General features: G+C 36.5%; 2 protein-coding genes across 2 annotated transcripts; both read right to left on the reverse strand.

Annotated features, from left to right (window-relative positions):
• Window positions 1–17,634: 17,634 nt before the first annotated feature.
• Window positions 17,635–18,588, reverse strand: LOC101419279 (taste receptor type 2 member 14). The gene has a single exon (XM_004468279.2). The coding sequence runs from the start codon at window positions 18,586–18,588 to the stop codon at window positions 17,635–17,637; it is 954 nt and encodes a 317-aa protein (XP_004468336.2).
• A 14,230-nt stretch (window positions 18,589–32,818) lies between these two features.
• Window positions 32,819–33,754, reverse strand: LOC101419718 (taste receptor type 2 member 30-like). Its single transcript, XM_004468280.3, has one exon. It carries the CDS (start codon window positions 33,752–33,754, stop codon window positions 32,819–32,821), a length of 936 nt encoding a protein of 311 aa, XP_004468337.3.
• Window positions 33,755–72,089: the final 38,335 nt, after the last annotated feature.

Below are 72,089 nucleotides of genomic sequence, written 5' to 3' on the forward strand. Positions count from 1 at the left end.
TGAAAGGGTCCACAGGGCCAGGGACTTGGAGAAGAGTGTAGAAATGAAGATTATTAAAAAGGGTAAATTAAAGGGTAAAAAGATAGACAAAAGTATGATATGACAACAGAAAGCCAAAGGTCAAAATGAATGAAGAAAGTAATGCCTTTGCAGTAATAACATTGAAAGTTAATTACTTGAACTCCCAATCAAAAGATATAGACTGATAGAATGGATGAAAAAATATGAACCCTCTATATGTTGTCTACAAGGCCTCAGATGTAAGAACACAACCAGGTTAAAAGTGAAAGGTTGGAAAAGATATTCTACACAAATAGTAACCAAAAAAGAGCTGGAGTAGCAATACTAATATTGGACAAAATAGATTTTAAATGCAAAACTGTTATAAGGGATGAAGAATGTCATTATATATTAATAAAAGGAATGATTCACCAAGAAGAAATAACTAGACTAAACATTTATACACCTAACCTCAGTGCCCCAAGATACATGAGATACACTGGCAAAGCTGAAGGGAGAAAAAGATTTCTCTACAATAATAGTTGGAAACTTCAATACACCACTCTCAGTATTGGCTGGAACCATCTGAACAGAGGAAAAATAAAGAAACAGAGAGCTTGAATAATATAATAAATTAGCTAGACCTAACAGACATCTACAGAGCATTGCTCCTCAAAACAGCAGGATATACATTCTTTTCCAGTGTTCATGGATCCTTCTCCAAGATAGACCATATATTAGTAATAAAGCAAGTCTCAATAAATTTAAAAACTTTGAAATTATACAAAATACTTTCTCTGATCATAACAGTTTGAAGCTAGAGATCAATAATGGATGGAAAAAGGGAAATTTCATAAATACGTGGAAATTAAATAACACACTCTTAAGTAATCACTGACTCAAAGAAGAAATTGCAAGAGAACTCAGCAAATATCTTGAGACAAATGAAAATGGGAACACAACATATCAAAACCTATGGGACACAGCAAAGGCAGTGCTGAGAGGGAAATTTATAGCCCACAGTGCTTACATTAAAAATGAAGAAAGATATAAAATTGAAAACCAAACTGCACACGTGGAGAAACTAGAAAAAGAAGAGCAGACTAATCCCAAATCAAGCCAAAGGAAAGAAATAGTAAAGATCAGAGCAGAAATAAATGAAATCAAGAACAAAATCAATAGGGAAAATCAACAAAACCAAAGTTGGTTCTTGGAGAAGATCCACAAAATCAACAAACCCTTAACTAGACTGCAAAGAAAAAAAAAGAGAAGATGCAAATAAATTAAATCAGAAACTGGGGGGGGGGGGGGAGGAGGGGGGGATTAACATTGATCCAAAAAAATAAGAAAGATCATAAGAGAATACTATGAAAAACTGAATGCCAAAAAACTAGAAAATGTAGATGACATGGACAAATTCCTAGAAATACATGAACCATGTACACTGACTCTACAAGAAATAGAAGACCTAAACAAAACAATCACAAGTGAGAAGATTGAAACACTCATCAAAAATCTCCCAGAGATGAAAAGCCCAGGACCAGATGGCTTCACAGGTGAATTCTACCAATCATTCAAAGATGACCTAATACCAGCCTTGCTCAAGCTCTTCAAAAAATTGAACAGGAAAGAATTCTACCAAACTCATTCTATGAAGCCAACATTACCTCAACACGAAAACCAGATAAAGATTCTATGAAAAAAGAAAATTATAGACCAATATCCATAGTGAATATAGATGCAAAAATCCTCAATAAAATACTTGCGAACAGAATCCAAAAGCACATTAAAATAATTATACACCACAATCTAATGTTTTTTTATCCCAGGTATGCAAGGGTTGTTCCACACAAGAAAATCAATTAGTGTAATAAAGCACACTGATAAATTGAAGAGGAAAAATCATATAATCCTCTCTATTGAAACAGAAAAGTCATTTGACAAAATACATCACCATTTCTTGATAAAAACACTCCAAAAGATAGGAATAAAGAGAAGCTTTCTCAATATGGTATATGAAAAACCTACAGCTAGCATTGTACTCTATTGTGAAAGACTGACTTTTTCCACTGAGATCAGGAACAAAGATACCCACAGTCACCACTATTATTCAATAGTGTGCTAGAAATTCTAGCTAGAGCAATTAAGCAAGAAAAAGAAATAAAAGGCACACAAATAGCAGAGGAAGAAACAAAACTTTCACTATTCATTGGTGACATGATCCTATATCTAGAAAATCCTGAAAAATCCACAACAAAGCTACTATAACTAATAGATGAGTTCAGCAAAATGGTGAGATACAAGATTAACACACAAAAATCAATAGCATTTCTATGCACTACTGATGTGCAATCTGGGGAGGAAATCAGAAAAAAAACTCCATTTAAAATAGTGACTAAAACAATCAAATATTTAGGAATAAACTTAACCAAGGACATAAAGGAACTGTTTTCAGAAAACTACAAAACATTGCTAAAAGAAACTAAAGAAGACTTCAAAATTCACAGTGTCTGGCATCCGATCAAAGATTATCAAGTCTGAAAAGAAGCAAAAAAAGGCTACCCATAATAAAGAGAAATATCAAACAAGCCAAATAAACCCAGAACTGGCACAGATATTAGAATTAGCAGGTAAAGACATTACAACAGTTGTTATAACTGTATTCCAAATGTCCAAAAAGTTAAGAGACATGGAAGATATTAAAAGACCAAATCAAATTTTAAGAAATGTAAACCACATATCTGAAATGAAAATAAACCAGATGGAATTAACAGCAGTTTAGACATTTTAGAAGAAAACATTAGTGAACTTGGAGATACAGCAATAGAAATGATCTAACATGAAACAGAGAGAAAAAAATTTAATGAAAAGAGCATCAGTAATTTTTGGAGAATTTCAAGGGCCTAATGTATGTATAAGTACAGTCTCCTAAAAAATGAGTGTGGGTAAAAAATTTTTGAAGTTATAATGGCCAGATTTTCCCCAGATCTGATGAAAACTATAAACTTATAGACCTAAGAAGCTTGAAGCACCCCAAGCACAAGAAACATAAACTGCACCAAGAACATCATAGCCAAATTGCTGAAAATGAATTTTAAAGAGAAAATACTAAAATTAGCTGGAGAAAATGAAATATATGTTCAGAGTAACAAATAAGGTAAGAACAGATTTCTCTACAGAAATAATATAAATGAGAATCTACTGGAGCAACAGCTTTAAAGTGCTACGAGATAGGAAGAAAAAATAACCCTCAACCTAGAATACACAGTCAAAAGATTTTTCAAAAATGAAAGAGAAATAATTTTTTTCATACATAAAAAATAAAAAACAAACAATCACCAGCAAATTCTCACAGAAAGAAATCTTAAAGGATGTCCTCCATGCAAAAGGAAAATGATGCCAGGTGAAAATATAAAACTACATAAAAGCACAAAGAACATTAGAATTGGTAACTACATGGGTAAATTAGATTTTTCTCTTCTTATTTAAATCTTTTAAAAAGATAATTTACTGTTAAAAATAATACCAACCTAGTGTGTGGTTTATAACATGTAAAAATAAATGTATGATAGCACATTTTCTAGGATCAAGTAGCTATAATAGGCACTTTTGACATAGTATGAGACAAAGAGGAAGAGGATGTATAGTTTAATAAATTCTTTTATAAGTTGGACAAGGAAACCAAAGCTGGCCAGGTAAAAAAAAATGAAAGAAAAAAAAAAAGCATGCTCACTGCATGTCCGTTCCTACTACCAACACCTGTTTTACTCCCAAATGGTAAACACCATCCTCGTGGAAATCATTTCCATAATTTTCCTTATAGTTTTACTACCTAAATATGACCTCAAATATTATAATTTAGTTATGACTGCTGTTGTATTTTAGAAAAATTTAATCACATTTTTTCTTTTTGTCTGGCTTCTTTTATTCAACATTACATTTATGAAAGAATCATCCTTGTGGTTATATGTAACTGTTTTTTATTTTTGTTGTTGAATAGTATTCACCTGGGTGAATTTGCCATATTTTACTGATTCCTTTACTGTTGATGGAATCTGGGTGTTTCCAAGTTTTTACTTGCCTAAAAATGCTGTTATGAATATTCTTGTACATAAATTCTGGCAAACATAACCACCACTTTTGTTATTGACAAAATATTTAATAATTTTAGTATTATTCAGGATAGCTTTTCTTGACAACTCTCCATAACAATCCTGTATGCCAATTTAATCAACAAATTATTGAGCAATTGAGCCCCAAACTCAAGGTTTCTGTCTGATTTATATCACATTATTAAAGATGAATATTTATTCTAACACAAATGAGTGTTTTAGCAGGTTGTGAAGTATGTACAGTGTCTGCCATATAAAAATAACTTTTCTGCTTAGTAATTAAATATTACTTAAATGTATATATGTCCACACTGTATATTTAAAATGTTTCTTCTTTTTTTATTTTTTTAAAGATACTTAAATTACATAAATGATATATAAAAAATATAAGGGATTCCCATATTCCCTGCTTCCCACACCTCCCACATTTTCTCACATTAACAACATCCTTGATTAGTGTGGTACAGTCACTGCAATTGATGAATACATTTTGGAGCATTGCCACTAAGTGTGGAAAAAGTTTACATTGTAGTTTACATTCTTTCCCATCCAATTCTGTCGGTTATGGCAAGATATATAATGGCCTATATCTGTCATTGCAATGACATTCAGGACAATTCCCAAGTCCCAAAAATGCCTCCATATTACACATGTTTTCCCTTTCCCTCCCCTCAGAACTTCCAGTGGCCATTGCCTTTACATCAATGATATAATTTCTTCCATTGCTAGAATCACAGTAAATCTATAGTAGAATATCAATAAGTCTACTTTAGTCCACAGTTCATTCCCCAATCCTGAGGATTCTAGGATGGTAATGTCTGTTGCACCTCTAACTGAGAGGGGGCTGTGATCCCACAGGGCCAATGGATGGGACTTTCTTGCTTGCAGTTGTAGGCTCTCTCAGTTCCTTGGGATGGTAGTTGTCCATCATCACCTCCCTTTTAGTTTTCCTGGGTGAGACCAATGAACTAGAGAGTAGGTGTTGCAACTGTTGAGATTCAGGGCCTACCTGGGACATGGACAGCCCAATGATTTAAGACTCTTGGATGTATACCTAACAACTCTAGTGGTAATTATAGCCATGTGTAGGGAAATCACAACTGAGTCCAGCTCTGTCAGACTGAGGAGCATGAATTCCAAAGTAGGGCCCACTGGCAAGGCACCAAACTCCTGAACTATCTGCCCTGTCTATAGTGTCTGGATGTCTCCAGCACCCTCAGGAGCCCTTCTATTTGGGTTTGTATCTACTTTGGCAGTCAATGATACTCTGCTGAGATGTGCATAAGTGTAACCATCTGGAATGACCTCCCAACTCACTTTGAAGTTTCTTAGCCACATAAACTCATTTGTCTTTACCTTTTCCCCCTTTTGGTCAAATATATTTCCAGTTGCATTGCTAGTTGGTGCTTGGTGGTAATCCCTCAGTGCCAGAGAAGCTTATCCCCAGGAGCCGTGTCCCATGTTGGGGAGAGGTAATGTATTTATATGATGAGTTTGGTTTAGAGAGAGGCCACATTAAAGCAACAAAGAGTCTCCCAGAAGGCAACTCTTAGGCACCTTGTAATAACTAGGCTAAGTTTCAATTTCAAGAGTAAAGGTTCATAAGCACAGTCATCAATATCAACGGCCCATCAGTGGACCATCCTCCTTCATTAGTCATTGCCTTGTACTCAGAAGATCCTTCTTGTTTCATTAGAGAAAGTGGCAGAGCTCCCCAGGATGGGAATTTGATATTCTTTTGGTTATTGTGTGAATCTCCACCCACAGTGACAATACCCCATGAACACATGAATATATTTATATGCTTTATATATATGTCTAGGTGAGCTTTCTTCCATGTATCCCCCATCACTGACAACTGCACCAATGATCCTCCCTGCCACAATTGTATTCCTTCTGTGAGCCAAAATTTCTTAAAAAATGGAGCCAGTAAAGTAGTCAAATACAGTAAAAAGTTTCTTCTTAAGATGTTTCCAAATGAATGAATCTGCATGGAAAGAAGGCTGCAAGAGCAAATTAAGTTACACCAAGAAGCCTGAAAGTTGTAGAAAATTATCTTTGAAATAAAGTCTTATACTAATAACTTCTTATTTTTCAATTATATGTTTTTTTCTAATAATATTTCCAAGAAAACGAAAAGTTTAACACCATTTACCCCAGATCTTTAATGTTTTTTCTTCTTCAATCCTCTTATACATCTCAAATTTTTTAAGCTTTTCACTTATTTGTAATCAATATAATTCTTCCTTTTATGACAGCAGTGTTTACTGTCATGTATATATACAAAGTTAGTAAAGGATGTTTACCACTCGAATTTTAGGATTTATATCTTTTCCTAACAACAGTCTGTTTGCTCTCTATGAACCATGAAGTAAGAATTTATGATGGAATAAAATATATCCATACATACATCTTAACATGTGATTTAGAATAAAATGTCCTTACCATCCCAAATATTGGGGGTTCTTTCAATGAAATCTAAACACATTGTGGTACATGTGTGTGATACAAATTCCAATGGAAAATAGCAGTGATTTCCTGAGACAAGTTTTTATTACTTGTGATTTGTGAATATATATTGTGAGTTCTTGAATTAGAGATGATAATGGAGAATATAGATGTGAAATGCAGGTACTTCATTATTGTGAATAATTTCTTACAGCCATCTGTATAATTAGGCTCTTTATCAGAAAAACAATTGACTGAGGATAGATTATTCCAATCTTTTTTAAATTTCCTATTTTATATGTATTTATGTCTTGATTATATGTATACAGAATCTTCAAATTTTATGTAATTAGCTTAGGCAAAAGACTTTTAGAGTATATCTTTAAAAATTACTCAATGACATATGGAAAAACTGCGGGGAAAGATAAAAATATATTTTACAAAATCTCCATCAGTTTGTTTTCTGTTACAAGACATAAGATATTCCTTTTATTGACCTATGGAGTTGAGGATTATCTTCCTTTCAGCCAGCACCCCAGCTGCCATGGAACTGACAAAAAGTCCTGTCCTAGTTTTTTTCCTTCAAAATCAGGATACATTTTTGAAAGACTAGTTTGTTCCACAGTCTATTAGAACTCCAAATTGACACCATTATAGACAAGAAGCAAATGGCAAAGAGCAAGATAAAGGAGGTCATGGTTTGCAGGGCTGTTTTTTTTTTTTTTAGCATAATATCATTACTTTATTAATTATTTTTTTGTCTTTATTTATTTTTTAAAGTTACATTCAAAAAATATGAGGCCCCCATTTACCCCCCTGCCACCCTCACCCCACTCCTCCACCCATAACAACAACCTCCTCCATCATCATGAGACATTCATTGCATTTGGTGAATACATCTCTGAGCACTGCTGCACCTCATGGTCAATGGTCCACACCATAGCCCACACTCTCCCACAGTCCACCCAGTGGGCCATGGGAGGACATACAATGTCCGGTAACTGTCCCTGTAGCACCACCCAGGACAACTCCAACCCCCGAAAATGCCCCCATGTCACATCTCTTCCTCCCACTCCCTACCCCCAGCAGCCACCATGGCCACTTTCTCCACACCAATGCCACATTTTCTTCGATTACTAATCACAACAGTTCAGGAATAGAATATCAGTAAATCCACTCTAATCCATTCTCTATTCCTCCATCCTGTGGACCCTAGAATGGATGTGTTCACTCCACATCTACATCAATAGAAGGCTCAGATTCCACATGGATGATGGATGCAATTCTCCTGCTTTCAGTTGTAGGCACTCTTGGCTCCCTGGTGTGGTGGTTGACTTTCTTCACCTCCATGTTAGCTGAGTGGGGTAAGTCCGATAAACCAGTGTGTAGGAGCTGCAAGTCTGTTGAAGCTCAGGGCCTGGCTATCACATGGTCAGTCCAGAGATTCAAGTGCCCTGGGTATGCACTAAACCCCAGCCCCAACTACAGTTCTGATAAAAGTAACAGGAGAGGCTTGTGGACAAAGATCACATCTGAGTCCAGCTCCATCACACAGAAACAGAAACTCCAAAGTAGGGCCAACTGACATGTCACTGAACTCCGGTTTGCAGGGCTTTTACACGGACCTTGGTGCTGTGATCTTGGGATCCTTTGCCATTGAGCTGTGTCTCCCTTAAATGTCCCCATAGGGATAAGATTAATAGCAGAGAAGGTATCAGGGATGTAGCAGAAGTTATGAAGGCTGCTAGAGTGAACACAGTCACATTCGAAAGCCTTGCAATGTCCTTCAATTTGGTCTTCCAGGTCACATTTCTTTTCCTATTCATTCATCCTTATATTATAATCTATGCTTCCCAATGCAAGATGGAAAGGCAAAAAGACCATAGTACCAGACAGCATCAACAGAACTATACTTTTTTTTTAAGATTCATTTTTTATTTCTCTCCCCTTCCCCCCTTCCCCCAGTTGTCCACTTTCTGTGTCCACCCACTGTGCACTCTTCCGTGACTGCTCCCATTCCTATCAGCACCACCAGGAATCTATGTTTCCCCTTTTTGGGTCATCTTATATCAACTCTGCGCGTGGTGCCATTCCTGGGCAGGTTGCACACCACCACCCCCCGCCCCCACGCTGGATGGCTCTCCCCACGGGGCACACTCCTTGCGCGCGGGGCTCCCCCACGCAGGGACACCCCTGTGTGGCAGGGCACTCCTTGTGCGCATCAGCACTGCGCCTGGGCCAGCCCCACACAGGTCAAGGAGGCCTGGAGTCTGAACTGCGGACCTCCCATGTGGTAGGTAGAGGCCCTATCCATTGGGCCAAGCCCACTTCCCAACAGAACTATACTTTTAACTCTGTTTTCAGATGAAGAAATAGCAGGTTAGAGAAATTGGCTATTTTGAGCAAATAAAATATGCTGAGGCTAGTAGCAAGCCACATGCTAAAATGACTGGCTACAGTGGAGACAATACAAATAGCCCTTACATCTAACCTATTTAAATCCGGATTAAGCACCATTGAATACCAACCTATTGCTATTACCCAGACCAAACCCATTCTGGAGATTGCCAGAGCAGTGGAAATTCTATCAACTGAGGAGATTTTTTATCTCCGACCCAGTCAATACAGTTCATTAATGCTATGGAACCAGTGGCAAAATTTCCAAGAACAAATTCTATCACTACTGTGATAGTAATGATGCTCAGCACTGCACATATCATGTCTGGACAACAAAAATGCAAATAAAAGTGCAAGCCTAGTATCACTGCTTGTGATTCCTTAATTTTATGATTCAAAGTTCTATGTGCACCTGATTCTTAAATGTGCAGTAAAGTTCTTGCTTTCTCTTAAATTTCATACCCAGTGTCAAAGAGGAAATCACAAAGTATTCCAATGGATGGATTCAAAGCTGTCCTTGTGAAAAGTATTATTTCCAAAAGAACTCAAATGAACTCTGATTTGTATACTGTGTGTCCTTGCCATGGGCTGAAGTATTGCATAGTAAACGTTGAAATGGAGACTGGACTTAATTTGCTAAAATGCAAAGAAAGAAATATTCTCTTTCATTGTTTTGCTTTGCAAATTTTTTTTTTTGCTTTTTCTAATCTCTACATAATTTGAGTTCATCCAGTTTAGGTGTTACCCAGTAAAATGTAAACATCTAATTAGACATATACATTTAGCCTGCACAGTACAGAACATCTCTAAATTGGTACATGGAGCTTAGCCATATAGTGATGACTCTAGAAGTTTACTAACACTGAGGATTTACTTTAATTAAACATTAGATTGATGTAGAAAGACTTAAGGGAATATATCTATAGATTATCCAGACCTTTAGGACCTTAGGGACCCTCATGAAGGCCAATATTCTCTAAAACATCAATACTGATTACTAATACCTATATGTAGCTTTATTGTTTACAGTCTCATAAACACACATATATCACACCCAAATCATAGATTAAACTTGACAGCCAAAAAAATTTTCTAAGGTATTAGTAAGGCTTGAAATGAAAAATAATTCTCAGAGATCATCTGGATTTAAATTACCTTGTTTTCACATTCAAGATTTTCAATCCGTTATTAATATTTATTAAGTGTATTACTCATCACTCATGATCTTTCATAAAGCTTTCTCTCTTGAGTCTATTTAATATTTAAGTATTGATTGTTTAATTTAAATATTCAGCAATTTTGTAAATGTTCCTGGAAACTCCATTGGGATTTTGATTGGAATTACAATGGACTAGGATTTTGATGCAATTACTTGCTTCAATCTACTAAAAATATTTATATGTATTGATATCTTTTTTACATTCTTAAATATAATTTAATAAACATATTGTGGCAGTTGAGAATATTTTATGAATCCCAGAAAGAGAGAGATGTTTGTCAACTATTCCTCTGGGTATGATACCCTTTGATTGTATTAAATTCAGCTGAGGGACCTTTGATTAGATTATTTGATAAGACTGCTTTAGGGCTTTGATTAGACTACATCAGTAGGGTGTGACTCAGGTTGAGTCGTCACCTCCTTGCTGGGTCTGATATAAACAGACTTACAGGACAGAGAGACACACAGGAAGAGAGAGGGCTGTCATTTTTCATCCTGCCATAAGACAGAAAGGAGAAGTCTCAAACAGCTGAGGCCTCAGGGAGAGATGAGCCATTTTGCCTGATAGCTTCCCTGAAATTGGGAAGAGAGCAGAACACCTGAGGCTGATATAGCGGGCCAGGAAAGAAACAAGCCCTAAGCCAGGAGAGAGGGAACTACAGTATCACTTAAGTACTAAGCCTCAAAAGGCTGGGCCTGTGGCGCTCAAGAGGAAAGGGTGAGCCCAGAGGGGAAGGCAGAAACCTGGGCAGAGATGGGCAGCCATCTTGCTTCACCATGTGGCAACATGCCAAGATCAACAGTAGCTGACTTTGGTGAGAAAGTACTTCTGAAGGTGCCTCTGTCTGGGCTTTTTATGGCCTTATAATAGTAAGCTTTTACCCCGAATAAATCCCCATTATAAAAGCCAACAAATTTCTGGTACTTTGCATTGGCAGCCCTTTGGCAGACTAATACACATATCATTAAAATATGGTAATATTATTTCTTAGACTTCTTTCCAGGGACATTATAGTTTTATGACTATGAAAAACTTCAGTTATCAAATGTCATATTCTATTTGCTTTATTACTGGTGAACATATACATACCATACCTGCCAATTTTGCTAAGCTTATTCTATTTGCTAAATTAACTCATTATTCATTTCTTTGTTGATTATTTTAATTATCTATGTATGTAAACAAATGGCAAAAATGCCCATTTTGTTCTTTTCATTCAAACTCTCATATGAATTATTTCTTTATCTTGTCCTATTATATTGGCTAACACCTCTAGTATGAAGCTTTCCTATGCTGGCATTAATATAAATGATTCTACATTTCACCAATAAGCATAATATTCTTGTATTTGCTTGAAATACACCTTTTTTCAGCTTATTTTAATTTCCTTCCACATGTATTGATTCAGTGGAAAATTTTGTAAAAATAATTTTTTATATCTGTAACAGAGTTCAATCAAGAGACAGACCACATAGAAATTTTACGAGGAAAAGTTTAATACAAAGAATTATTAACTATAACACATAGTTGGGGTGATGTGGAATTGACTAGAAAGAAGTAAAGAGAACTCCAAAGAAATATGGGAATAGCATATAGAAAAAACAAACATTATCCCTAGTGGTGATATAGCATCCAAGGATGACCCCCACTCCCATCCCACACATGCACACATACCCAAAGCTGAAAGCCAAACCTTGTTTCAGACAGCATAGCCATGACTCACCATCCTGCACAAGAACTTGCTGGAAAAACACTGTCTACACTTTGCCAGAAATCTTCCTCCTGGTTATTGGGGAAAGCTGTTCACAGAGAGACATCTTGCTGGAGATGTTCTTCTACAAAACTGCTTGAGGGACATGCCAGTAAAAGCTGCTGATTATTGGGTACAGGAGCCTGGCATTGGAGAAACTGCCTATGCTACTATGCCACACTAAAATATATCCAGTTTAACGGAATTTTCTTTTTTTTTTTTTTTGGTGAAAAAGTATGAATAGCATTCTTAATATTTTTTGTTTCACTATATAGAGTTATGTATTATTTCTAATATTATATCTTTGTCTCTCATTTATAATTTATTTTAGTTTTCTATGTCACTAATTTCTTTTATATTCAGATTATAAAGACTTAAAGCACACTTAGGAATCAGATTCATTATGCTAAAATGTAGATTTTTTTTTCATTTTCCAACCATTTGACCTTGTACAAGGTACTTAACCTTTCTATTCCTGTTTCCTTATGTGCCAAATATCACAATTTTGCTTTCAGGATTAAACATGATAATGAACATTGGGCACTGAGTGTATTTGTCTGTACACAATAAAAACTAAAACATTATCTTATTTCATACTTTCTTCTACTTTTTAAAAGTTTACTTTGTCATTCCTTTCTAACTTCTTGAGTTCAAAAGCTTATTTATCTTTTTAAAGGTTTGTTTTAGAATAATGCATTTATAGATATAAATTTTCCAACTTACACTGAAATTCACAGGCTTTAACTTTGGTAATTGCTGTTTTCTTGTTTGGTTCTAAATTTTTTATTGATTGACACATTTTCTTATTTTGCCAATGACTGAGTGATTTACTCTCCGTACTTATGGAATGATGATTGTTATTTCATTAATATATTATTGAATTGCGGTGGTAAAAAATATGTTTTGTGTGATAGCCATTCTTTGGCATTTGTTGAGAGTTTTTTGGTGTATTACATGGTATATGTTGGCAAAAGTAAAAAGTGTCTTTGAAACAATCGTTTATTCAATTCTTCAATTGTTTATCTATTAGATTTAACTTGTGTGGTTCACATTCTGTTTATAATTACTAATTCTACTTGATCTGTCAGCTTGCAAAATGTTTGTGAAATTTTTCACTGTGTATTTACTCAGCATTTTGTCCATTTAAAAAGATTCATTTCTTTTGGTACTATGTTTTTAAAAGAACTCGTGTCCCTAATTACTGCATCTTCATTATTACTGTTTACTTTCCTTAGTTAAAATAATTCTCTTTAAGTATTGATATATTTCCCCTTAAAAGTTATTTTGTTTTATAGTAGTATTGATCCACCAGATTTTCTTTGGTTGGTATATTAACCAAAAATTCAGCTTCATATCACAAAGCTAAATAAATGAGTAAAAGCATTGTTGTGATTTAACTGGATGGAATTTTATTTTTATCTAATGAAAAAGTCTGAAGTTAATATGTATGCATATATTACATATACATACAGACAGAAAATATAAATATTTACTAATCTAAAAGTTAAATATTTCTGTTTTTTAAGAATGACAATTCATTTATATCATTAATGTCTCAGATAATTTTGGACTCATGTCTATTATCTTACTTGTGGTTTTTTAATTATGCTTTCTCTTGTCTTGTCTAATTTTGTCTACTTTGTCTTAGATTGATAGAATTGTTGTCATTCCTTTCCCCCAACTATTCATTTAGGAATTTATCTATTTTTTTTCCTGTGTTTTTTTATTAAGTAGGCCACACTGGTTAATATGTGAAACATTCTGTTTTTCTAACCTTGTCTAAATTAAATCGCCTACTAACCCAGGCAAATTTCTTGGTATTTGGTAAAATCCCTGTGCATTAGTCACGTCATCCAATGTGTGCTATGTAGAATTTTGGTTTTTTTTTTAACCAGCTTTATTGAGATATAGTTTACATGGAATTAAATTTTAAAATGTAGAGTGTGCAACTCATATTATATAGAACTTTAATGCTAGCTTATTTTAAAGTACAGAATATTCATTTTTATTACAGCATAGATAGCCATTACTTAATTTCTCATCCTTTTGTTTGCTCAACATTGTTCCTTCCATCCCTTTTTTCCTCTTAATTTCTTTTTCATCTTAATGAAGTAAATCCCTCAACATCACTTTCAGTAATGAGTTATGTGTAGTAAATACTCCCAAATTTTTTTAATTTGGAAAATATTTTTTTTTCATTCTCCCTCAGAAAAATTTATAGCTAAGAATTCAGAATTATGGTTAAATTCTTCAACACTTTGAAAATAATAATCAGTTGTCTTCTGGCATATAATTTTTTAATATTCATCATGCTATTCATACTGGGTTCTTTCCCCTTTGGAGATTACCTCTCATTACTTTGTAGATACTTTCTGATTTCAATTTATCTTTGATGGCTGCAATCTTATTACAATAAGTATAAATGTGGATATGTACGTGAAATTTCACTGACTCTAGAATGCACAGACCATTCTTTATGTACCCCTATTAATATGTATCATTATTTTAATAGGGCAGAGGAGAAGAAAATATATGATCATCTTAATAAATAGCACATTTGATACGTTTCAATGCAGATTTTATTAGTGTACCACATGCAAAAACATAGGAAGAGAAGGATTCTCTCTGAAAATGATCTTTTTAAAGTATTCATCTCAAAGCTAAAGTTATTTTTTATGCTTATTGGTGAAATGCTAGAATACTTTCCATTTACAAAGTATCACCACAATTAACATTTTAATGTATAAGCCATTTCATAATACAAACCAACATTTAAAAAAGAATTATAAATAATTAAAAGAAAGAAGTTAAGTACTCATCTAGCCTCCCAGTATCCTTTCCTGGGTCCCAAAAGAATAGATTAGATGAAAATTTTCCTACAGCTAACTGGTACCTACTCATATTTTTATATGTCTATATCCTATACCCATGCATACGTTATGTGAGGGAAAGGACTCTGCTTTCTTCACCTTTGTATTCCCCGTCCGTACCTAGCAATGTGAGTTGAAAGGAAAAGGCATTCAAAGAGAACTTTGGAATGGAAGTTAGTTTGATTTTTTATGCCATCGTTTACTCATCTGTTCTTTCTTTAGTCCTAAAACCTAAACCTGCCTTCCCTGTATGCGTTTAGAGAATACTTCCATAAAATGGTCAAATGGCAATCTTTTAGGGAAGTTTTTTGTCAAAATTCCAAATCAGAAATCTCCATTTTTGGTGTGCCATGTCATTTCATTTATTTTCTTTTCTTCCTGTATCTTTTTCTTCCTCCGCCCCATCCTTACGATTCCCAGTCCCCGCAGGTTGTCCGTAGGCTTTCTAAAGCCCTCCACTGTGGAGCACCATCGAGGTCTGCCCTCCTATTTTCCACTCCTAGCATTGATCAAATCACACCACTACCTTCCCCCAAACACCATTACCCTACTTTCTTCTGTGACTAGCATTAGGGAAACAGTGGAATGATAATACAGGAAACACTCAGAATTGTGTATGTATATATATATATATATATATAATTTTAAATGTTTACAATGCAAAAATTCCAAATACACAGTAGATGGAGGGGAGTGGATGTAGCTCAAGTGGTTGAGCATGCCTGCTTCCCATGTATGAGGTCCTGAGTTCATTCCCCAGTACCTCCTAAAAAAACAAACCAAAAAAACAAAAGAAACAAAAAACAACAAAACAGATGAAGTTTGCAGCTGATCTTAGTATATACTGTTAACTCGTTTATAGCTAGACAATATGGACTTCTCAAATTCCTGATGACTCAAACATCAAATCAATGACCGTGTTATTCAGTAAATCCCCCATACAATGAGAGTTAGTTTTCCTGTCTTATTAAAAATAAACATTATTAGTCAGATTTTTTGTCCAATGACCAGTTGAATCATTTTCCTGATCACATGATTAGCCAGGCTTATGTACTGCCTAAATGACACCTAGACATCATTATAAATTAGATGTAGCAGAGGCTTGGGATTCAGACAAACACATGCTTGCATCTACATGCACTACTAATTTCTCTGAGCCTCAGTTTCTACACATGAAAAGTAGGGTTATGTATCTGTGAGTATTAAGGTGTTACAAGGTATATACAGTTCCTATCACATACATTTTCTAATTTTCTCTTTTTAGTATATATGTACATATTAAACTTTATCATTTTTATATCATATGCTTCTTATTAAAATGTCTCCAAAGACATGTAGAAAACGTGTTCAATATATTGTTCAATGAATAAAGGGATGAACTACATTAGGCCTAGAAGAGCAAGAAAATCTATTTTAAATGCAAAACCTGCCATTTGAAGGGAGGTCTTTGGGAATGGAAACCATGAATAAAGAATTCTTCATTTCTGAAACTATATCACACTTCTATTATATTCTTAAAATAAGCAGAATTCTAAATTGTACTTAAGATTCAGCAACACTGACACCCAGAACTTTGCCTCACTTCTTGAACCTAATTTATCCAAATTTTTCACCTGTTTTATTAAGTCTAGCTTTCATTTCTGCCATCCAACCAATATTAAGAACATATACATAGATCCTAAGTTCATGCTACATTGGTCTAAATTCGTTTCTCAAAACATGAAACTAGAAATATAAAGGGAAATTGGAATAAAGTGGCCTCTTAATTCTGAGGAATTTCTAAAAATCATTTGTAAATTGGATCTTATATTTGGAACAATAGGTTAAGTGTATATGATTTCCAATAATCTAAATTTTATTCATTTTCATTTGAATGTTTAGACAAATACTCTATATTATGGAATTATTTTTATGTGTATAAAACTATAAAGTTCCATTTTTGTAACTCAGATACATATACACGTGTAAATATATCCATATTACATTCTTATTAAAAATCCTCAAAAAAGTCGATATAACTCAGCATTCATATCATTTGTACTGTAAAGAGTTCTTACATTTAATGATTCATTTTCATTTCCTTCTGTGTATATAAATATTAATATACATACTGTATACATGTTGCTAATTTGTAACTTGCTTGGGTAGTGCTTATTCTTAGGGAAGTCTAAGACAGCTGATAAACAGCCAAGGCCACATCTCACCTACCCTCACCTCCATCTCTGGAAAAGTTACCCATACACACCAAGTGCCATCCTCTGGCCTCCTGCTACCCCACCTCATTTTCTACTGTGTGTCCACAATCTGAGAGAGATGTTAAGTCTAATGAACTGACACTGTAAACCCAGAAACCAGGAATGAGCAGCCCAACTGCTTATCAGAACAGGAATTTTCAGGGGCAGTCTCTGCAACCCCCAAAGTGAATTAAAAAAAATCACACTCAAATAGTATAGATGTGTCTTTTTTCTCCAGCATGAAGTGGGACATGCAAAGCTGCCGTCTACTGACCCAAACCCAAGCAGTTTTGGCCAATTTGGGAGATCCACCATGATGGGATTTCTCACCCCCAGCTCTTTGGGACTCTTTGTGCTGTGTAAGTAACAGAGAGATGATTTGCTTTTCTGGACTCTTTCTACTACATGGGTAATAAAGAGATCATTTGCTGAGATCTTCTGCTATGCCCTGAGCCTGTGCTCTCACGACATACCGTTGCAGCAACTTGCTCGACACTTATTCCAAACATACTTCTGTAAAATTCACAAAGTTTTACACACAGGAAAAAATATTTGAGAAGTATAAACTATCATACAAGAAAATCCTTACCAACTAATTTTCCTCTAGAATATGCAAAATGAGCCCCTAAATGGTTCCCCACTTTCAAACCTGCGCCTCAGCTGCCACAGCACCGAAAGAGAGGCTTGTCTTAGTTTATTGTTTCCCAGAATCAGTATGAATGAATGGCATGAAGGATAAATGATTCCAATAACTTGGCATAACGTAATGATCATACTTTTCTCCTGCCAATCAGAGCTCGACGCCGGCATGAAAAGAGACATAAAGTAAATGGCATATAGTAAGAGGAAAGAAGTCACAGAATAAATGGCTTGTATGTGAGCCTTGGTCCTGATATCGCTGGATCCTTGGGCTTTGTGCTGCCGTTTCTTGAGGTGTTTCCATAGGGAGAAGATCAGCAGGAGAAGTGTTGTCAGGGACAAAGTAAAGGGTACAAGGGTGAACATAGCAACCGTGAGGATAAGAAGACTCGAAAACAGTACGAAGTTATGTATCCAGGAACTGCAAGTTGTGTTTCTTTTAAATGCATCAATCCAGTCATTAACATGTACGTTTATCAAGGCAATATTAAAACACAAGAAGACCAGCGTCACCAGCAGAATCATGGAAACCACCTTTTTAACTCTCCATTTTAAAGAGAGAAAAATAGAGTTAGAATAGTTGGCTATCTTGAGAAAATAAAAGATGCTGAGGCTTGTAGCAAACCAGATGCTAAAATGATTGGTCACAGTCCAGATATTATTAGCCATTCTTAAAAATTTTCCAGTCACAAATAAAGCCGGGTAAAACACAGATACACACCAATTTACAAATATTAACCAGAGCAGACCGAGTCGGGAGATGGCCAGAGCAGTGAGGATTCCATCAGCTAAAGAGATCTTTCTTCTCTTGACCCAGTCAATGCAGTTCACCAGTGTTATGAATCCATTCCCTAAGTTTCCAATGATAAATTCAGCGCTAATAATGACTGTAAATGTGCTCTGTAAGACACTTACCATGTCTGTAAGGGAATGCCCCAATGTCTACTATCACTGCTGAAGATTTCTTAATGCATTCATCAACAATGGCATGTATGTCTGATTCTCGAAAATTCAATAATATTCTCCCTTTAAGAAAAAAAAGTGTACCCAATGTGAAACCAGCAAGCATCAAGGTTTGCTAATGAATGGCTTCATGGCTTTCTTCAGAAAAATCTTTGTATTTCTCCAGACAGCTTGGCTGAGCTTCATTCAAATACTGTATGCCTTACTATGGACTGAAGTGTTTCGTAGATGATGAGGAAGGAAAATCTGAACTCTCATTTGCTAACATGCAAATAAAGATATAGTCATTTTCATTGTTTTGCTCTGAAAATTTGAGCCTGACAACTTGAGTTCTGAGCAAATAAATTACAAAATGCTAACATATAGTAGGCAACAAGTATCTAAATTTGTATATAAAACAGAATTTTAAACACTCCAAAATTAGGTCTATATAGAGATCTATGCATAGTTCTTCAAAACCTTTCCTATAATATATCAGAGTTTTCCAATAACCCCTTGAAGGTCATTATTTCCTAGAATGCTGGATGCTGATAATAATATATATTTATCATTTTAATTTCTACAAGTGCAATAACACACAGGTCTATACATTCCTACACACACAATAATTATTTGGATCCAAATCTCTTTCTCTTTACACTCTAACAATTCAGACATTTCATTCCTTCATTAATGTTTTTTATGCATCTATCCATGTTGAATGCTATGAGAGTTGTTATGACTTTTGTAATGTGTTTATTTTTTTGTCTTTATTTATTTTTTAATATTACATTCAAAAAATACGAGGTCCCCAAATACCCCCCACCTGTATATGTGTTTAAATGTGTTTATATTATACAGTATTTAAATGTAAATATTTAGTGAATATTTGGAATATTCTTTCTTTGTATGTGAAAAGAGATGGGAGTCTGTTCTCTCACAAAGCAGTCACTGAGTTTGAATGAGCTCATCCCCAAAGCAAGACTGCTCTTCATTCTGTGCCTTCCTCCTGTCCATGATGGCATATTCCCCCGTTGCCACCAAATGCCTTCATATTTTATCCACTTCCTCTTACTTTGCCCAGTAACATCTGCTCTTTTCCAGCACCAATGTAAATTAAAAATGATACACTGCCTGGTCAAGATGGAGAAATAAGCAGCATGATATAATTGTTCTTCAAGGCCTAAAAAAATAATCAAGGGACCAGTGGAATAAATTCAGCAACATCTAACAAGACAGCAGAAAAATCCATTTCATGAACTTCAACTTTGGCAGGAAAATAAAGTTACAGTGTACTCCAGTGTGATAGGCTGGCCCCAGACTCCTGAAGCAATATGGAGTGAAGAAAATAAATCCCAAAATTCTTGAACATCCTTATAAATGCCCTGTAGTTAGGGGAAACACATATTGAGAGGGTAAATGGTTCAGCATGAGCAGATTTTAAGGGAAACATTTTAAGAATAGAAACACAAATATACCATTAATGTAGAGGCAGAAAGTTCCCTCTGACTTGGCTTCTTCCAAGTAAATGAGATGATGGTGTTGGAAAATAAGACAAGTGCTAGGGAAGAACAAACAACCTTGGGTGGGTGGAGGGGTACTGGTGTTAAAACATCATAGATACTTAGAAAAGGAAGAACTCTGTTCCAGCAAGGACAGCCCTCACCCTAGAGGAGCCACCCTGAGGCCCCCACCACTGCACACTTTCATTTTAGATTGAAACTGAAAAGTGTAGGTTTTTGTTCAAACAGTAGATCTTAAGAAAAGACACTTTTTCTAGACAAGGTAGGAATAGCAATGAAGATAATTCTCACATATTACACCCTAGAAAGCAGAATAAGTCAGGTCCTGAGAAGGGGAAACGTGGATCATTTTGTAGGATAGACCATATCTTAGGTCACAAAGTAAGTCTCAACCCATTGAAAAATATTGAAATCATACTATATATCTTCTCCAACCACAATGGAATGAATCAAGAAATCAATAAGAAAGGGAGAACTGGAAATTTCAAAAATATGTGGCAATAAAACAATACACTAAAACAATAGTCAAAGAAGAAATCTCAAGGGAAATTAAGAACTTTCTTGAGGCAAATGAAAATGTAAACACAATAAACCAACACTTACAAGATGCAGCAAATGCAGTGCTGATAGGAAAATTTATAGCAGTAAATTATTACATTAAAAAAAAAAAAGAGATGAAATACTTTGCACCAAAACCAGGTGTGTGAATATGGTGGACAGAAAGTCAACATCTTGTGGGATGATCATGGTGATGCTATTGCTGCACATGGCCATCGTGGTTGTTGCCGTCTGGCCCACCAAATAATGGCGATAAAGGAACCAGCAGCTGCAACATCTGCCAATGACAGTTAAAAAGCCCTGGTATACCTGTCATTTGTGTACCCTTTTGGTATACAAAATCCACTCTCAATAAATGACCCCAGTGCCCAGAAGAAAAAATAAGAAGAATCTCAAATAAGAGACCTAACTTCACAGCAGGAAGACTTTGAAAATACCAACAAAATCAACAAACCTCAGCTAGACTGTCACAGAAAAAAAAAAAGAAGAGGACACAAATAATTAAAATCAGAAAAGAAAGAGGGAGATACAGAAATAGAAAGGATTATAAGAGGATAGTATGAAAACTATATGCCAACAAATTAGAAAACTTAGATGAATTGGACAAATTCCTAGATATGTGCAAACTAACTACCTACACTGATACAAGAAGAAATAGGAGATCTTAACAGATTAATAATAAAGAGATTGAATCAATAATAAAAACCTCCCAACAAAGAAAAGCCAAGGACCAGATAAAATCACTGGTGTATTTTATCGAACATTTCTAGAAGAATTAATACCAATCCTGCTCAAAACTGTTCCAAAAAATGAAAGAGGAGGGAACACTATCTAACTCATTCTATAAGACCAACATCACCCAAACATCAAAACCAGATAAAAATACTATAAGAAAATTACATACCAATATCTCTTATGGATATGGATGCAAAAACCCTCAACAAAATATTAGCAAATCAAATCCAACAGCACATTAAAAGGACTCAACACCATGATCAAGTGGGGATTATCCTTGGTATGCAAGGGTGGCTTAACAAAAGAAAATCAATTAACATAATACAACACATTAAAAAAATGGAGGGGGGAAAAATCACATGATCAATTGACAAAACAGGTATTTGACAAAATCCAGCACCCCTTCTGGATAAAAACACTTTCAAAACTAAGAACAGAAGGAAACTTCCTCAACATGATTAAGAGCATATATGAAAACACCATAATTAACACCATTCTTAATGAACTGAAAAATCCTACTATAACCACGGTTATTCAACATAATACGAGTAGTGCTAATCAGAGCAATTAGACAAGAAAAAGAATTAAAATGCAACCAAATTGGAAAGGAAGAAGTAAAGTTTTCCTTTTTTTGCAGATGACATGATCCTATATACAGAAAATCATGGAAAAAATCCACAAGAAAGCTAGTAGAGCTAATACATTCAGAGAAGTGGTGAAATAGAAGATAAATATGCAAAAAGCACTGTTTCTACACAATAGTAATTAGCAATCTGAAGTGGAACTCAAAGGAAAAAAATCCAATTCCATTTACAGCAGCAACTAAAAGAATGAAATATCTAGGAATAAATCTAACCAAGGATGTAAAGTACATGTACACAGAAAACTACGAAACATTGTTAAAAGGAGAAGATGTTTCCTTTTCATGGATTGGAAGACTTAAGTATTACTGAAATGTCAATCAGACCCAAAGCAATTTATATATGACTCAATCCCGATCAAACTATCAACACCCTTCTTTGCAGAAATGGAAAAACCCTACCTCACAACATATACCAAAAAATAAATCAAAATGGATCAAAAGACATAAATATTAGAACAAAAAAATCCAATGGATGTGTCATGATGATGGGAACGAGTGTTGTTGGGGGGGGGAGAGGGGGGGTGAGGGGATGGGGTTGAATGGGACCTCACATATATATTTTTAATGTAATATTATTACAAAGTCAATTAAAAAAATTAAAAAAAAATAAAGCTAGAAATCAGATAAAAAAAAAGCTATAAAATTCTGGAAGAAAACATAGGGAAGTATCTTCAAAATCTGGAGTTAGGCAATGGTTTCATAGATCAAAAGCATGAGTAACAAAGGAAAAAATAGGTAAATGGGACTTCTTTAAAGTTTAAAACTTTTGGGCATCAAAAGACTTCATCATGGGAAGCTGACTTGGCTCAATGGATAGAGCACCTGCCTACCACATGGGACGTCCATGGTTCAAACCCAGGGACTCCTTGACCTGTGTGGAGCTGGCCCACGCATTGTGCTGATGCTCACGGGGAGTGCCATGCCACGCAGGGGTGTCCCTCATGTAGGGGAACCCCATACACAGAGAGTGTGCCCCATAAGGAGAGCTGCCCAGTGCAAAAGAAAGTTCAGCCTGGCCAGGAGTGGCGCCACACACATGGAGAGCTGACGCAGCAAGATGACGTAACAAAAAGAGACCCCCACTGACAAGAATAGAAGTGGACACAGAAGAACACACAGCGAATGGACATAGACAACAGACAACTGGGGCGGGGGGGGGGGGGTTGAAGGAGGGAAGAGAAATAAATAAAAAATAAATCTTTAAAAAAGAAAAAGGACTTCATCAAGAAAGTAAAAAGACAACTGTGGTGTCATGGAGTTATATACCCCAGAAAAACATGTTCTTAAATTTAATCCATTATGAATAGGACCTTCTGATGAGGTTGACTCCATTAAGATGTGGCCCAACCTACTCAGGAAGAGTCTTACTCCTATTATTGAAGCCCTCATAGGGAAGGTCACACACAGAGAAAGTCACAGGGGAGCAGTCAGAACCTGGAAGTCAACAGAACCAAGAAACTAGAAGAGGCAGGCATGTGCCATATGACTGAAAAGCCAAGGAAAAGGATTGCCAGCAGCCAGTCCCAGAATGCCACTGTCTTCCAGGAGAAAGCATCACTTTGATGACCCCTTGATTTTGGACTTCTCCTAGCTGCAAAATTGTGAGGCAATAGATTCCCATTGTTTAAGGCAATTCATTGCATGATATTTGCTTTGACAACCAGGAAAACAGAAACAACCACCTACAGAATGGGAGAAAATATTTGGCAAATACATATCTGATAAGGTTTTAATACCAGGATATATAAAGAAATCCTACAATTCAATAGCAAAAAAGAAAAATAACCCAGTTAAAAATGGGCAAAAGACTTGAATAGATATTTCTCTAAAAAAGACATAAAAATGACCAATACGCAAATGAGAAGCTGCTCAACAGCATTAGTCATTAGGGAAATGCAAATAATCAAAACCATAATAAGATATAATTTCACACACACTAAAATGGATACTATTTTAAAAATGGAAAATAGTAAGTGTTGGAGAGCATGTGAAGAAATGGGACCTTGATATGTTGTTGGTGGGAATGTAAAATGGTATAGCCACTATGGAAAACAATTTGGCAGTTCCTTAGAAAGTTAAGTATAGAATTACCATAAGAACCAGTGATCCAAATTTCTAGATATATACCCAAAAGTATTGAAAGCAGGTACTCACTGATACTTGCATGCTGATATTCATTGGACGTTACTCATAATTGCCAAAGATGGAAGCAACCCAAGTGCCCATCAACAAAAAGAATGGATAAACAAAATGTGATGTATACATATAATGGAATAATAATCAGTTATAAAAAGGAATGAAGTTCTGATACATGTGACAACGTGGATGAACCTTGAATATATCATGTTGCATGAAATAAGCCAGGCACAAAATGACAAATATTTTATGCACTGTTAGGAAATAATTAGAATAAGCAAATTCAAAGCATCAGAAACTAGAATATAGGTTACCAGGGTCAGGATGGGGATAAGAAGTGGGGAGTTAATTCTTTAGTTTTACAGAGTTTCTATTTGGGTGATGGAAAATTTTGATGATGGATGGTGGTGATGGCAGCACAACATTGGGAATGTAATTAATACCACTGAACTATGTATTTCAATGTGGTTAAATGGGGAAATTTTAGGTTGCACTGTGTTCCTACAATAACACAAACAGTGAAACTTAATGTAAACTATGGACTACAATTTATAGTACAATTATTATAATTTCTTTCATCATTTGTAACAAAGGAAACATATTAACATAGTTTTATTAATAGGGAAATCTGTGTGTAAGGGGTGTATATGGGAACACAGTATTTTCTGCATGAGTTTTCTATAAACCTAAAACTTCTCTAATAAAAAATGATTTTTAAAAATGTGACATTATGAAATTATTGAAAAGACAATAAAGATGACAAAGCTCCACCAAAGCTGTTGAGAAAAAAAGAGAAATAGAATAATATGCAGCATAAGAAGTAAAAGACAAATATATCCCTAGAAGGGATTTTTGTTTTGTTTTGGTTTGGTTTGGTTTGGGTTAGGGTTTTTTTAGAAAAAAAAGGGAAATGCCTCTATGCAATTGTATTGGAAAATTTGTAGTTACCAGTTTCTAGGAAATTATTACAAAACTGACTAATAAAACTGTAAAAATTCTAGCTTACATTAGGTACTCAATAGCCACGTAAAAAAAAAAATGAATGGATCAAAGATATTAGCTTCCTGTTAAGTATTCTCTATGCCTTAGATGCTCCTTTAGGACTAAAGGATTTATTCTCCCAGCTGTTAAAAATTGCCCTTCGTTGAAGAAAACCCACTCAAGCAGGTAACCTTCCCAGCCAATTCAGATCCAATTGGATGATGCAAGGTTGTCTCAGTCACCTCACTGAAACTTCTGTGGCTCCAGCTGCTGAACTTCCAATGGGGGCCTGCTGAGGCCTTGTAGAGAGGGCATTGCAGCCCATTCCAGCTTCCTTTGCTTCCTCAAGGGATTTTGATCCTGAGAGTACTTCCTAAAAAATCTGCTAATCAAGTTGTCTTCCAAGGAATGCCAATCTGTAACACTACCCAAAAATTATGTTATATATTGGTGACTCCGTGGGAAAATTTGCTAAAGGAACAAACCTTTTCTTTTCTATTTTAATTAGCACATAATGTAGGAAAGGTAGAATATGTCATAATTTACATGTCATAAAGTACATGAAAATAAAATAACCTTGACAGAAATTTGATAGAAATACACAAAATAAGGACTTACCAAATTCACTTGCAAATTCCTAAAAAAAATATTAACAATATTCTAAAACTATTAACATACAAACTTCCAGATAGGATAGAAGATTTATTTACCGTACTTGCATTACTTTATTGCTGAAACTACTCATAGGACTGAAAGGACTTATTCTTAGGGCACGGATTTGTTAAAGGTAGAGGATACAGTATATCTATAGTAGAAGAAAGAGAAGTACTATAAGTTGTCTTGAGATCGTAGGTGCAGGCTCTTTGACTTTCCATTGCTGGGCCACACAGGCTGCATTTTGTCTCCAGGTCTTGAAGACAAAGCACCTAAGATCTTCTCATGGTAGAGATCTTTTTATAGTATGCTATTATGTACGTACATTTCATCCATGCGACCAGAATTAACCACTAACTGAAAACAAGAGAAAATTATAAATTTAATTGTAGCTGACTGTCCCATTCTTGCCCCTAGGAATACCATGGTTTATGAGCCATTTCTTTAAATGTCTGCAGATCAGATCCTCTGGCTGCCAGTCCAAATTTGCTGCTTGCTCTTGACGGTTGGCTACTATTGCCTCTGCTGTTCCAGGATTCTATTAATACTATCCTGTTGCTAGAGGGTACTCCTTTCTGTATTAGCATATGCTACTATAAAATAATCTACAGAGGTGTCTCAAGTTTGGGCTACCAATGCAAAGTATCAGAAATTGGTTGGCTTTTATAATGGGGATTTTACTAGGGGAAAATCTTACCGTTCAAAGGCTGTGAAAATGTCCAAATCAAGGCATCATCAGAGATGATTTCTCACCAAAATCAGCTACTGGTGCCTGGCATCCTGCCACGTGGCAAGACAAGATGGTGGCCAATCTCTGCCGAGGTCCCTGCCATCCCCTCCAGGCTCTCCCAGACTTTAGCTGTAGGCTATCAAGGCATCTCTTCCTGGGCCTCATCTCCTTAAGCCTCTTGGGGCTTCTCTGTCTTTCTGCAGCTATAGAGAAACTGGAGTTTTCTTTCTCACATGCAAGGGTCAAAGTGGTGACTCTTTCTCTGAGTCTCTCTCTCTGTGTTCAGTTATATAAGGCTTCAGTAAAAGGGCAGAGACCCAATCCAGGCCACGCCTCACTGATGTAGTCTAGTCAAAAATGATCTAATTAAAGGTCCCTTAACGGACTCTAATCAAAAGTTCCCACCTACACTTTGTTCACAGGCACTGAAATGGGTTAGCCTAAGAACCGAAGACAAACCAGGACAAGAGAGTAGCCAGCACTGAACTCCTGAACTGCTGGCAACCCTCTCGATAATATATTCCTTTTCGCCTGGTAAATTGAGGGTCTTTCAGAATAGTAAAAGACCAAAATAAGCAGAGGAATGAAAAAAAAAAAGACCCAATATTTTTAAATTGACACTTCTCAGAAGTACATCTATAGGTTCAATGTTATTCAATCAAAATTCTTGAACATCTTTGTGGGATTTCATAAATTTTTTCTAAAATTCATGAGGAAATGAAGAGACAGAATAGCCAGAACAATCTAGAAGTCAAAGAAAATATTTGGAGGAAGTATATTCAGATGTAAAGACATCTCACAAAGTTGTAATACCTAAGAGAGTATAGTGTTGGAGCAAATAGACCAATTGAACAGGATAGAGGGTCCAAAAACAGATTTGCATACAGAACATTTCCATACCTGTGCCTTGAAGAATTGAAGTTTGCCTGGGCAGTTTTTATTGTTGTCAGTTCCCCTGGCCTACTTATAAGCTTCCTCAGCTTACTTTTATTACTAGTCTCCCAGTTTCCATAATAAATGATATCACCTCCACCTACGGCCCTGCAATTCTGCTTTTAACTATGTAGCCAACAGAAATGTGCACATAAGTACATCAAATATACATATGTAATCTTTATAGCAACATCTTTTGCAAAAGCCAAAAAAATAGAAATGATACCAAAATAATTATGGTATTTTCATAGAATGAAATTCTGTATAGCAATGAAAAAAATTAACTACTTCTACATGCATCAGGGTGGAAGAATCTCACAGACACAAATATGAGTAATAGAAACCAGACAAACGAGCAAAACTAAGCTGTCTTAAGAGGTCAGGATCATGATTACTTCCAGTATTACCTGGGAAGAAATAATTGCAGGGCTTTTGTGAGAATCTAGTAATATTCTTTTTAAAACTTGGGTGGGATCCCAGAATGGTAGAGGCCATTCTGATCTTCAAAGATAAGGGAACCTAACTAGGCCTCTGGAGTGAGTTGCCTTGAACTGTAAGGATCTATGGCTGTGACTAAAGATCACAGTGGCACTAGATGTGAGACAGATGGATAACTGTATCAAATACTATTCAATTTATGTAACTGGGGGAAAAGTCAAGAGTTGGAAAGCTGATTCCTGAGGGCCATTGAAGTGGAAAACCAAAGCTTTTCACCCAGTTCCTAGGACTGAGCCAATCGAGACAACCAGAGTTCAATTATTAAAGGGTCCTTGATAAAAGACCCTGCAAATCCACTACAAGAATATGCAAGATAAATTCATGTGGTGCTTTCCCAAATACTTGTTGCCATTTACCAGATAGTGCCCAGAGAAAAGGTTGTGTATACAGATTCTCTGAGAATTTTAGATATGGGGTCTGAACTAACACTAATACATAGGCACCCAAAATGCCACTGCAGTCCATTGGATGGAGTGGATTTGTTTTCAAATGGGAGATGTTGACTGTTAGAACTCATGTCCATCCCAGGGTGGAGCAAATGGATTTGTAGTTATTTCCCCTCTTGCTGAGCGTATAATTGAAAAGAAGAGATTTGGAAGCTAGCAGAACACTCACATTGCTTCCTGACCTGTGAAGTAAGAAACATTATTGTAAGGTGGGCCAAGAGGAAGCCTCTGAAACACCCCCCCTCCTGGCAAGACAGTGAATAAAAAATAATAATGGCATTCTCAGAGGTAAGAAATGGATTACTGCTACCACAAATAGTGGTGATAGCACCTGAAAGTTATGGAGGGGGGCGTTTCATATCCCTATTGAATTAACCTATAGGGCCTCCGCCAAAGCCATATGAATTATAGGATGAATGCAGATTATCATAAACTTCAGTCATGTTAGCTGATGCTCTCCAGGATTTGGTATCTTTACTGAGCAGAAAAATACAGCCTCTGGCACACTATGTGGCTATTGATTTGGTGACTGCTTCTTAATTGATACCTATCTCTTGGTTTGGCAGATCTGCTATTACAAAGACCACACAATTGGTTGACTTGAACAAAAGGAATTTAATGTGTCATAGTTTTGGAGACTGGAAGTCCGAAGAATTTTCTCAACAAGCCAGCTTTCTCCCCTAGTGCTTTCTGAGGCTGAATTGCCACAATCCTTGGAGTTCGCTGGCTTGCATCTCTGCCCTCATCACATGGCAATTACTCTTCTTGGTCTTGTGGTTTTCTCTGACTGTGTCCAAATTTCCTTTGCCTTATAAGACCTCCAGATATATAGATTGAGGCCCACCCTGATTCAATTTGGCCTCATCCAAAATAGGATCTTCAAAGATCCTATTCACAAATGAGTCCACACCTTAATTAATAATAGCCTCTTCAAAGGTCCTACTTACAAATGGGTTCACCCCTACAGGAAGATGGATTAAGACATGAATATATCTTTTGTGAGGGACACGATTTTATCCTCAACAACCCAATAGGAGAGAAAATCAAAACACTTCACCTTTATGTGATAAGAACTTTGCTGCTTTATGTCAAGGTACTTTTCTTGGTCTCAATTTTCTTGACATTTTGGAAAACACCACTCTAATTCAGAATATAAATGATATTGTACAGTTATTAATTGGTCCTTATGAGCAGGAAGTGGCAAGTTCCTTAAATACTGTAGTAAATACTATGAGATTGAATAAGAGTTTAATACCAGAGGATGGGAGACAAACTCTGGGATGCTTCAGGTACCTATAACATCAGTGACATTTTTAGGGGTCTAGTGGTCTGGCCTTTCTAAAATAAATAGCAAGTTGTTCTATCTTCATCTCTTACACAAGTATTGGGTCTATTGGGTCTCTTTGGATTTGGAAGCCAGCACATACACATTTGAGGATATTTCTCTGGCCCATTTATCAGCTGACCCTAGAGGTTACTACTTTCAAGTGGGAGCAGAAGAAGAGAGAGCTCGGTAACAGCTGCTCTTTCTATTGGACCATATGGTTCAGCAGATCCAAAACTGCTTGCGATAGCTGTAGTGGGCAAGGACACTGTGTATGTCTCTGGCAAGCCCCAGAGGAAAGTGGCAGAGCAAACTCCTAGTGAATTAGTGCAAGGTTAACCTCTCCGCAGCAGAGGATTTTTTTGTTTGAAAAACAAAAGGGCACAAGCAGAGCACTACCCTAAGCATGGGCCCTTCTCAGCATGAGGCCCCATGCAGCTCACAGGTCATGGGTTTAGAAAGCCCACCTCAGTTGGATGGTGTGAACATCTGAGTGGCACAAGGAGGTGGGGAGGGGATGTATTAGACACAAATTTGTATGCTTCCTTGGATTCCCTTGACTATCTCCTCATTTCTCTTCATCAGCAATTGCCTGACCCAGATTATCCTTCCATTTTAAACTTGTGTCGAACATGCTGGAGTATGAGATCTGACTTTCTAAATGGTCTCAGACAAGTTGGAGGAGGTAGGACAGAACTTCAGAGATCTTAGTTCTGATTCAGGTAAACTTCGACCAATAGGAAATAGAAGGCTAGAAGGCAGGAGAGAACAGGGGAGATAATTCCCTCTTTCTTTCCTTCTTCTGTGGACTAACAGCTAGAGGCTGCTCCTCCTAGTAATACTTCTGGGAAAGGCCTGTGTGCCAAATGCACACATGGTCCCCAATAGGCTACATCTCGCCACTCACTGTGAAAAGAGAGCCAGCAGAGTAATACATCATACAAAATTGCCCCAAGTCTTCTCTAGCCTTATTTCCTTAAGCCCACTGCCTTCTGAAATGAATGTCAGTACTTTAATCCATGCTTTGATTCGGATTTTAGAGGTCCCAGGCTAAGCTATTCATTAAGTTGTACAACTATTACTTGTTCACTTCTCTATGAGTTTATAATATGGTGATTTAAAAGTTCTTATTTTTAAAGGATGCAGGGAAAAACATTATATCAAAAAATAAGTCAGGTGGTTAGTAACTGAATTTTTAAAAAATCAAATGCAATTTTTAGGTGTAAATAGCATAATAAAAAGATACCATTCACAACAGAAACAAAACACACAAATACACCAAAATCTTTTATGTGTTTTTAAAGAACTATCCCAAGAGGTACCTTTTAATTGTGATGTTCTACCTTGGCGCCACATTACAAACTTGATATAGCTGTGTCATATTCTAGTGATATTTCTCCAGAATTATGGAATAGCTACACTTTTTCTCTGAGAAATACTTCTATTTGGATAAGTCTATCACCTCAGTTTGAAGTCAGGACAGGGAAATCCATGAAAACTGCAGTTTTTGTGATGGGTTTCATTTTCATTGGTTTCTCAGCTCTAATATAGTACATCCATTAAGTCATCCATTTAATTATGCATTGAAAAATTATTTCTGAAAAAAAGGAAAAAACAAAAAACTGAAAAATAATTTCTGACCAACTATTCCACATGTTGATTTTTCTTTTTAGATCTTGGGAAGTCATCAGTAAACAAGACAGACCAGACACAATCCCTGCTTTTATGAAGTTTACATTGTTGGAAGGAAGATAGATGAGAAACAAACAAATGAATAAGGTGTAGAGATGATTTCTCTTAAGGTTTAGGTGTTTTTTTGAACTTTTATAACACCAAGAATTAATATAGTCAAGTATAATTTATATGGTAGTACATGGTTATATATTTCTTTCTTATAATAGATCTTGCTATCAATGAATATGTCCAAATACTTTCTCTCATTTCATCATTTTCCAAATACTGTAATGAAACAGATCTTTAAGAACGTCCCTATAATTATTATATGCCTTCATTGACTCCATTGTACTGTATGAAGAAAGAATGGTTCATTTAATTTATGTACCATAATTTCTTTTCTATTTTTAATTGAGCTTTTCTTTTTTCAGATAGGGAAGATTTCAATCTTCTTACTAAAGTTTAAAGGGAATTTTAAAATGGAGGAAATGATTAGCAATTCAGGGACCAATTCAGGTTTCAGAAATCAGCTTCAAAAAAGTCTTCTTAATTCAAAAAGCAGAAGAGAAAACTTTTCTAACTATATATGGAAACTTATAATAGCATTGATCAAGGTCATAACTGTGTTTTTCTTCCCCATTCCTACTGTAGGATTTGATATTTTTCTAAGCTTTCCCCTTACTTGCATTAAATCTAATCTTCTACAATACTGTTTATTGTCATGCATATATAAAATTTACCCTAAATATCTTTCTCATTCTTGATTTTTATTGTGCACATCTATTCCTAATAACAGTTCTGATTGCTATTAACCAAGAAATAATAATTCATAATGAAATCAAATATACCCTCAAACAAATATCCTGAATTTGTGATTTAGATCCAAAAAGTTGGAGGTTCAAACAATGAAATGTAAATACACTCTGGTACACACATGTGACACAGATTACAATCAAAAATAGCAATGATATTCTGAAATAAGTTGTCAATTACTGGTAATGCATAATGCATAAATATAAATCATAAATTCTCTAATTGGAATATGATAACAGAATACATATATGAGATACAGATGGCCTCATGGTGCTGAGGAATTTAATACATTTTGTTGTTTACCTGAAAAAATTAATAGGGTATGTTACTTCCTTTCTTTCACATATTTTTCATATATATGGGAGTGTGTATATATATACATATACATACGTATGTGTTTAGGTATATATAGAGAGATATAGGTACATGCTTTTATGTGATAAGCTTAGATAAAAGATATTTGTAGGTATACTTTTGAAAATTACTTGGTGACATACACTACGGAAAAAAAGGAAGAAGTGTAAAATATCTTACAAGCCTCCATCCATTTGTTTTCTGTTAGATTCCTCTCGTACTGATCTTCGGAGTTAAGGTTTCCTTTTCTTTCAGCCAGCACCTCAGCAGCCGGGGAAGCGATAGAAAGGCCTGTCTTAGCTTCATGTTTCCCAAAATCAGGATAAATGAGTGGCTTGAAGGATACAGTGTTCCAATAGCCTGGCAAAGCATGAGGACCAGTTCTTTCTGCACCATACTAGATATGACCAGAGAAACAAAGTAAATGGCAAATAGCAAGATAAAGGAGAATACATTTTGCAGGGCTTTGATGTGGATCTTGGTGCTGGGATCTTGGGATCCTTTGCCATTGAGCTGCATCTTCTTGAGATGTTTCCATAGGGATAAGACGAATAGCAGAAAAGATATGAGGGATGTAGCAAAGGGTATGAAGACTGCTAGAATGAATACTGGTACAGTTGAAAGCCTTGTAATGTCCTTCAATTTGGTCTTCCAGGTCATGTTTCTTTCATATTCATTCATTCTCATGTTATAATCTATGTTTGCCAATGCAATAGGGAAAGGCAAAAAGACCAGAGTACTGAACAGCATCAACAGAACTACACTTTCAACTCTCCATTTCAGGTGAAGAAAAATAAGGTTAGAGAAATTGGCTATCTTGAGCAAGTAAAAAATACTGAGGCTAGCAGCAAACCACAGGCTAAAATGGTTGGCTATTGCCCAAACAACATGAATAACCCTTACTTCTAACCTATGTAAGTCTGGATTAAGCACCGTTGCATACCAATATATTAATATTGCCCACAGCAAACCCATTCTGGAGATTGCCAGAGCGGTGAGAATTCTATCAGCTGAGGAGATCTTTTGTCTCTTGACCCAGTCAATGCAGTTCACCAGTGCTATGAAACCATTGGCAAAATTTCCAAGAACAAATTCTGCCATTACCATGATAGAAAAGATGCTCTCTTGTAAACCGATCATATCTGGAAAAAAACAGCCAAGCCTGATACCACTGCTTGTTAGTCCTTAATATGCTGTTTTATATTTCCACAAGCTCCTGATTTCTGAATGTGCAGTAAAGTTCTTGTTTTCTCTCAAATTCTTTGGCCAATGACAAGCAAGAGGGCACGAGGGTAATGGACGCTTTCATTATGAGAACACTTTTATTTCCAAAACAGCTCAAGTTAACTCCTATTCATATGCTTCTGTCCTTGCCATAGGCTGAAATATTTCATAGATGATGTTGAAGTGACAGCTACATGCTCATTTGCTAGCATGCAAATAAAGCCATATTCTCTTTCATTCTTTTGCAACCTTTTCCTTGTTTAACCTCTCCATAATTTGTTTATCAATTTTAGTTGTTGGTTGGTAAAATTTAAAATCCTAATACAAAGAATAGGCACTGAATGTCTAACTTGGTAGATGGAGCTTTGTCATACTAGGATTATCACCACTAAGGATTTTTTTTCAAGTCACTTTTGTGTAGGAAGAGTTAAAGGTATTTATCTATAGGTTATCCAAGCTTTTCCTAACAAAAGTATCCAAGTTGCTTCCCAGGAAATCAACACTTCTAAAAAGCTGATTGCTAATAGCTATATTATCATGTAACTTCCAAAATGAAAAGTTAGTCTCAGGGAGGTCATCTGAGTTAAAAATCCCCTTATTTTCCCACTCAATCCATTAATATTATCAAATATATATCTCTTCCTTCTCCCCTCTCTCCTTCTCTCCCTTTCTCCCTCCCTCCTTTCCTTCCTTCCTTTCTTCCTTCCTTCTTCCCTTCCTTTCTTCTTTTTCTTTTTTCCTCTTTCTTACACCCACTATTTTCAACAGGATATATTCATGGCTATTAATATTACAGCTTAATCTATAGATTACAAATTATTGAGAATTAATCATGACAGAAATGGGGAAATTTAGCGTTCTCAAGGGATCATGGTTTTGGATCAGGATGAAATTGGAAAGAGGAGCACAATTTTGGTTCTACAAGTTTGGTGGTTTTAAAACATGTCCTAAATTCTTTAATACATAAATAGGTAGGATCTAATTCCCCTACCCTTCAATGTGGACCTTAATGACTCATTTTATTGAGTAGTGAGTCATGGAAGTGACATCAAGAAACTCCAAAGGCTAGGTTGAAAAGATTGCCTCCTTCTGGGAAACTATGTCTGCCTTTGGAGCCCTGATTCGCCATGGTGGATATACCATATGGAAAAACCAAACAGAAATAGAGAAAGAGAGAGATGCCTGAGGAGCCCGAGCTCTTCCGGCAATTAGAAATGAAGACAGACACTGTTGACTGCAACCTCATGAGACCCAGAGCCAGGACCACCCAGCTGAATCACTCCTGAATTCCTGACTCATAGGAGCCGTAATAGGTAGTAGATGATTATTGATGTTTTAAACCATTGAGTTTTGAGGTGATTTTTTAATGTACAGTAGATACCTAACACCATGAAGGATAATTGCCTTTGGTAGTGGGGAGCAGATATTTTTTGGTAAAATTTAAATATAGAATAAAGGATGAATGTTGAGGAGCTGAAGAAGCAGACTCTACCAGACAATTGTCATTGTTTTCTGTCACCCAGGAACGTAACCCCATTCCTGACGTCACACTATCTTAGGTCTATCTCACAAAACAAAATTGATATAGCTTCCCAGCCTCCCTTGAAATTATGTAAGCCACTGAGGTGGCTTTTTGATGTGTTAACTTGGCTAGGCTGAATTGCACTCCTAGAATTCCTTTTGTAGTATGTTTCCAGTTAGGACGGCCTTCAAGGGAGAGTCTCTCAAGAGAGTTGAAGGACATAGAGAGGCAGCAGCCATTTTGTAGCATACATGCAACTTTTCCTTGTTATTCTAGGATGGGTCCTGTTGTAAAGAGATTTTGCAGGTGTAATTAAGGTCTAAATAAGCTGATTTTTAGTTAACCAAAAGGAGATAATCATAGGTAGAACTGACTTAATCAGTTAGAGGCCCTTTAAAGAGGGTGACATTCTCCAAGTAGCAGAAAGAAAAAGTTGTAAAATATTTCTAGTTTTGGGGCCTCAGCACCCACTTCACTGTTGCTGATCTGCTGACTCACCTCGTTGGGATGCAGCAACAGCTGTGCCTATAATTGCTTTCCCTTCCCTATGAATTTTCCTTCAGTTTCCCTAGCATGTGTTCATTTCTATGACAAAGGCCCCAGCTTCTCTAGGATACCTCCATCATAAGGTCAGCAGCAACAGGAATTGAAGCAGGCTAGTAAGATAGGAAATCAATAGATGGATCTGGAGCCTGACGGAAAGTCCACGGGGACATCAATCACCCCCAAGATGGCTGCTGGAAGACCCCCGCCCACAGGATTCTGCCACCAAAAGATTTTCTCTGGAAGCCAGGAGAAGCCCCGGAAATTCCCCAAGGACTTTATCTTTGGGCCCTCATGGAGGATTGATGGGCAGGGTAATCAGTCAAAACAGCAAAGAGCTGGGACCCCTCCCCTGCCATCAGCAAAGGGGTAAAATAATTAATGGTTCAGAAACCAGGTGCAAGGCCTGAATTTGCGCTCTCTCGCCTGTACACCCCTCTTCCTGCCCTCTGCACCCTGCTCTCACTGTTTTTCCTCTGCTGTGATGGACATGCAAGTAAGCCTGGGCATTTATAACCTATAATGGGGAATTGTAGTCTGTAAATCAGCCCTCTTTATCACTTTCAGCCCCTTCCTCCTCACCTGGGACCCGTGGTCTGTTGTTTTCTCCCATTTCTCATCCCTCCCTGCCTGAATAAATTGCTGGCCTAACTCATCCGATGTGCTCTTAAAATTCATTTCTGCAGCATAATCAAGAACCTAAACAAAATCTGTTAACAGAATGGACGCAGGTTTCAGTTTGTCCTTGTGGGTTCCAGCTCAAGGTTGCAGGATTGCAGTCTGCTCATGATCTTCCTTTCCTAATTGCCTCCCCTCTAATGTATCACAAAATTCCTGTGTATCAGTAATCTGGTCACAGATTAGCTGGATACCTCTGGTTCAAGGTTTCTCAGAGGCCACAGTCAAACTGTCACCTGGGATTGCAGTTATGTCAAGGCTCAATTTAGGGAGGATCTGCTTCCAAGCTCATTCACTTGACTGTTTGCAGGTCTCAGGTCCTCACTTACTGTTGGTCAGAGGCATCAGTTCCCTGCCATGTGGTCTCTCCATCAGGCAGCTCACAGTATGTTAACTGGTTTCCCTCAGAGCAAATGAGTGAATGAGAGAGGGCAATCAAGATGGAAGCCACAATTACCTTTTAACCTAATATGAAAAGTGACATCCCATCATGCTTGCTGTATTCTGTTTGTTAAAAAGGAATAACTAGGTCCAGCCCACTCTCAAGAGTATAGATTATACCAGGGCACAAACAGTAGGAGGCAGGAATCACTGGAGTCAATCTCCAGGCTGACTATCACACACATTGTAGAAAACATCATTGACATATTCACTTTCATAGCCTCCTTTGAAAATATATGTGGAAACAGGGCTGAGCTCAATCAAATAGAAGTAGGTGGGCAAAGAAACAGGGATCTTACAGAATCTAGCCTGGCAAGGCCCCGCCAGCCATAGCGATGAAATCAGTATTCCTGGTCTGTGATGTCTGAGGCATAGACCACTCTTCCTCCCTGATGTGGGGGCATCGGTGTAAACTTCACTCTGTCAAATCTGCACAGTGATTTGTGGCATTGTTGAGAATTGTGCAATCTCCTTCCTTGGCCTGCCTATAGATTACCCAATCTTTGTGTGTGTGTGTGTGTGTGTGTGTGTGTGTATATTCCTGTTTAAAGTAGTCAGGGTTGGTTTTTTTCTTCAACTAAGAACTCTAAGATCCCACTTTTACAACCAAGTTTAAATTATTTGATATGTTTGCTGTTGGCAATGGTTTTGACTCTCTTTTTTCTTTTTTTGAGTTTATAAAATTGTGCTGCTTCTCTCATTTAAAGATATATTCCTTTTAATTTTAAGTTTTTGGTTTTTTTTAGATTAGTTTAGCATTATTTTCTTTTCAGGTACAAGTAGGCTATTTTCTTCTATGCTCTATCATACTTAAAAATAATAATTTTGTTGTTTTCAGATGTAAGATTAGCTTTCTGAGTATAAAACTGCATATCACAACTGTATTAGTCAGCCAAAAGGGTCCTGATGCAAAATACCAGAAACTGGTTGGTTTTTATAAAGAGTATTTATTTGGGGTAGGAGCTTACAGATACCAAGCCATATGCATAAATTACTTCCCTCACCAAAGTCTATTTTCACATGTTGGAGTAAGATGACTGCCAACATCCACGAGGGTTCAGGCTTCCTGGATTCCTCTGGGCTCAGCTCCTCTCATTTCTCTAGAAGGTCAGTTGTAGACTATGAGGCTGTCCAGACTTTGCCTCTCTCCACAAGGTCAGCTGTAGATTATCAGGTGAACAGATCTGTCTCTCTTTCTGGGGTTTTTTCCATGTCTAAGGAGCTGTCTCTGTTCCTCTGTGTTCTTCTCCTGGCTCAGGTCCTCTCTTCCTGGGGCTTGCTTTTCTTTCCTCTGTGTCCTTCCTTTCTGGGGCTCCAGCTTAAAACTTCAGCATCAAACTCCAACATCAAAACTCCAACATCAGAAACCCTCAACTCCATCCTTTGCCATGCCTTTTATCTATGAGCCCCCACCCAACAAGGGGCGGGGACTCAATGCGCTAATGACATGGCCTAATCATAACTCAGTCACACCCAGGTACAGACTAGATCACAAACATAATCCAATATCTGATTTTGGAATTCATAACTATATCAAACTGCTGCAACAACACAATCTTTCTTTCTATATACTCTGGGACTTTATCCACTGTCTCCTGCAAAAGCTAAGCCTGACATCAGACTAAATTACAACTTTTCAACTCTGGTTTACAAAGGACCTAAAAAACCAGCTTAAGTGTCATGAGTGTCTATAGTCAATCAAGCTATAAGTTTATTTGATTTAATTCGGTAAAAAGAATCTGATTTTTCTGATCAGTATAACATATCAATGTTTCCCGTATAAATATTCAATATTGTGTGCAAGAGGGATATGTACACTGACAAAGTATGTGTTAAAAGTTTAACCAAGTAAATATGTACACTATATTATCTTGCTTTTCCATAAACCTAGGGTAAATCACTAGACATAAACAGTTGCAAAAAAAGTTTTCTGAGAAAAATGGGTTAAAGTTATGGAAGAAAGTACCTTTAAACACTACCTTTAAAATATTTCCTGATAAAATGTTGGCGCACAAAGTGCCTTCATCTGAATCCTTAAGTTACATCTTGCATTTTTATTTCTCTGAGTAATATTATTATATCCATCAATACAACGTCAAGGAAAGTGCTGCTCCCCCTTTTAACATACTCTAGCTCAAGACTAGAGAACACTTCTTCATAACTGAGAATACTAAAATTAACAAAAAACTTCAGTAACTCTATAGCGGGTGTGCATAAGAAATAAATACAGAGTAGAGCAGAGGAAAACAACAGTATAGGCATCAAATCCTACCAGGATAGGTTGCCTCTAGAGGCAATCGATCAATCAATAAAAGTAGTTAATTAACTTTGAATTCCACAAGAAGAAAAGAGAAACTCCCCACCTGGGAAATTCTCTCCTTTGATCCTCAGTCAGGTTTCTTTTGCAGGATTAACCAACTTTTAAGTTTCCCCACTTAGGAGAGAAGTTTCTAAAAACAGTAAGTGATAACTAGAGTTGATAGACTATTCTTGAAGAACAATACAGTCTATCTATATTCTCAGATGTCATTTAGCACATAAAAGAGTACCTGGTTTTACTATAAATTTTTGAAATTATAAGTACATTAAAAATTATAAAATTATAAGTACATATATATTTATTTTTAAACATGTAGACAATATCCTATTCCAAGGATATGTTTTTAAAATCCAAGAAAGTCCAGTGAAAGAGAATGGGAAGAGTGTTAAAAATTCCCCCAAATATTAACAGACTTATCTTTATTGACTTTTTATGGAGTTTAAGTTTTCCTTACTTTTAGAAAGCACTTCTGCTGTCCCAAAATCCTACGAGCAGCTTGCTGTTTTTTCCAAAATTAGGATAAATTAATATCCTAAAGGATAGGCTGATGTTATTACTTTGTAAAATGTCAATAGCTTGTTAGGGGACAATAAATGGCTATAAACTATTATAAGAATTGACACAGTATAAGTAAAAAAAACCATTCCAAAACAAAACAAAAAACCATTCTAATGGTTTTTACATGAGTTTCGGTGCTGGGATCTTAGGGCACTGTGGTAATGAAATTTATTCTTTTGATATTTCTCCAAAGAGAAAGTAAGAGAAGAAATGATGCTATGGAAATAACTTGGGAATGTTGATCTCAACATTGATGAAAACAAAGAAAGAATGTTTTGAGCCTTGCTCCTTTCTAGATTTAAAACACCAGGAATCATGCTATCTATTCCTAGACTGCTAATAAGGAAAAAGAGTAAGGATCCCAGGAAAAATAATAACCACCTTGTTATTCTCCCCTTCAGCCAGAGAAAAAGAGGATGGAAAAAAATAGCTTTCTTCAGGAAATATAATGGGCTGAGGCATATATCAAACCAGATATTTAAGTGGTTGGTCACTATCCAAAGCAATTTATTAATTCTCCCAATTTGACTAATGTTACTTGAGTCCAAAGAGAGTGCCAGTAAAAATGAGCCAATTAGTATGATGCTCAAGAAATATATTCTGGATATGGATAAGCTGGTGAGAATGGGGTTAATGAAGTTGAATTTCCTGTTTTTTACCCAATTCATACAGTTTGTTATTCCAGTAATCCTTTTCCCCAAATACCTATTATGGATTCCATAGTTAAGACAACCAAAAAGATATTGGCCTTTGTGCTTGACATTTCTTCTGAGTGAAAAATCATCATCTTAAATACCACTGTTGATGAACTGGTGGGTTAAGATGAACATTTCTGTGGTACATTTTTTGTTTTTATTGTGTCTTCCATTCCATTTCAGGAAACCCCAGCTTCTGCTATAACACTGGGCCTCAGCCAATATTGCAAAAACCATTTCAATTCCTTTAAAATGCCTTAGTTTGTGATTTCCTTGCCAACAAATGTGGGTCTTTCCCTCTTTCATAGTAATACCTGCTGTAGTTTTCCATGTTCCAATATGAGTGAAAGGATGAAATTTAGTTTGCTTAGATGCAAATGGAGAAAGATTCTCTTTCATTGTTTCACCTTCTGCCTTACCCCAAAATGCACATGAAAAAAACATGAACATCCCCAACTAGGAGCTTGTTACAGCCATCTGCAGATTTAAAATTGGAGTTGAAAACTGTATTAGAGAGGGAAATTCAGCATCACAGTCACAATAAGCACTAAAAAAGAAAAATGAAAAGCACCAATAAATCAACTGTATGTAGGATAAAAGAAAGTAGACAGTTGCAAATAATTCGTAAGTTGGGAAAACCTGGCAAAAAAACCCTCAATAATTAAAGTTTAAAATAAATATGTTACATTTTATCAGAATAATTTTTATTTTGATAATTACAGTAATTGGTTGATGTTCTCTAGATTAGTGCTTACATATTACAAGGAATATGTAGGTAGGAAACCCACCTACAGCACTTCTTTTTGTGTGTTAACAAAGTACACAGAAAGCCTGGAATAAAGAAAACTGATTAACTTTGCTTAAACCAACATAACCTGAAATTACTTGAAAATTGAGAACTGCCTCCTTGTAATAACTTAAACCCCTAATGAACTGGTGATTTTCAAAACTTTTGGACATGCTGCTCAACATCTCTTTTAATGATGTGGGGCATTCTATTATATTGATGAAATTGGAATGGTTTTACCAAAATAAAATAAACAAATATAAAACGACAAAAGAAACATAAAAAGCTTCTGAATAAATGTAAACAATCATCCATAGGACCTATATGACGGGGAAAAATGATTCTATTGCAGAATCTAAAATAAGAATTTAAAGGAAATATTTTTTAATGGAAATATAGTATAATCAAGAATAATTACAATTGTAGAATGAGAAGCAATAGCAGTAGTAGCAAAGTAGTGGTATGGGTGTGCAGAGGGCTGTTTGTTCTAACTAGTATTAAAAAGAAACTCCTAATCTAAGAAAATAAAATGATAAGCAAATTGAATCTAGACTTATGTAAGGCTCAAGCGTGACATAAGAATGACATGTAAAAATGTTTTATATATTTATAATTTGGCATTTGTCTGTAATATTCATTACTGAAACCACTTTCTGTGGGTAGGGGTACAGTTTGGCTCAGGTTTGTATCCTGAACTTTTCCAACTAGATTAAAGACTGAAAAAGCAGAACTTTCTGGAATTGTGCTTTTAAAAAAATTATTCCTTAGAACTGCAGAGCTGCACAGCCAAAACCATTTTCAAGGTTAAATCTTATAAGTAGAAAACTGTGGATACCCAACTATATCAGTGTTAAGGGCACTATGATTGAAATATATTGAAAAATCTTCCCACTGGCCAGAAAACTCCCATGATTATAAGCAGGTCAATCTTGCCTCTAGTGGTTAAGTTTCATCACTTGATATTCGTCCCTCAGACACGGTCGTGACCTATTGATGGCAAAATCTCACCTTTGAAAAGTGGGGCTTTGGGGCATTCTGGGAAGATGGTGGTAGCAGTGACAACATAGATTTTGGATCTTCCCTAATCTCAAAATAAACACTGATAGAGTTTCTAGATGACAACACTAAAAGTTAAAATAAAAAGCCACTTAGAAGAAAACTAGGTAATGAGGCAGGAGGCTCTACTTTGTCTGATTTGCTAAGCTGGAACTATGTTTCCCAGAATTGCCTTCTTTGACGCCAGATCAGGATTGACACAAGAAAAAAATTGCGCATGATTTGAAAGGCAGGAGTGAAGCTACAGCCCTATACTCAGAAGGTCTGTGTAGGGAGGTTGGATTGCTGCAGCTTCAGCATGTTATCACTGATTTGCTGGCAGACTTTGCTAGCGTGGAGCAGCAGTCAGACTGGCCACTTCTTTAGTTCCAAGTGGATTGTCTACTTCAGCTTCTTGATGTTCTGGGCTGGAGGACTGTGAAGTCCTATGGCAAAGGGCACCAGCTTCTTCTTCATGTTACCTGCATCACTGATGTTAGAGTTTGTAAGAAACAGACAAGGGTTATGGTTTTTCCTCAAGGTATACAATTTGTCATTGCTGGCTCTAGTTTACCCTGGTCTCTTCTGCTTTACATCCAGACTTTCTTCCTAAGGTTAGCACTGTGACCTCCTTGCCTTCTGACCCACAACCAGTGGCAAAGGCAAAGCTTTCCATAATAGGCATCTTCACAATTGTATGAGGCCTAATCACTATCATAAACCCCTTTTTCCATGTCAATCATAGTGATTTTGCTTCCCGGATTAAACCCTGATACAGATGATTAGAACTGGAAATAGTTCCAGGAAACCAAACCTTTAAGATATGTTCTCTGAACTGGATATGAATTATTTGGAATTAGTTTCCTCATATGCTTAGGCTTAAATGCATTCAATGGAAAATGGGACACTTGTATCCATGGCATGCAATGATACAACTGATACTTAAATTATCACCTGTCAACATCTGTAATCAAGTGCCTATATAAGCCAAGGCTCTAGGAAACCAAGTAGTTGCTGTCATAGAACATTCTAGCGAAAATAAAAAATATAATGGAGTTGGTGAGTTGCTTCTAAGTTTGCTGGAAATTTTGGGGAAAGAAAATGGTGGTTTCAGTGCTTTAAGTTTCCAGTGTAAGTTCCAGGGAAAAGAAACCTTATCTCGTGTGGAAGAGAGACTAAAATTTCTGAAAACCAGAACCCTGCCAAAGCCTAAAGTAGAAGAATCACATTGAAAATTAAATTCACAGTCTTGAACATCTCCCATATTAAAGGAAGGGCACTGATGGAAAAGGTGTGAGAGCCAAGAAATTGGGACCGGGACTATGTAGTAAAGAATTTGCCCAAAGAGAGGTATAGCCGGTGTTTTTGGCTCCTGGGGGATAATCTCTAAGCCCTTGGAATGTCCTCCAGGATAAAATGTCTTTGTTTATCTGGGCTTTGGGCCATACTAGATAGTCTAACCATGTGATTTAGGGTGGAGGCTTTGGGTCAGGCACCATCAACTTGAAATTCAGAGGGGCTGCCTGCTGAGGTCAGCAGTGTAGGCAGCTAATCAATTCTATGTGGCTGAGCTCTAATATAAACTCTAGACATCAAAGTTTGAGTGAGCTTCCCTGGTTAGCAATGCTCCATGCATACTGTCACACATTTTTTCTGGTAAAGTTAGCACTGTCCATGATTCCACAGGGACAGGACAACTGGGAGCTGCATGCATGCAATGTTCTTGAACATTGCCTCATGTATCTCTTCCCTTGGCTGATGTTAATCTGCATCCTTTCACTGTAATAAATCATAACTATGATTATAATAGCTTTCAGTGAGTTCTGTGAATCTTCCTAGTGAATTATCAAACCTGAGAATGGTCATGGCAACCTCTGAATTTGAAATTGATATCAGAAGTGAGATGATCTTCTAATCTATGACCTAACTTCACAGGGATATATGGGCAGAGTCCAAAGAATTTGAGGGCCTTGAACCCCTAACTTCTGCCAAGGTTCCTTTGCCAGAAGAAGCCTCAAGAACCTATAATGACCTCCCCTGAGGTAATAGCCTTGCAAAGGAATCTCTACCACCTCTTTTTTTTTCCAACCAATAATCATACTCAATGCTCAGCAAACCCCAAACGGTAAATTACAAGGTGTTATGTGTGAAAAGATAAAATGCACTCCAAAATGATTGTAAGACTTGTCAAATATTATATCAACACATGGCTAGGAATATGAAAGGGAATGGATACTAAGGATGGGCTCAGACCAAAATATTGATATATTCACTAACAAATACACAAAAATTGGAAAACAAGAGGTTTGAATGACTGACCCATGTCCAAAGGAAAATAGTGGAGGGTTTTCAAGTTTGTCCTTGTAATACAACAGTGTTATAAGCTTGAGTATTAAAAATATATATAGATTCTACAAAACCAACAAATTCTGGAGATGAATATGTAAGGAGAAAGTGACACAAGGAAATCTGATTCTTTAGCCAGCTAAAGTAGTTTATGGAAACAATCAAAATATTCCAAAAATTTCATTTCATAAATTCTCCTAATTCTATGTTCCATAACATATTCCTCAATTCAACTGAAATATCTGAAAAGAGAAAAATCCTAATCCCTAAAGATATAGTCGGTAGGGTGCTTTATATCTTCATAGCTCCCTGTCTCCCAGTGTGGCACATATATTATGCTTGATTGGACAGTTTTGATCTATAAATCCCTCAGACATGTTGTGAGCACAAACATTAGTATCCACATATAAATTTTTCATTCTCATCAAACAGTTTTGCATTATGAGTGATGATGATTGAAAGGCTGAATTCCATTTGATTAACATGCAAATATAAGAAAGGATAACTTGCACTGATTTGCAATTTTCTTTTGCACTGAGGCTTGAGTCTTTGAATCCAAATACCAGCTTTTTTTGAAACTCCAACTCCCAAAAGAGAGGTTGAGGACTTGCCTGTATAAATTATGAGATGGGGGGCTTCTGTGTAGATCAGGGGTTCTTAACCTTTTTTGCCAGACAAATGAAAACCATGGGCCCCTTCTCAGAATGTAGTGGCAGATAGTTTTATGACACTCAACTAGCATCAGGTCTAACAACTACCATAATTAGGAAGTTTGGATGAGCATATGCAATTTTTTAAGATATGCACCACCTGTGATGTGATATGCAATGAATGCTACTGTAATTTATTGCATACATTCATAAGTGAAGGAAATGCTAGATTTCAGTTAGAGGTCAGAGAAAATAAAAATAATAAGTTGATTGTTTTCAATTCAAGCTCACAGACCCCCTGAAATCTTTCAAGGAGACCTGGTTAAGAACCTCCAGTGTAGATTTTTTATTTTTTTATTTTTTTTATTCTGGTATCAAGGATTGAACCCAGTACATGGAAAGCAGGCACTCCCCAGTGTGAGTTGGTTTTTCATTTGTTTGGGTTTTTTTTAGGAGGTACTGGGGATCAAACCAGAGACCCCATACATGGGAAGCAAGTGCTCAACCATTTGAGCTACATCTACTCCTTTAGATTCATTTTGTGGTAATACCAGAGAAGGGTGCAGAGACCTGGAAAGATGATCATAAGCCTTTTCTAGAAGATAGTAAATCAATTAAATAAAGGAAAAATATCAAAACTAGAATTCAAAGTGAAATATAAAAAAGAAAATTTAGGAGAGATAAGCAGTTTAAAAGGAAATCCATAGAATTACAGAGTAATTGTTTAAGATGTGTGCTATGGCTGAGGGCTTGCTTTTATGTACCTACTAGGGGAAGTATTATGGCTCCATTATTTAAATGTAAAGATCAATGGAGAGAATAGAAATCATAGCCATCTAAATTACTGGTTCTTTAGCATTCTACCTTGCCCCCTTCGTTTCATTTACTTATAATTCCTAATGGCTTCTAGGGTATTCTTAAGATAAGAGCACAAAAATCATGATGGCTTTACTCGATCTTTTCTTTCCTGTATATAGGTATTTAACCTGACTGGATGATCAACAGGTAATCTGTATGTCTTCCACATAATTTGGGTTTATGTGACTGAACATAGAAATTCTTGGGTTGATAAGAGCAGAAGGCAGTGGAATATTGAGTTGGATAGTCAAAGTTTAGAGTTCTTAGAGCTGGAAAGTCCTAGACTGATTGCTTCTGTGACCCTGAATGTTTCTGTTTATTATTCTCTCAGTTTTCAGAAGGCATGTATTTTTGTATTTGTATTTGAATCACATCCTGTTTTCCACTCACACTTTCTCTCCTAATTTTCATAGCTGGTTACCCTCAGCCTTATCCTGCCCCTTGCACAGTTATCTTAGAAATTATCTCAGTGATCAGCAGCTGGAACTCTTGGTGCTGACTGTATCCTTGCATGATAGTGGGGACACAACATATAATATTGGAAATCATAATTGCCATGCAATGGAATTTTTGAAACTGAGTATGGTCAAATTTACAGATAAATTTCACAACAGTAAAATAGGTAGGTGTACAAGTCATACTGTCAGTTCAATTTGTAGAAATAAATATATTCTTGGACATGGTGAATATGCTTTCTGATTTGCAGTGATCTGCCAATAGACTGCAGTGGATGGATGAATACATGTTCTGTACGTGTACAGTACTTTTCAGAAACAGTTTATACAAAGAAGCCATGATCAGAATCATGTGTTTGGATAATTCATGAATATGGAAGTTATTTATGATGAAAAATGCAGTGGGTTTTTCATAAGAAAGTATATTAGTTTCCTATTGTTGCTATAACAAATTACCACACATTTGGTGTCTTAAAACAACCCAAGTTTATTATCTTACAGTTCTGAAGGTCATAAGTCTGAAATGAGTATCACTGGGTTGAAATCAAGCTGTCAGCAGGAATGAATTCCTTCTGGAGGACCTAGGGTAGAATCCATTTCCTTGCCTTTTTCATCTTCTGGAGGATACCTACATTCCTTAGCTTATTGCCATCTTATAAGCAATACTTCACTCCAATCTCTGTTTCCATTGGCACATCTCCTTCTCTGACTCTAACTCTGACTCTAGTCCCTCTTTCACTTAAAAGAACATTTGCAATTACATTGGAACCACTCAGATAATCCAAAATTATTTCCCCAAGGTCAGATTAATAAACTTAATTCCATCTCCCACCTTAATTTTCCCCTTGCTTTGTAACATAAATATTCACAGATTCTAGATATTAGGATGTGAGCATTTTGAGGGGTCATTATTCTTCCTAACACAGTTTACGAGGCCTGTAAATTTATAAACTGGTATTATAGAGAGTCTAACGACAAGTGATGAACACTGGGTTCATTGGAGAGTGCTGTTATGTGACAGGATTCTTTCTATTTTTACTATAGAGGTTGAAAACAAGTATGGCGATTTCCCAAGATTTAATTTGGGCTTCACCAGAGATGTCACTTGTTCATTTAAATCCAGCCATATATGAAGCTGCTTCATCCCTGGACTTGTCAGTTGTGTACGTCTGAGCCTGTTTGAGTTGCTTTTCTCTGGATTTGTTTTAGTTTCCTAAAGACTGCCAATACGATATACAAGAAATGGGTAGACCTTTATAATGGGAATTTATTAGGATAAAAGATTATAGTTCTGAGATGATGAAAGTGTCCAAATCAAAGCATCATGAGGAGATCCTTTTCCCTGAGCTTCAACTGCGGGTGATTAGGGACGTGGCGGGCACGACGGGCAGCATAGGCTTCTCTCTTCCCTCTCCTCCTGGCCTCGTTACTTTCAGCTTCTGGCTAAAGTGGCTTCCTCTCATCATCTGGCTCCTGGGGCTTTCTCTCTCAGTTTCTGGGTTTCTATCTGTCTCTGCAGTCTTCTTTCTGTATCTGCAGGTTTTTCACTCCCCTATTTATATAGGACTCCAGTAAGAGGATTAAGACCCAGGCTGGGTCATGCAATCTAAGCAAGAGCCCTTAATGGAAGTAATTTGTGAATAATGCCATTGTAACTATTATTTTACATTCCTCTGATGCATTTCTCTTAGGCATATACCTAGATATAGCATTACAGGGTCATTGTGTATGATATTCTGACCCTCTTCACAGACAATGAAAAGTTTAAAAAATGACTCAGCTGTATTTAACACTTTCACCTTCATCTCCAATCATATGCTATTATTCTCATTTTATTCATTATATATTTTAACCCTAGAAAACATTTTATGAACTGTGAACATTCTCTTAGAATTACCCACATATTTATTCTTTACATTCATTTTCATTCTTTTTATCATCTCCAATTTGAAATAATTTTTCTCCTACTTGAAGAATATAACTTTGAATTCCCATTGATGAAATATCTGTTTTTCTTTTAAAGCACACTGAACATATTATTCCACTGAATTCTAGCCTTCATTTTTCTCTCAGAATCAGCTGTCATTCAAATAGCTATTACTTACCTCCATCCCGAGATGGCTCCCTCATCTCTTTACTCATTGTTTTTTGCTGGTTGTTTTGCTCATTGTTGTTGTTGTTGTTGTTGTTGTTGTTGTTGTTGCTCATTGTCTCCACTCATTGTCTACTCATTGTTTTTACTCATTGTCTGCTTGGTTTTTGCTCCTTGTCTGCTCGGTTTTTGCTCATTGTCTGCTCATTGACTTTTTTTTTCTTCAGGAGGCACTAGGAACTGAACCTGGGACCTCCCATGTGGGAGGAAGGCACTCAACTGCTTGAGTCACATCCACTCCCAAATAGCTATTACTTTGACCATAATGTATCTTTTTTCTCTGGCTACTTTTGAGATTTTCTCTTGGTCTTTGGTTTCCTGCAATGTTTATAATAGGATTTATATTTAATTATGCTATCTGGGGTTTGTTGGCTTCTTATCAATAGATTGATACAGGTTATCTGTTTGGGAAATCCTCAGCAATATTGCCTCTGTCCATGATCTCTCTTTTAAGAACTCCATAAATATGTAAAAATTTCTCAGTGTAGACTCAGTGTCTCTAATCCTCTAGATTATATTTTCCATCTCTTTGACTATTTGTCTATTTATGCTTTATTCTGGGTGGTTATATTCTAATTAACTAATTCTTTCTTCAACTGTGTCCAATAGTTTGTTAAATCTCTCTACTAAGTTTTTAACCATGATTGATCAACTTTTAAGTATTATTGTTTAGACGATAGAAACAAACTTTGACTTTCTTTCTATAAATCATCTACTATGGAGAAACTGAATGAAAATACAGGCATACTTTGCTTTATTGCACTTTGCTTTATTGATCTTTGTATATATTGCAGTTTTTTACAAATTGAATGTTTGCAGCAACACTACATTAAGCAAATCTATTGGCACCATTTGTTAAACAGCATATTCTCACTTCATGTCTCTGTCATATTTTGGTAATTCTCACACTTTTTCATTATTATTATATCTGCTATGGTGACATGTGATCAGTGATCTTTGATATTACTATTGTAATTGTTTTGGGGTGCCATAAGTCATGCCCATATGAGATGGCAAACTTAGGTAAATGCTGTGTGTGATCTGAATGCTCCACTGACAGGCTAATCCCCATCCCTCTACCTGTCCTCAAGCCTCCCTATTCCCTGAGATGGAACAATATTGGAATTAGGCCAGTTAATAACCCTACAATGGCCTCTAATGTTCAAGTGAAAGAGAAAGTCTTCATGAGGCCATAGCTGCTGTAGACAGTGATTCTTCTAATGGATCTGGGCTATGTCAATTGAAAACCATTTTGAAAAGACTCACTATTCTAGATGCCATTAAGAACATTTGTGATTCATTTGGGGAGGCTAAAATAGTAATATGAAAAGGAGTTTAGAAGTTGATTCTGACCCTCATGGATAACTTTGAGACATTCAAGACTTCGGTGCAGAAAGTCACTGCAGATGTGGTAGAAATAGCAAGAGAACTAGAACTGGAAATAGAGACTGAAGATGTGACTGAAACGCTGTAATTTCATGATAAAACTTGAATGGGTTGTTTCTTATGGAGGAGTAAATAAAGTGGTTTCTTGAGATGAAATCTACTCATGGTGCAAATGCTATGAACATCATTGAAATGACAACAGAGGATTTAGAACATTAAATAAACTTAATTAATAAAGCAATCGCAGCATTTGAGAAGACTGACTCCAATTTTTAAAGTTCTACTAGGGTTAAAATGCTAATCAAACAGCATCACATGCTACAGAGAAATAATACATGAAATGAAGAGTCAATCAATGTGGCAAACTTAATTGCTGTCTTATTTTAAGAAATTGTCACAGCCACCCCACCTTCAGCAACCACCACCCTGATCAGTCAGCAGCCATCAACATTGAGGCAAGACACTCCACCAGCAAAAAGATTATTACTCACTGAAGGCTCAGATGGTGGTTAGCTTTTTTTAGCAATAAAATATTTCTTAATTAAGATATGTATATAGTTTTTTTTTTTGGTACATTGTTTTTTGACATAATGCTATTCACACTTAAAAGACTTCAGTGTAGTGTGAACTTAACTTTTATAGGCACTGGGAAACCAAAAAATTCATGTGACTCACTTTATTGCTATATTCACTTTATTGTGGTGTTCTGGAACCCAATCCACAATAAAGTTATGCCTATACTAATAACAGCAAGCTCTTTTTAAAAAGCTGTTTATTTTTAGTATAAACAAGAAAGTAGTAACAATCTCCTTCTTTTCCCAACACTTTGGTCACAGAATAGAACTAACAGACAATGGATGTGACATTAATAGCTTTTCTTGGATGAACACTAGTTCATTGTAAGGTCCTTGCCACAGGCACTAATTATGGGGAAATTCAAGAAGCATGACTTGATCTCAAAATTCCATTCAAATAAATAAGACACAGTACATCAGTCACAGCACCAACATCATATGGCATGGCTTAATTTTTAAGTAGTCCTTTATTCTGCTTCTCTCTTAGGATAATATCTCCCCCATGTATGAGATAGATGTGAGGGATTGTTCCTCTTTGATCCACTGACTTCTAAAGTTCTCTCTTTAGAAATAAGAAATTGTGCACAAAAAAGTTCACTTTAAAGGAATTTCATACAGTTGGAAAACTAAATCTTTCTTATCCTCTATTATATCTCTGAGTTTAAGAAAATCCATAAATCATTTGCTCAAGTAGTGCATTTTAAGCTAAAATATACACAATTTCTAAACATGTTGTTTGACCCAAACTTTGTTTATTATTAAAGTAAGTTACTCACAATGCTATACCTTAAGAAATTACTTAGACATTGTCCAAGATATGAATGTAGAAATTTCCAAATATAAGTCATTAAGTAAGATGCACTTTTGTGCTGGTAGCCATAATGATGGTCATGGCAATGATGGTGATGACAATAGCATCTAAATGAGGGAACTTTATGTGGTAGATGTTACTTCAGTAAGGAAGATTGCAAGCTGGAAACGTCAATGAAGGTTTTGGCAATTCTCTAGGTTGGCTGGCTGAAGTAGAAATGGAAATTCTTTCTTCCAGCTGCTGACATCATCACTTCTCCTTTTAAGGCCTTCAGCTGATTGGATGAGATGTCTCTAATTGCTGAAGACAATCTCCTCGGTTGATTGTAGATGTAATCAGCCATAAATACAATCAATTTACTGGTGATTTACTTCCAGGAAATGTTCTCACAGTAACAATTAGGCTAGTACTTGCTTGACCAAGCAACCAAGCACCATTATCTGGCCAAGTTGACACATGAGCCTAACCATCACAATTTTCTTGTTACCTAAGATAGAATTGTAAACATGTTCTAGTTTGTGCATTTTAATTGCTATATAGTATTCCATTATATAATTAAACCATAATCGATCCATTTTATTACTGATAGACATTTGGGTGTTTTCTCATTTTAGCTCTTAAGAACAATAGTAATATGTACATCATTGTATACGTATCCTGGTACACATGTAACAAAGATTCTCTAGAGCATATAAATAGGAATACAATTCCTGGGTCTTAGGATATACACTGTCACCTTATTCAAATTAAACCAAACTGTTGGCCAAGTAGTTTTATCATTATTTCCTATCCTTTCCAAAATTAGTAACATCAGATTCCTAAATTTGTAATACATTTAACATTTTACAATTCTTTTTTGTAATCTAGTTTGGAATTTATATTCAGTTCTAAGAAATTACCTTACTATTTTCCTTTCCTTTTTCCAATGACTGTGATTTCATATACAGTTACTCAGTTTGCATTATATATCACATATACATATATTCGTATTCCTTTATATTTGTTTTATAGCTTTTCTTCTTCAAAGTCTCAAACATTCTTTGTTATCAGCAAGTGATATTACAGAAAAGTTATTTCATTTAATCAAATATATCAGGTGACTGTGACAGCATATGATTATGTTGTACAGGAAATTTCAGGGCTTTTTATCAACATCTAAAAGAAGTCAATGAAAGAAATGTTGGAACTGATAATTAACCTATAAGATCTTCTATTGTATCTTCCACTAACATACAGAAAGTTTCTTCAAGTTCTCTCTGTGAAGCCAAAGGTTTTGCTTTCCTAGAATTTAAGCTGCCACAGTAGTCTCAAAGCAACCTGTCTCAGCTTGGTTTTCCCAAAAATAATAATAAATGAGTGGCCTGAGGGAAAGGTAGTTGATATCACCACGGTAAACATCACGACCTGATATCTCTGTACCTTAAGAACAATCCAAGTTGATACTAAGGTAGAAAAAATAAAAGAGGAGGAGGAGGAAAGTTGTCGCCACTTTCATGGCCCTTTTATGGGCCTTTGTGCTGGGGTCCCTAGAGCCCATGAGCTGCAAATTCTTGGTGTGTCTCACCAAGGACAGAAATAATGGGAGCAAAGAGGTCAGGGACAGAACAAAGGGGGTAAAATAAGTAAAAGTAAGCAGAATAAGGCCTTTAAGATAGAAAAATTCACTTACATCTAAATTCAAAGTCCTGTTTCTTTCATGTACTCTATAGCCATTCAACACAGCTCCCTGTGGACATCATGAATTAAAAGATTAACGGACAGAAAGAACAAAGACCCCAGGAAAAGCACAGAAATCACAGTGTTCATTCTCCACTTCAGCCAAATGAAAAAGAAGTTGGAGAAATTGACTATTCCAAGGAAGTAGAAAATGCTTAGGCAGGTGGCAAACCAGATAGTTAAGTGATTAGTTATTTCCCAGAGAATATGAACAAGTTTTACTAGTTTATTGGTAGCATATACATGAGGAAACAGAACCCTTATAAGTGAATTAACTAGCATAACCCGCAGTTGAATGATTCTGGCTCTAGCCAAGCTGGTATGGATAAAATCCGTTGATGAGAACTTCCGATTCTTGACCCATTCGATGCAGTTCTCCAGTCCAATGAACCCATTTCCCAGCATTCCCAATATGAATTCTCCAGCTGTCACTACCAGAAAGGAAATCTCCATTCCAGTTAGCATTTCTTTAAAAATATTTCTAGTGTTGCGCCTCACTGAAAGCTTTGTAGTCAAACAGCTGCAGATTGACATCCATTTCTGATGCTTTCTCTATATGCTTTCATTGTAATTCCAGAAGATACAGTCAAAATTCTGCCATGTGAGAAAGTTTCAGATATCTTCATGAAAGGATAGATCATTCTATTTATATTGTAATTCCGGTATCAAACCAAAGAGTTCTATTAAGGGATACAAGCTTACCAAGCTTCATGAACACATTTGTTACTAATTTCAGTCAGTTACTAGATAATTTTCAGAGTACACACTAAAGGAATCCATTTATCCTTGACACCAGCTGTAATTTTATATTTGTGGTAATGACTAAGAGGATGAAGTCAGGCATTTAAACATGCAAATATGAGAGAGATTGTTTTCCGCTAATTTGTACTTTCATCTCTCCTGAGCCATATCATCTGGATATAAATATCTTTGGTTTTGTATGTAAATTGCTAGAAAAGAATTTATATAGTTTAGCCATTCTTTATTACTTATTTAATTAGTTCCTTCTATGTCAAGTATTTTTATCAATGAAATATGATCTATAGAAATAATTTTATTTATAGTTCAAGGAACACACCCAACTCCTAGAACAAATATAAATAATTACTATGCTGTATTCTAGGAGCTAAAACAGAACTTACGAACAAAATACACTGGAAATATAGATGAGGAAACTACAAATGCAATAGCGGGGGGTTAATTCTGGCTTTATACGTGTGATGACATTTAGCTTAAATGTAAATTTTTAAGAATTCACAAAGAATTGGAAAATGGAATGAATTTTCAAGATTGATGTAAGGGCAAAATGAAATAAACTTATACCAGTGGTAGGCTATAGCATTCTCTAAACTCAGAAACTTCTTTCTGTTACAATAATTGGTTTCTTTTAATTGAAATGTTGCCAAGTACTTTCCATCTTACATGTTCTACCATAAATTCCATGGTGTCCTCATCATTCTGGACACAGAGAAAAATTATTTTTCCCAGCCTCCCAAACAGCTGGCTGTGATCATCTGACTGAAGTCTGAAAGAAGTAATGTGAGTAGAAATGAACTGCACCATTTCCAGGCCAGTCTCATAAAAGCTCTCCATGCATTTCTTCACACACCACTTTGCTTTCAGCTCTTTAGAATGCAGTTGACTAAAACACAATATTAAAGGGCACATATTAAAGATGACAGACTTTTGTGCTTGGTGGGGGTAGGGTAGGCTGGATTAGGGGTGGGGAGGATGGAGAGGAGAAAGTCCAGGACTCCAGATCTGGAGAAGATTGCATTCTGCTGCTCCACTGAGTGTGGCCCTTGAGCACCTCCCTGAAGTGCTTTGAGCCTGAGTGAATGAAACTCATGAAGCTCTAGACCAGCACTGTCCAATAGAACATTTTGCAGCCATGGAGATGTTCTATATCTACAATGTTCAATTAGCCAGCAGCCATATTTAGCTATTGAGCCCATGAAATGTGGTTAGTATCACTGAGGAACAGAATTTTGAATTTCATTTAAATTTTTTTAATTAAAAAAATTTACAAACACACCTCCTTTTCCCATCCCACAATCCACCCTCCTCCATAACCTCTACTCTGCTTTCTAAGTCTGCAAATTTGCTCATTTCGAGTCGTCTCTTATAAGCAATACCATATAATTTTGTCCGTATGTATCTTGTTTCAGTGAGCATGACGCCAAACTTCTTCCATGTTGCATTGTGCTTCAAAACTTCATTATTTTCTTATGACAGTATAATATTCCATTACGTATATGTACCAACATTTTGTTTATCCACTAATTTGTTACTAAACATTTGCACCATTTCCAGTTTTGGCCACTGTGAATAATGCTTCCATAACATTGGTGTAGAAGTAACTGTTTGCAATGCTATTTTTGCTCTCTTTTGGTATATACCTAGAAGTGGGATTGTCAAGTCAAATGTAAATCCCATTTAATTTTTTGAGGAACTGCTATATTGTTTTCACAGTGGCTGCACCATTTTTACATTCCCACCAAGAATGCCCCAGAGTTCTAGTATCTTTGCATCTTCTCCATCACATGTTATTTTCTGTTCTAATAATAACCATCCTGGTGTGTATAGTAGTATAGTATCATGGGTTAAATTGTATTTCCCTAATGGCTAACAATGTTAAGCATCTTTTCACATGTTTATTGGTCATTTCTATGTGTTCCTTGGAGAAAAGTCTATTCAAGTCCTTGCCCATTTTTCTAGTTGGTTGTCTTTTTTGTTGTCAAGTTGTAGGAGATTATTATGTATTCTGGATAGTAAACCCTTATCCATATATGGTTTGTGTATTAGCCAAAGAGTTGCTGATACAAAGTACCAGAAATCTGTTGGTTTCTATAAAGGGTTTTTATTTAGGATAAAAGCTTATAGTTAAAAGGCCCTAAAGAGTCCAACTCAAGGTACCATAACAGGTATTTTCTCTCCCAAATCAGTTGCCACATGTTGAAGTCAGATGGCAGGCCTGGTCCCTCCTTCTTTCTTCCTCTTAAGGCTTTGTTGGCCCACCTTCTTCTGATCTCAGAAGTTCTCTCCTCGGCTGTGTCTATGGAGCCCTCTTTCTTCTGGTGCCTTCTACTGTGTGTCTTCTTTTTTTATTTTTAAGATTTATTTTATTTATTTCTCTTCCCTCCCCCCTCCCCCCCCCCCCCATTTTCTGTGCTGTGTGTCCATCGTGTATGTTCTTCTGCATCCCCTTGCATTATCAGGTGGCACTGGGAACTGCATCTCTTTTTTGTTGTGTCATCTTGCTGCATCAGCTCTCCATGTGTGCGTCACCACTCCCGGACAGGCTGCACTTTTTTCACATGGGGCAGTTCTCCTTGCAGGGTGCACTCCTAGTACATGGGGCACCCTACACAGGGGCACCCCTGCATGGCACGGCACTCCTTGTGTGCGGCAACACTGCATATGGGCCAGCTTACTACACAGGTCAAGAGGCCCTGGGTATCGAACCCTGGACCCTCCACATGGTAGAGACGCTCTATCAGTTGAGCCATGTCCACTTCCCTGTGTGTCTTCTTGAGTGAGTTTCCATTTATATCAGCCCACCCAGGGGACAGAGACTTAACTCAAATTACACCCTACTGATGTGGTCAAATCTATTTTTGGAATTCATAAATAATATCAAACTGCCACAGTTTGCAGCTATTTTCTCCCATTCTGTAGGTTGTCTTTTTCACTTTCTTGATAATTTCCTTCAATGATCAAAGGTTTTTAATTTTGAAAAAACTTTGAAAAAAATGACCTAATAAAAAATGTCATGAAGATTTGCCCCTATCTTATCTCTTAAGAGTTTATAGTTTTAGCTCTTAATTAAAAGGTCTTTGATTTATTTTGAGTTGAATTTTATATATGGTGTGAGGTATGGATCTAATGTCATTCTTCTGCATATAAACATGCACTTTTCCCAAAACCATTGGGAAGAGACTTCTTTCCCAACTGCATGTACTTAGCATCCTTATAAAAAATAAATAACTATAGATATGTGGCAAGACTTACTGCTTCCTTTTAGCTAATAGTTTTTGTAAGTTTTATACCTTTTTTGTACCTCCTTTCCTCTATTTATTGCCTTAGTTTTTGTTTAGATAAGCTTCTATATTGAGGTATTTTAATGATTTACCCATTCATTTTGTAAAAAATTTTTTTAGATATTTTCTTTGTGGTTACCATGGGGATTACATTTAGCACATTAAATCTATTACAATTTAGTTTGTGTTGATTCCAACTTGACTTCAATAACCTATACATACACAGTACCTATATCTTTCCAGACCTCCCTTTTATGTTGTTCATGTCACAAATTACATGTTTATGCATTGCATACTCAGTAACAAAGATTTACACTTGTGTTTTATGCATTTGAATTTTCAGCCTTATGAGAAGTAAAAGACAACATTACAAATGAAAAATGGATTACATATGAAAAGGCATATATATACATATATGTTTACCAATATTGTTACTAACACAGGAAATAGGCTTGAAAATTGTACTTCCTCAAGGAAAGCATCTTCCTCAATGCCCATTTCTAGTGTAGCCAAGGAGGATGTGGAATATCCAAGAGGGTGGAACCCCGAGCTACTGCGAATAATGGATAAGAGTTTCTCCCAGATTCCAGAACTGTGGCAGTTTGGTGTTTTTTACAGATTCCAAAAATAGATATTGGATTGTGTTTGTAAGCTGGTCTGTTCCTCTTGGCCTATTGGATTGTATTAGAGTCAGAGGTTTCACCTTTACTTTATTAAATGAAGATTAGGACTTTTATTTGACCACATCATTAGGGTGACTCAGTTTGCATCCCTGCCCTCCCCTGTTTGTGGGCTGTATAAACAGATGCACAATCAAAGACAGGGAAGTAAAATACATGGAGAAGGAGAACACAGAGAGTTTAGTTTTGGACAATGTAGCCCCAGGGAGAGAACCAAGCCATTCACCTGATAGTTTGCAGCTGAAAAACTAGAGCCCCGAAGAGCTGAGAAATCCCAGAAAGAAACAAACCCTGGAGAGAGAGACAAGCCTTATGCTAGCCTACAGCTGAAATTGGAAGAAGCTAGGACCATGGAGCCTTAGGAGGAAGAGGAAGGCTCAACCCTCACATGGCAACAGACTTTGGTGAAAAAAATAAATTGCTCTTTATGGCCTTATGACTGTAAGCTTCTACCCCAAATAAATATCCTTGCCAGCAGATTTCTGGTATTTTTCATCAGCACCCTTTTGGCTAACTAATACACAGGACTAATCAGGAATTTTCCTGGAAAGCCACTGCAGGGGCCCTCACAGTGCCTAGCAAGCAAGGTTTTGTCGTTCCTATGGGCAAATGAATCCTGTGTTTCTCCTGTTCTTTTCTTTTCTAAATGGGAGGAGCTTATTCCATTTAGCCTGCCACTAATCAGTCATTTTATATTTGGAAATGGGGGGGGAGGGGGCAGGATGGGAAAGAGGGCTCCTGTCTTGTGCTTTTTGTGTGTGTGTTCATTTGTGGCCAGGCCATGAGAGACCACATCTAGAAGCGAAGAGAACTGACTCATCACCCAGAACTCCTGGACTTTGAGTGGATACCGTAATGGGACAGGACTTTGGTTTTTGTCCCAGGGAAGGATGAGTGTGTCCTATGTGTAGGAAGAAAGATACATATGGCTTTTTAAGAACTAGCATGGGGAAGCAGACTTGGCCCAGTGGTTAGGGTGTCCATCTACCACATGGGAGGTCCGTGGTTCAAACCCCGGGCCTCCTTGACCCGTGTGGAGCTGGCCCATGCGCAGTGCTGATGCGCGCAAGGAGTGCCCTGCCATGCAGGGGTATCGCCCGTGTAGGCAGCCCCATGTGCAAGAAGTACACCCCGTAAGGAGAGCTGCTCAGCACAAAAGAAATTTCAGCCTGCCCAGGAATGGCGCCGCACAAACGGAGAGCTGAGGCAGCAAGATGACACAACTAAAAGAAACACAGATTCCCATGCTGCTGACAACAACAGAAGTAGACAAATAAGAACATGCAGCAAATGGACACAGAGAACAGACAACTGGGGGGGGGGGGAGGGGAGAGGGGGGAGGGGGGAGGGGAAAGAAATAAAATAAATCTTTAAAAAAAAATTTAAAAAAAACTAGCATGAAGACTGTGACAGATATTAGGCAACTCACCAAAATCCTTATTCTCTTCCTCATTCACTTTATTTCCCATCCTCCCCTGCACTTAAGGTATGACCAAGTGAATGAGTTCTAATCACTGGAATGTGAGAAGTGATACGTAAAAAACCCCACACCTAGCCCATTATTACTGCCCCACTCCCAAATACACACACACACGTAATGGAAAAAGCCAGCCTGGGTACATGAATCATGCAGCGAGAAGGGACAAATGGAGTGTTACTTAGATGTAAAACAGAAGGAGCCTGGCTTCTTCATAATGCTATTGAGTCATCACCAGTTATATTCTTAAATTTTTTAAAAAAGCAAGATGCAGAAAAATTTGTATAGTATGCTATGTATTATATATATAAGAAAGATTATAAAGTCTAAGCAAAAACTAATTTTTCAAACTGTGGCCTATAGGGGAGGAAATAGATAAGAGGACAAGAAAGAAGCTAATCTCTGTATATGCTTTGTTTTGAAGTATTAACTCTGTGTTCCACATAAATTTATTCCATAATCATAGCCCAAATTAAATAAAAATGAAAGGCCTATCAAGTCCTAAAAATCAAAAGCAAAATAGAACAAACAACCTGTTTGTCTTGAGTAGTCCAATTACAGAAGAATTATTTCAATGATCTTAAACACAGTACTTTAGCTTTTTCCTAAATATATCCTAAAAACAAAAGAGGCGGCAGACTTGGCCTAGTGGTTAGGGCATCCGTCTACCACATGGGAGGTCCATGGTTCAAACCCATGGTTCAAACCCGTGTGGAGCTGGCCCACGCACAGTGCTGAAGCGCGCAAGGAGTGCCGTGCCACACAGGGGTGCCACACAGCCACCCAGTGCAAAAGAAAATGCAGCCTGCCCAGGAATGGTGCCGCACACATGCAGAGCTGACACAGCAAGATGACTCAATGAAAAGAAACACAGATTCCCGTGCCGCTGACAACAACAGAAGCGGACAAAGAAGAAGATGCAACAAATAGACACAGAGAACAGACAACTGGGGTGGGGGGGAAGGGGAGAGAAGTAAATAAATAAATAAGTCTTTAAAAAATAAATAAATAAAAACAAAAGAAAGCTTAAATTGTTTTTAATAATTAAGGTAATAGAATAACCTAAGTATTATTACTTTGAAACTATAACACAGAGAGTCACACATATACTTATGCTATTCTTGTGTTTTTAGGGACTAAGATTTTTTATCATAAGAAAAATGAAATAAATATGTAAAAATCAAAGAAATAAAATATTGTAATTCTAAAGTTGAATCAGCAATGTCAGCGGGAACTCATGGAAAGAAAAAAACCAACAATAGAATCTATTCTGGTAGTTTAAGCATAAAAGATATTTATTAAAGGGTTTGAAAGAATCATTGAAGGGTGTGAAGAAGCAGACTCAAAGCTAAGCAGCTAGATATGTTGCATGTGTCAGGTATTTTTCTAGCTACGCTGAACAATCCCCAACTTTCTAGGGTCTTGCCTTTACTACAGAGACATAAAAATTGAAAATAACGTTTCCAGTTAAATTCTGGCTAATTAAATTTCTCCAAAAAGAGATACTTTGAGACAAAGCCATTATTTTGGAAGCAGCAATCAGACAAGTATCCACAAGCTTACAGGCATCCTCTTAAAATCCTCTTAGGAACTGCCCACTTTGAGGCAAGAGGCATCTGATATAAGTAGCTCTCTCCCTCTTTCTCTCTCTCTTTTATTTAGTTTAAATAACATACTTTAAAAAATATTATTTTACTTAATATGTCAAAATATTATTTCAACATGTAATCAATATAAAATTTTGTAATATACTTTGCACTATATTTTTTGTACTACGTCTTCAAAATCCAGTGGGTTCTCTTACACTTACAATACACCTCAATTTAAATTAGACACTTTTCAAGTGCTCAGTATCCACATATGGCAAGTGGTTACTATGTTGGACAGCACAGTTCTAGACTGATGCTGGAATAAGCTGGATATAGATACCTCCGTAAAATAGCTTTTTGCTCTCTACCAAGAAGTTGATGACATATATATATATGTATATTGTCTTTATTTTTTTAATGTTACATTAAAAAAATATGAGGTCCCCATATACCCCCCACCCTCCTTCACCCCACTCCTTCCCCCATAACAACAACCTTCTCCATCATCATGAGACATTCACTGCACATGGTGAATACATCTCTGAGCACCGCTGCACCTCATGGTCAATAGTCCACATTATAGCCTACATTCTCCCACAGTCCACCCAGTGGGCCATGGGAGGACATACAATGTCCGGTAAGTGTCCCTGCAGCACCACCCAGGACAACTCCAAGTCCTGAAAATGCCCCCACATCACATCTCTTCCTCCCACTCCCTAACCCCAGCAGCCACCATGGCTGCTTTCTCCACACCAATGCCACATTTTCTTCAATTACTAATCACAATAGTTCATGTGCAGGTAGCAGAGAATTCCACTGAAATGGAGTTGTTAGTTTTTTGGGTTTTTTTAAGAGAAGTTGTGACTTTACAAAACAATCAGCATAACATACAGGTTTCCCCATAAATCAGCCCACCACCAACACCTTGCATTGTGGTGAATATTTATTAGCAACTGTATTAGTCTTCCAAAGGGGTGCTGATGCAAAATACCAGAAATTGGTTGGTTTTTATAAAGGGTATTTATTTGGGGTAGAAGCTTACAGTTACCGTGCCATAAAGTATAAGTTACTTCCTTCACCAAAGTCTGTTGCCATGTGTTGGAGCAAGGTGGGGTTCAGGCTTCCTGGGTTCCTCTCTTCATAGGGTTCCATTTCTCTCTAGACTCATCAGCTGTACTCGCTCCATAAGGCCAGCTGTAGACAACTAGGCAAATGGCTCTGTCTCTCTCCCTGGGGCTTCTGCTGTGTTTAAGGAGCCATCTCTATTCCTCTGTGTTCTTCTCCAGTGTGTTCACTTCCTGGGCTTCAGCTCAAAAACTCCCAGCTATATCTTTTGCCATGCCTTTTATCTGTACAAATATGAGAATGTTTGTACAGATAATCATTGAGTCCTACTGGCCCCACTGACGTGGCCCAGTCAAAGCCCTAATCATAATTTAATTAAATAAAAGTGAAACTTCAAACAGACCAGTTTACAAACATAATCTCATATTTATTTTTAGAATTCATAAATATCAAACTACTACTCCAATGATGAAAGAAAATCATCAATACATTACAGCTAAATATAGTCCATAGATTACATTTGGTGTATTTCTCCCATAAACCACCCTACTGCTAACACCAAATATTGGTGTTATATATTTGTTATATTTCATGAGAGAACATTCTCATATTTGTACTGCTAACCACATTCCATCATTTACTGTGTTATATGGTCCCACGCCTTGTACAATCCATCCAAAGTGTATGGCTGTCAGTTTCATCACAGTGTTGTGCTGTCATCACCTCAGTCAATTTAAGAACATTTTCATTACTCAAAAAGGAAAAATCCTATCAGTCTTATTCACCCCTATTGTTGACTCTTAGCATTGATATAAGCATAAAACACATTCCTTGCCACTGAAGCAAAAATATCATGATATTACAGTTAATTATAGTCCATAAGTAACATTAGTTGTATTTTCCTATATATCTCCATATACTTAACACCTTGTAACAATAACATACATTTGATTCAGTTCATAGAAGAATATCATTGTATTTCTATTATTAACCATTGTCATCCACTACCAAGTACCCTATGTAATACAGTCCCTAGATTATCCTCTAGCTTTCTCTCCACTGACATTTACATCCCTAAACCTACCCCTTTCAGCCACAATCATGTTTATATATCAGCAGTGTTAGTTATACTCATTATAATGTTATCATAAACTCTACCCATTTCCACATATTTACAACCAATATTATTTAAAATTCTAATTGATTAAGCATCAGCTCCCCCTTCTCTACCATCACTCTATCTTCTAATAACCTATACTCTGGAGTTTAACTCCATGAGTTTACTCATAGTATTTAGTTCATATTAGTGAGATAATACATTATTTGTCCTTTTGTGTCTGGTTTATTTCACTCAACATAATGTCCTCAAGTTTCATCCATGTTGTCATATGCATCCTGACTTCATTCCTTACAGCTGCATAGTATTCCATCATTTGTGTATACCACATTTTGTTTATCCATTCATCAAATGATGGACACTTGGGTTGTTTCCATCTTTTAGCAATTGTTAATAATGCCACTATGAATATCAGTGTACAAATATCTGTTCGTGTCCCTGCTTTCTTCTGACTATATTCCTAGTAATGGGATTTCCAGATCATATAGCAGATCTATATTCAGTTTCCTGAGGAACTGACAAACTGTCTTCCACTAAGGCTGCACCACTCTACATCCCCACCAATAGGGGATGTGAAGGAGTGTTCCTATTTCTCCACATCCTCTCCAGAACTTGTAGTTTTCTGTTTGTTTTTTAATAATGGCTATTCTATAAGGTATGAAATGATATCACATTGTAGTTTTGATCTGTTTTCCTAATAACTGGTGATGTTGAACATCTTTTCATGTGCTTTTTGGCCATTTGTATTTCCTCTTTGGAAAAATATCTGTTCTAGTCTATATTAGTCAGCAAAAGCTGTGCTGATGCAAAATGCCAGAATTGGCTTTCATAAAGGGTATTTATTTGGGGTAGAATCCCACGGTTACCAGGCCATAAAGCATAAGTTACTTCCCTCACCAAAGTGTGCTGCCACATGTTGGAGCAAAATGACTGCTGACATCTGCAAGGGTTCAGGCTTCCTGGGTTCCTCTCTTCCCAGGGCTCATTTCTCTCTGGGCCCAGCTCCTCTGCTCCCCCTACAAGGCCAGCTCTAGACTATTAGGCAAATGGCTTGTCTCTCTTCCTGGGACCACTGCTGTGTCCAGTTGAGTATTCTCTCCTTTTTCACTTATCTGTTTCTCTATGTGTTTACTTCCTAGTCTCCAGGATCAAAACTCCAAACTCCCTTCTCTGTGGTGCAGTTTCTCTGTGAGTCCTGCCCACTGAAAGGGCAGGTACTCAATGTCCTACTAACGTGGTCCAACCAAAGCCTCAATCATTATTTAATAAAATAAAAATGAAACCTCTGAATCCAATATAATCTAATATGCCCAGAGAAACAAACCAATTTACAACCATAATCCAATATCTATTTTTGGAGTTCATAACCAATATCAAACTACTAAAAAGTCTTTTACCAATTTTTTAAAATTGGCTTGTCTTTTTATCATTGAGTTACATAATCTCTTTATATTACATGGATATCAAACCTTGATTGCATATGTAGTTTACAAATATTTTCTCCCATTGAGTAGACTGCCTTTCACCTTCTTGACAAAGTCATTTGAAGCACGAAGGTATTTAATTCTGAGGAGGTCTCATTTATCTATTTTTTCCTTCATTGCTTGTACTTTGAGTGTAAAGTTTAAGAAACCAGCACCTACCACAAGATCTTTAAGATGTTTTCTTAACTTTTCTCTATTTTGTGGTTCTAGCTTTTATATTGAGGACTTTGATCAATTTTGAGTTAATTTTTGTATGAGGTGTGAGATAGGAATCTTCATTTTTCCTTTGGCTATGGATATCCTATTCTCCCAGCACCATTTGTTTAATAGACTGTTCTGACCCAGCTGTGTGGGTTCAACAGCCTTGTCAAAAATCACTTGACAATGGATGTGAGCATGTATTTCTAAACTCACAATTCAAATTCATTGGCCAATATGCCTATCTTTATACCAGTACCATGCTATTTTTTAATACTGTAACTAAGTAATATGCCCTTAAAGTTAAGAAATGAGTGTCCTACTTCATTCTTCCTTTTAAAAATATTTTTAGCAATTGAGGGCCCCTTTGCCTTCCAAATAAATTTGATAATTGGCCTTCCCATTCCTACAAAAAAAAAAAAAAGGCTTTGGGAAGTTTCATTGGGATTGCAGTGAATCTGTAAATCAATTTGGATAGAATTGGCATCTTAATGATATTTATTCTTCCAATCCATGAACATGGAATGTCCTTTCATTTATTTAGGTTTTGTTTGGTTTCTTTTAGCAATGTTTCATAGTTTTCTGAGTAAAGGTCATTTATGTCCCTGGTTAAGTTTATTCCTAAATATTTGGTTCTTTGAGTTGCTGTCTTAGTTTGTCACAGGCATGCCAATGCAAACTACTAGAAATGGATTGGCTTTTATAATGGGAAATTTATTAGGGTAAAAATTTCAGCTCTGAGGACATGACATGTCCAAATCAAGGCACCATCAGAGATGCTTTCTTACCAAAGTCAGCTGCTAGTGATCCTGGTGTGCTGCCACGTGGTGAAGACAGATGGCAGGTGATCTCAGCCAAGGTCTCTGCCTTCACCTCCAGGCTGCCCTCTCCCAGAGCCCAGCTCTTCAACCTTGAGCTACTCCATGTGCCCAGCCTCTTGGGGGCTGCATGCTTAAGTTTTGGCTTTGTTTTTTTGTTCTCAAGTTCATTGATCTCTGCTTTAATCATTATTATTTCTTTTTTTCTGCTTGCTTTGGGATTAGTTTTCTGTTCTTTTCCTAGTTCCTCATGTGTGCATTTACATCTTTGATTTTACTTCTTTCCTCATTTTTAATGTAAGCATTGAGGACTATAAATTTCCCTCTCAGCACTGCCTTCCTTACTTCACTACACCACATAGGTTTTGATATGTTGCATTCTCATTTTCATTCATCTTGAAATACTCACTGATCTCTCTTGAAATTTCTTCTCTGATCCACTAATTATTTAAGGGTGTGCTGTTTAATCTGCATTTATTTGTGAATTTTCCCTTTTTCTGCCTGTTTTTGCTTTCCAGCTACATACCCTTATGATCAAAGAAGGTGCTTTTTATAATTTTGATCTTTTTAAATTTATTGAGACCTGTTTTGTGACCCAACATATATATGGTTTATCCTGGAAAAAGATCAATGAGCACTTAAGAAGAATGTATATCCTGCTGTTTAGGGGTGCAATGTTCTATATATGTCTATAAGCTCTAGTTCATTTATCATATTATTCAAGCTCTCAGTTTCCTTATTTATTGTCTGTCCAGATGTTCTATCTAATATGAAGAGTGATGTATGGAAGTCTTCAACTATTATTGCAGAAATGTCTGTTTCTCCCTTCATTTTTGCCAGTGTTTGCCTCATGTATTTTGGGGCATACAGGTTAGATACATAAATATTTATGATTGCTATTTCTTCTTGGTGAATTCCTCCTTTTATTCCTATATAATGATCTTCTTTGTCTCTTAAAACAGTTTTGCATTTAATACCTATTTTATCTGGTATTGGTGTAGCTTACTCCAACTCTTTTCAGGTTACAATTTGCATGGAGTATCTTTTGCAAGGCTTTCAATTTCAGCTGTTTGTGTCCTTGCAGCTAAGGTGAGTCATTTGTAGAGAACATACAGATGACTCATGTTTTTTTTAAATCCATTCTGCCAGTCTGTGTCTTTCGATTGGGGAGTTCAATTGATTAACATTCAATGTTATTACTGTAAAGGCTTTACTTACTTCACCCATTTTATCATTTAGCTTTACATTGTTGTATCTTGCTATTGTCAGTCTTTTTAACCCCTTTAGTTTCTCTCACTAATAATTTTTAATTTTACACTCTTCTCCAAGTATCTCCTTCCTATCTTTTCCTTTCAGGCTGTAGCACTCCCTTTTGAATGTCTTGCAAGCCTAGTTCCTTGGTGACAAACTTTCTCAGTTTCTGTTCATCTGTGAAGACTTTAAACTCACTCTTATTTTTGAAAGTCAGTTTTGCTGGATAAAGAATTCTTGTCTGACATTTTTTTCTTTCATTATCTTAAACTTATCAGACCACTGGTTTCTTGCCTCCATGATTTTTGATGAGAAATCAGCACTTAGTATTACTGAGTGTCTCTTGGATGTGATGAATTGCTTTTCTATTGTTGCTATCAGAATAATCTCTTTATCTCTGGCACTTGACAATCTGAATAGTAGGTGTCTCAGAGTAGGTATATTTGGATTCATTTTTGTTTGGAATCTAGTTATTGATATTTATGTTTTTCATAAGGGTTGGGAAATGTTCAGCCATTTTTCCTCAGACATTCTTTCAGCCCATTTTCCATTTCTTCTCCTTCAGGGACAACCATAATGTGTATGTTTGTGCATTTTGTGCTGTCATTCAATTCTCTGAGACCCTGTTCAACTTATGCCATCCTTTTGTCTATTCTCCTATATTTTCAAATTCAGATGTTCTGTCCTCAATTTCCCTTGTTCATTCTTCCACCACTTCAAATCTGCTCTTAAATACCTCTAATATATTTTTAATCTCATTCATTGTGTCTTTCATTACCATAAGAGCTATTACTTTTCTTTGCAGGTTTTCAAATTCTCCTTTATGCTCACCCACTATCTTCTTAATTTTTTTTCTCTTTAGCCATATTTTCCTTCAATTCCTTGGACTGATTTAGGAGAATTCATGTGGACATCATTATTTGTCTTAAATTCTGTGCCTTGTCAGGATTTTTAATGTGGTCCTTTGGCTGGGACATATTTTTCTGTTTCTTAGTATGGCTTGTAATTTTTTTGTTGTTGATGTTGAGGCATCTGATTATATTGGTGAATTTACACTGAATGATGGTCAATTTCCCTTTCTTGCCTAGTGGTTTGTTTCTTGACTTTTTGACTTTTGGTTCAGCTTATTCTAAATCCTTAAAAAGGTCTTGCCTAACTTATCAAAATAGTGCCAAAGGGTACACTAATGGGGCACAGACAAGATCCGAGGTGTACAGGGGTAGGAACATGACTGACTCCAAAAAGCTTTTATTTTCTTTCACTTTCCCAGCCTGCCAGCAGACGGTGCTCTTTGGCAAAACTTTCCACATATTTGATTCTCTCAAATTCCACTTGTTGGTGTTTCTTGGCTGGCTAGTACTGCAATTCAAAGTGGGACCCTGCTTTCAAACACACTGAAGAGAAACCACACTCAACCCTCCATCACACCCTTCCTCTTCCCAGGGGGCAAACATCCAGTTTCTCTCAGTTGGTTACCATCAGCTATGGGTTTTACCAAGATTGTTCACCTTGGATGTGGGGGTGGCCACCATTCCCAGTGGTTTTTGTTTTGGCTTGTCTTTCTGTCCCTATCCTTCCTGGACAATGCATGTAGCACTCTCCTGGTCTGCAACTCCCCAAAGCAGTTCCTTTGAATCATTTCTGCCCTTTCTCTGTTGTTTTGTAAAGAGATAAGACCTGCCAACCTACTCTGATGTCATCTTCCCCAAAATCCCCATAGCTTTCTTTTCGTAGAGAATGCTAGCAACTGCCACAAAGTTATCACCTTCCTTTGAGACCTGTGCTCTTCTGAATTTCCTGAAAGTAGCCTTCCAGAATTATTCATTTCCCCACAGCCTTCTAATATTTGTATTATTCCATGTAACTCCATGATTCAACTTCTTCCAATTCAGAGTACCTAGAATACTGTTTTCTGCCTAATCAGGCCTAAGTCTTTTCTTAAAAAAAAAAAATAGAAAAAGCATATATCTTTTTAAAAAATCAACCTTATTCAAATATAATTTACCTTGAAAAAATTCACCCATTTTAAGTATAAAGTTTTATTACTTTTGATAAATGTACAAAGCTAGGTAACCACCAAAATCAAGTTTTAATCACCCTGGAAACTTTCCTTAGAACTCTATGCAATGTACCCATCCCCAAGTCCATGAATATCACTGACGTTTTCTATCGCTGTATTTTCTTTTTTCTAGAATAGTGTGTCAGCATATATATGGGTGTGTTCTCTTTCATTTAGCTTAATGCTTTTAAGATTCAGCTATGTTCTTGCATGTAAAAGTCATTGATTCCTTTACACTGCTGTGTAATGTTCAATTGTATTTATATTTTCATTTCTCTTAGAATTGCTGACTGTAAGAGTAAGTATATGTTTAACTTTATAACAAACTATGAAACTGTTGCCCAAAGAAGCTATATCATTTTGCATTCCCACCCATGATGTATGAGGATTCCAGTTGCTCCACAGGGTCAACAACAGTTAGTACTGACAGCCTTTCCAACATAAGTCTTTCTAGGTAGTGTACCTAGTATTTAATTGTGATCTTAATTTACATTTCCCTAATAACTAATGTGGCAGGATCTTTGTATGAAATATTTAAATTTCATTTATCTTCACCGATAAAGAGTCTATTCTAATTATTCGCCTTTTTAAAAAAAATTGTGTGGTTTGTTTTCTTAGTTCTGAGATACAATAATTCTTCATATATGCTAGATACAAGTAATTTTCAGATATATGTTTTCCAAATGTTTTCTAAGACTGTGGCTTGCCTTTTATTTTTCTAACACTGTCTTTGAAAAGCAAAAGTAATTAAATAGGAAGAAATAGATTTTATCAATTTTTTCTTCTATAGTTATTGCTTTTTGTCCTATCAGCATAGTTGTCTGTTTTTGTTTTGTTTTATCCAACCTGAAAACCTCTGCGTTTTATTTATAGACTTTATATTTATTTTAATAATTGCTATAGTCAGGTTTATATCTATCATCTTATAGTTTTTATATATTCCATCTGTTATTTCTTTTTTCTTCTTTTCTGCCTTCTTTTGGATTTTTAAAATTATACAATTAATCTCTTATTGGCTTATTAGAAGCTATACTTTTTTTTAAAGTAATTGTCTGGAATTATGACATGCAGTTTGCCATATCACATCTACCTTCAGATGGCATTATATCACCTCACATATAGGGCAAGAGCCTTACAGTAGTATATTTCCATTTCTCCTAGACTTCCTGCTATTGTTGCTATACATTTCAACTCTATATATGCTATAATCCACACAATAACTTATTTTTCTTCTTTTACAATAAGTGGCCCATTATATTTACAAGAGATTTAAAATTCCTAAGAAGTCTTATATTTACCCAATATGTTGGTTTTAAGTTTTGTGAGTCCCAGAAAAGATCATGTTCTTTGACAAGAATATGAAATGATGATGGGTGAGGACTGCTTTATTACATGAGATTCAATTAGGGGACTTTGATTAGTTCTTTTGACTAGATCACTTTAGGGCTTTTAATTGAACTATGTCAGTGAGGCATAACCCAAGTTGGGTCCCTGCCCTCTTATTGGAAAATTATGCAAGTGGAGAAATGAAAGAAACACACAGAGAGAAAGAGAGGACTCTGGGATCAGCTACAGCTGAAAGAAAGGCTGAGAGAAACCCCAAAAGACTGAGAGAGGGGCAGGAGGCGGGAATTAGCAGAGCACAATGGCATGGAGAGAGTACCCCCAAGAGTAGACCCATGGAGTAGCTCAAAGCTGAAGAGATGAGCCTTGCCACATACTTGGCTGCCCACAGTTGAGCTCAAGGAGGTGACCCTGGAGGGGAAGGCAGGGACCTCAGCAGAGATCAACTGCCAATTTGCCTCACCAGGAGGAGTTCATGAGACAGCATCTCTGATGATGCCTTGATTTGGACATGTTCATAGCCTTAAAACTGTAAATGCCTACCCCAAATAAGTCCCCATTATAAAAGCCAACCCATTTCTAGTATATTGCATTGGCAGCTTTAGCAAACTAAAACACCCACATACTTGACATTTACAAAACTCTCATTACTATAGGTAAATCCAAAATGTCTGTCTAATACTTTTTTCCTTATGCCTATGAACTCCCTTTAACATTTATTGGACAGGTCTTCTGGAATGAATTCTATTTTCATTTGTCTTAAGAACTCTTTTTATTTCACCTTTGTTTCTAAATAAATATTTTTGCTAGTATAGAATTCTGAATAGACAGTTCTTTCTTTTTCAGTAGGTTAAAGATGTCATTCTCTTATCTTCTGGCTTTCAGAGAAATATGCTGCCATTCTTACCTTTGTGACTTTGTATGTTTCTTTAACACTGTTCAAAGTTTTTGTTTTATCATTGATGTTTGCCAATTTGACTATAATGTTCTTAGGTGTGTTTTATAAAATATATTTTTTATTGAAGTATATCATTCATACATGAACAAACATTAAGTGTATAGTAAAAGTTCTGAACTAACAAACTAACATACATAACATCATACAGGGGTCCCTTACATCACCCCTCTACCAGCACCTTGCATTGTTGTGATACATTTGTTACGAACTATGCAAGAGTATTACTAGTAATGTAGTAATGTACTACTAATGTATTCCATATCTTACATTTGGTGTATTTTTCCTCCAACCCACCCTATTTTTTAAAACAAATCATTGATACATATTAATAAAGCATACAATTTATCCAAAGTGTACAATCAATGGTGTATTATTCAGCCAAAGGGGTGCTGATGCAAAATACCAGAAACTCATTGGTTTTTATAAAGGGTATTTATTTGGGGTAGGAGCTTACAGATACCAGGCCATAAAGCATAAGTTACTTCCCTCACCAAAGTATTTGGAGCAAGATGTCTGCCAATGTCTGCGAGGGTTCAGGTTTCCTGGGTTCCTATGTTCCTGGGGCTTGCTGCTCTCTGGGTTCAAGGTTCCTTTCTTCCACGGGCTGGTTTCTCTTTCCTCTGCATGCTGACTTCCCAGGGCT

Source organism: Dasypus novemcinctus, chromosome 20 (genome assembly GCF_030445035.2).
Source record: "Dasypus novemcinctus isolate mDasNov1 chromosome 20, mDasNov1.1.hap2, whole genome shotgun sequence".
NCBI lineage: Eukaryota > Metazoa > Chordata > Mammalia > Cingulata > Dasypodidae > Dasypus > Dasypus novemcinctus.

What these genes read in the sequence shown, in the direction of transcription:
- LOC101419718 (XM_004468280.3), bottom strand. Translation starts at nt 33,754, where the DNA reads ATGATCGGTTTACAAGAGAGCATCTTTTCTATCATGGTAATGGCAGAA.
- LOC101419279 (XM_004468279.2), bottom strand. Translation starts at nt 18,588, where the DNA reads ATGGTAAGTGTCTTACAGAGCACATTTACAGTCATTATTAGCGCTGAA.